This window comes from Argopecten irradians, chromosome 6 (genome assembly GCF_041381155.1).
Source record: "Argopecten irradians isolate NY chromosome 6, Ai_NY, whole genome shotgun sequence".
NCBI classification, from domain to species: domain Eukaryota; kingdom Metazoa; phylum Mollusca; class Bivalvia; order Pectinida; family Pectinidae; genus Argopecten; species Argopecten irradians.
In genome coordinates, this window is record NC_091139.1 from 34,472,149 (window position 1) to 34,530,547 (window position 58,399).

General features: G+C 35.3%; 1 protein-coding gene across 1 annotated transcript; it reads left to right on the plus strand.

Annotated features, from left to right (window-relative positions):
- Positions 1-1,425: 1,425 nt before the first annotated feature.
- LOC138325711 (glutamate receptor ionotropic, NMDA 3A-like) lies at positions 1,426-52,138 on the plus strand. Its single transcript, XM_069271546.1, has 9 exons — positions 1,426-2,421; positions 37,469-38,025; positions 38,466-39,516; positions 39,938-40,071; positions 43,757-43,910; positions 44,380-44,664; positions 45,261-45,386; positions 45,740-45,804; positions 46,434-52,138. Exons 1-9 carry the CDS (start codon positions 2,041-2,043, stop codon positions 47,506-47,508), a joined length of 3,828 nt encoding a protein of 1,275 aa, XP_069127647.1. The 5' UTR covers positions 1,426-2,040; the 3' UTR covers positions 47,509-52,138.
- The last annotated feature ends 6,261 nt before the right edge of the window (positions 52,139-58,399 follow it).

The following is a 58,399-nucleotide window of genomic DNA, read 5'->3' on the forward strand; positions in this document are numbered from 1 at the left end:
TACTAATATCTGGACCATTATTGTACAAAAACTATCCAATTACAGTGACGTAGTATCGCCTTTCATGTCACCGGTTTCCCCAGTTTTCTTATCCTACTTATTTCCATGCCACTGGTTTCGCTAGTTTTCCTGTCCTACTTATTTCCATGCCACCGGTTTCCCTAGTTTTTCTGTCCTAACTATTTCCATGCCACCGGTTTTCCTAGTTTTCCTGTCCTACTTATTTCCATGCCACCGGTTTCCCTAGTTTTCTTGTCCTACCTGTTTCCATGCTACCGGTTTTCCTAGTTTCCCTGTTCTACTTATTTCCAGACCACCGGTTTCCCTAGTTTTCTTGTCCTACTTATTTCCATGCCAACCGTTCTCTAGTTTCCCTGTCCTATTTATTTCCATGCCACCGGGTTCCCTTGTTTTCTCATCCTACTAATTTCCATGCCACCGGTTTCCCTAATTTCCCTGTCCTACTTTTCTCCAGACCACCGCTATCGCCTTTGTCCTATTCCAGTAGCGTATCGATCAGAGTCACAAACCGTCATCTTGGCATAGCAGGCAAATTTTGATGAAAATCGGCAAACGAGTGTGAAATGAAAACATGACGGAAGTTTGTTTAATATAGCGACCAGTCAATATCTATATCAGAATTTATATGAATATTCCTCAATCACGCTTGAAGGATATGCATACAGATGGAGATTAGGTCATTTCCCCATAGATATTCTGCAGTTATGACGAATCGTACATATTAGTCAATCACAGAACTCGTGGCGTTTCCGATTTAAAACTAGTCATTCCGCGTGATGTTTTTTTTTGTTTTTCTTACAGACAGCACGATGGAAGCTATTGTTGTGATAACATGTACACCCATACTTTATGTCGGGCCAAGACAGAAACCTTTGGGCAATGACTAATGGAAAATGTTCACTTACGTGAAGATAGCTATCAAAAATAATATAAACCAATCGATGAAAGGCGAATTAGTTTAAAAGCTAGGACAACTTTTCAACGTCCAGGAAAAGTACATATTGAAATTGAACCTATAGGTTATTGTATCAACTGACAGCTAATGAACAGTGAACGATGCATGAGTGCAGTGTTACGATACTATGATGAGATATCTATGATCTTCGATAAAGTAACGGATATGCACTGCGATATCTTACATTTTGCTGACATTTTTATTTGGTTCTTAAATACAATCATCTATCGATCGCTTTAATGGATTTGATGGAATGGCAAAGCTGATCTAGGCTTTCAGTATGCGATTTATTACACATATGGTCGTTGACATCTGTTGCTTCCATTCTCTGCTCATTAACGCCCATCCCTCCCGAGGGAGTTCCGAATGTATCGACCCTCGCGTTCAGCACGTGCTAGTATTCAGGTAAATTAACAGAACTCATTGTATTTGAAACACCTGCAATAGGAGCTTAGAGCATATAAAGCTATTGTGAAGAGTGTGGACAGAATCAGAAATCGTTTCAAGGATCTATGGATTGCCTCATCAATACCCAGAGTCTGGGTAAATCAGTAGAGGTCTATTTAACATGTATGAAATCTTCCAGGTCGGCTATGCAATTTATCCGAAGCTACTGATAACAGTAAAGAACCATTTTCTGTATAATGAGTCCATGCAGTTTCCACCAACAGGACTAACTGTTTAATCAACTAGCGCCAAAGTACTACCAGGAAACATATGAAGACGTTGAATCTGGAGAACTGTCAACACCATCTATTTGAATGGAACGGTTCTCAATATAAAGACACAGTTTCGAATCCAATAAGATGTATATGTGATAGAGAGATTTTAGGTATCGCGTCATTGACAACTCGAGAGCAATTCAGATGTATGTCAGAACAGTGGCGAGCAGGACCAGGGCCCTGCTAGTGTATTGCGGTACCACATACGTTGTCACTAGCGCGCAGCATGGAAGTACACATTTACTTCTTAATACTTCTTGTTCTTAACTATGTTCCAAACAAAGGGAGTTTAAGTAGAGGGTGCACTTGTACAAGCAATGGAAATAACGTGCTCCAACCAAAATGGCCCGCGATCTTTGTGGATTAACAATACCCCTGGATTACTTGTTTATTTCTTTAGTGGTTTTTGTTTGCGGTGTATGTTCCCAAATCAGAATTCTAGGAATTTGTGATCAGGAATTAGAAAGCATGTGTTACGGAACATTTCAGAGACATTTCAAGGAAAACATCTATCCAAATAGAGTGAATGTTAGCTGGAAGGTGTTCAAAGGTAGTCCTGATTATCAGGAAAACCTGAGGGGTCTCACAAGACAACCAGTGTCTGGTGTTTGGGATATAGGGATTGCCCTTGGTAATAGCTCCCTCATCAATGCAGCCACGACATTCGCAGAGTCTACACGACTTCCGCTTCTTGTTTACGACACTTCAGATGTGAAAACGCCTGTAAGTATGAGCAGTGTATTTCATCTTCCGGGAAATGTCTGTTATCATACACTTATCATTGTATATAAAATATCAACTAGATCAAAATTATTCTCTGTATTTGCCTCTGTGTCATGGTGCATGGTGACATTATTAAAGTATAATTGCAATTTGCTGCAATTGCTTATTTAAACAAATCACTTACTCGCAATAATTAATAAAAAGGTCGTATATGAAATAATGATATTTTAACATTTAAGTTCAATTCTAGATATCTTACAATAGCAACATCCATTACAACGACGAAGATAATTTATAATTTTACTTTAATTATATTTCTTCGATTGGGAAATTATATAACTTCATACAATCACTTTTGACGATTCGAATGCAAACCTATAATTGGTCTTAGAGTGAGCTTAACCATTGCACCACCCGATAACATGATATTATAATGAAACATTTTCACACCGAAAGACATTTGATGTGTCAATAAAGCATCAAATACACATTTTTACTTCAAAATAAATATATATTTAACTACTTCCGTAATTGAAATGAAACATATATTTACTTCCAATCTTAAAACAATAAATCCTTGATAGCAATATAGTTTGTTTTTGTGAAAAAAGTACAGGGCGGTGTCAGTCCACTTGCATATATCACAAAGGCATCAAACAGGAATGCAATTTGATGACAAAAGCAGAATCAATTTCTTGGTATAAAAATCTGTATGCTCTGCAAATAAGCCAAAACCAATCAATTAAATGCTGTTTAATCTGCCCTGGGGCTTGTCGATCTCAGCAAATTTAATTGAAAGAAATTTACTTTTGGACAGCAAAAATAGTTCCCAAAATATCGCTAGCAAATTAAGTGTTTTGTTGATGTGATTATAATGAGAAAAACAAATCTACATCAGTTCTGACTTTGAATCTTTGAATATTGAAATCATCTTTGGTATTAGATCTTACTTAAAGCTACTAACGAATCACTGATAAAATCTTGTTAACTCGAAATCGTTCACTCGAATATATTGTTAATTCGAAATTTTGTTGTTGATTCTGACCATTTTGTCCGTATATATTCAGTTTTACCACGATCTCTAATTAACTTCGAGTTATTTAGTATGTTGTTCTATCTACAAATTGCTATTTGCCTAACAGTGAAACCATTCCAGTTTCATTTGTGAAATATTTCTTCTAAATAATAATATTTGCAAACTAGTCATTCGGTTTTCGGACGGGGATTGGAATACAGTGACTGAAGACCATTAGCATATACACACTAACACATATCTATGCTATAATGTTGGACGACCGACTTTTGACGTATTCTGGCTAATTAATCATCCGTTCGGAATGTATCATGTGCTTCGTGGTTCTAGTGTTGTTTTGATCAATGACTCGGAGATTACTGTCTGTTAACACCTGTATGTTTTCACATTTGTCTTTATATACTTATTAATTTGTAACAGATTGACGACACGCAAATTCCAAAGAATAGATCATAAATCTATTTTCAGAATTCTTGTTTAAGAGAAAGGTAACCTGGTAGGTATTCATTACTTCACTGACAGCATAATGTAAACAAAACGCATGCGTGTACATTTCACGTCACGATGTACGCGCGATGGGGTGTGTTTTACGTCAATTTGAAAACTCGCATTCCTCGATGGAAATTCCGCTTGCTACTTGGACTCGAAGAGATAAATAGGGCCAGAAATTTATAAGAATTGCAAAAAAAAAAAAAAAAAACAAAAAAATACAAAAAAAAAAAAAAAAAAAGATAAATTATTTCGAACTTCAGTGTCCACATTAGGAAAGAGACTGTATTATCTCCACAAAATTCATACCCCTTTATGCCGAACATCTAAATAAAATCCAGAGCTCTCTGCGAAAGAAACCTATTTATACATTGGATTATAACTAGGATAACAATTAACGTTTCTCCACATTTACCAATGTTTATTCTTAGTTTAATTTAATGTTTTGACAACATTATATGAAAACCCAAGCGTCATCATAATCCGGTGTCTATGTGTGGTTTCCTTCATTTATCATTTGACAATGGCTTTGTTATTTTAATATTGCATATGCCTATTATGCTATACGTCTTATTTGGTAATTATTTTAGTGTATTGTCACTATATTATAACCCAGGTTCGAAATTAAGCTACTTCAACGTGGCCAACCAAGGATATCCAATAGACTCCCTAAATAAACGATCTCATCACAAACATACACGGGTTGCCATTCTAAACTAACATTAGCTAATGCTAGGAACTAACACAATAAATTACTAAATGGTGTCTTACTGGACACATGCAAAACGACTCGGCTTCTACATTGCCAAAGATAATTGATTATGTAATTGATAATTTCATTTAAATTTCGAATTGCAAAGATGTCGACAAAAGCTAAATAACATTTTCCTTCGCCAACGAAGAAATTTTACGACTGTGTTTATGATCAATCATGGTATTTTCACATGCAATTGGTCATATTGAATGTGTTAATTTGTATTGGCACGATAATTGGAATGATTTCAGAGTAAATAATTTATCTTTTCGATCAATATTGGCTATTGTTAATGAGACTCAAATGTTGGCTAGATTTAGTTATTTGTGTTTTTGATGGTTTGATGTAGCTACTAGTAAAATGGTAATGTTTGAAACTTTCAGTCTTTTAGTCGCTTCGAAGTTGTAGACACAAAAATATAAAGACAAACAGTTTAATTACAATACACATGTATGCCACATACGACTGCTGGTAATGATATAAGCGGCCTAGCTTGTTGATTTGGATAAATGTTCGGTCAAACGGTCACAATATGTGTAAATTGTGTTAGAACCACAAAATGATTACGTTTACTATAATCTGGTATGATACCACCTAAATGCAATTTAACTGTTTTTCCTTCTCCTGACCTCTTCTTAGTTTTCATTTTGTATGTTGATACGCGCTGGTCAATAGTGTAAATATTCCTTGCTACCGTTTATAGCCAGTATGTACACACCATTAGGATAGATCAACACCTCACTTAGTATTTATCTTAGAGCAGTTCCGTGTCAAAGGATTTCACATAATGATGGGCTATTGGTACAAATTCACTTTCACAAGTCACAATCTCATATTGAAATCAGGAACTGACGAATGTTGCCTATATAACGAAATAACAATGAATACTGTAGTTATTAAGTTAGATGCTATATAATAATAATTATTTTTCCACTTTTTGATAACATTCTTTTTTTTTCTTTTAAAAGCATTCCATTGTGGTTTGACATGAGAATACTAATTCCAAGTTAAGAAAACTACGTTGTCTTTTCTGAACCTATCAAACCTGTTAGTACATGTATCTATGAAATATGGAATGGTGTCCCCCCAGAGCTCGCAGTGCTCTATACACCGCTAGTAAATACTTATTAAAGAGTTGTTATAATCAAAGTCCACGGGACCGGAATTGATTATTGCCCATAGTACTGTACTTATATCCGGATAAATATTGATATAGCACTGTAAATATGCCATGTCCATTGCAAGTTATCAATAATCTGTCGTTTTTATGTAAATTCAACGAAATCTCAGATAAATTAAGATTAGAAGATTAACATGCAAACATACGAAATGGGATATATGTGTGATTACACAAGTATATCATGTTCTCGCTCGATTGATGAAGATCAATTCAGACTTTTTTTTAGTACAAAGCGTAAGTTCCAAATGTTTTGTTCGCTCTCGGAATACCCTCTAAACGCTTTGTAAATAAAAGGCGTTTGATTGATTCAGCAGAAAGTGAAATTTACGCTGACAAGAACGTATAATTTCACTCGACCTTTACTCTGATTAGTTGATCCCAAGAGAGTTCCCATTGATTCCCTGGTTTCATTACTAAAAACTGACAAAGCAATGAGGCGATATCGTCTATCAGGGATAAAACAGAAACGAAGATAGGGGTCAGAGGTCAGATTGTTCGTCAGCGTGGGGCCGGTCTTTTCTTCAATTAAGATGGTCCGATAGAGAACTTGATGGATACTAATGGACACGGGGAACCATTTGGAGACGCCGGGTCAGTCAGAGAAGTGATTTAGGCCACCGATATGCCGTCATACAGGATGTCTGTTTCGTGATTTGTATAATTTTTCGTGCGTTCTATTTTTATTTTTAGAAGCAGTGACCCATTAACATTTCAACCGAATACACAAAAAGTTGAGGCTGATATATACAAATGCAGTATAGAATCAACAGTCTTTCTCCTGATCTCAGCGAAACTTTTAAGTATTCCAAACCTCAGCTTAAATCACCATTACAACGATATCATGAAAATATCACTTTAAATCAAAGCATGTTGTAGTGCCTGATAACATATATTCATTATAAACATAAAGGTATTCTTAGAAAAAAAAGAATCGCCTAACGTTTTATTCAAAGAGTTAAAGTGGAGTCGCAATCGTTGCAGAGGTGAAAGTAGAGTTTAACAACAATTTGATGTAGTCTCCTATGGGAGGATATAGATACAACTAGTAATCTGTATTCCTTATTAGTACCAGGCGTTATGGGAGTACGGTGCCGGGTTCACCTTGGTCAGTATAGAGTGACTTAATGAGATGTTATTGTTGATATAAGAGAGCATTATAGTATTGCGCTGTTACAGGGCAGTCTGTCGACAAGATGACACAGTTGACAGTTGTTGCATATGGTATTTTACTTAATTTGGTTAGTTTTGAAAATTCATAAAAATAGACGCTATGGCTATTGTTTTCCATACTTTAGAAAACATAGATGGCTGCGTGTCAAGACGAGTTTTTAATTGTGATAAATGACACGCCCTGAGGTGAAATACCATTCGCAAAAATTGCATAAAGAACAAACTATTAAGTCAGACGTTGATTTTCCCAAGACATACAGACTTTATATAAAACAGAATCACAAAATAAAAGGTGGATTTGTTGTCACTTCATGAGTGAGTTTATCGATCTGTAATTAAGGATACCCGCCATTAAACATTGGATCTCTTGATAGGTAGTTTTTAAAGTGAGTTTGTCAGCAAATTTAAATTAATCCTTTAGATTGATAATTAGATAATATTACGTATTGATGAAGTTTTGATGATAAAACACATAGTCCGAATATATACAACTAGTAATTTGTATTCTATATTAGCTTCAGGTGTTATGGGAGTACATTTGTTGAATAGGCATTTATGCTTCAGAAGTAAAATACCACTCGGTATCCTACTAAACCTTGTAAATTCATCTAGCCATGCATTACTTTCACCTTTAATGCCTAACGTTATATAAATACGTGTGGTATAAAGTTGGCATAACAATTAAGGGAATTCAAAACCCTTAGCAGTGTACATTATTCACGTATGTGTACATTAGTCACGTATGTACATTATTCACGTACAATGTATGTGTACATTATTCACGTATGTGTAATAATACGATGAAGATAGGCGTTGTTTAATTATTAACCATGATAATTAATCAACGTAAAGCGTGCAGTTAAATCAGCGTAATTGATTTAATAATTCTACTGTGATTATTTTTCTAACTGAAAGTTTTCTGTAAACAAGAAAAAAAAACAACAAAAAAACACTAAGCTAATTTCACATGCTTCGTCCTACCAATAGTGGCATTTGGCCAAAACTTTCATGTACACACGCCGGCGTGTTACTTTAATTTGATATTGAATTTTGCTCCTAATTGATTAAATTACGGGGTGCTGTGTTGAGTTATCTGCCCTCAAGCAGTGCGACAAGAATCTGACTCATTTATTTACCGTATATCTGCATGCAAATATGTTACTGGTTCAGACAAATTCAAATGTTCGTCAAATAAACACTGTTAACTTGTTTATTTTGGCAAGCTTGCGGACCAAACATATATCTAAAAATGTTAGATTAACGTTCTACAACGCTCATTTCTGTTTCTGAAAACATAGTGAACCAAAATGATTAGCATGGTAAAGTGAGATGTTTTCGACATAAATGAAAGTGCAACGAATCATTACCGAGTACAACACCTCGTGATGTATGATAAATGGGATTCATGTATTTGTGATAATATCGTTTAGGTTTAACTTTACTTTTCTTCATTCTTATTGAAACATTTAGGGTATTATTTTTGAGCTTTAGAAATCCGGAACATTTCTGTCGGTATAATGTTGGGCATACTTTAATTTCACTTTGCTGATTAATTTGCATTTGATCAAAAATGTGAAAATTGCAATTAATCTTTACATGTTAATGTAGAGAAAACTACTATAAAAACTATAAAAAGTTTTGTATTCTTTTTGCTGACGATTTCAATAATAGAATATGTGTGATGTTTGTTTATGCAAAATAACTAAAATAGAAAGAAATTCGTGATGCAATCGGCATGATAAATGGTATTTCAGAATGTCTTGTTTTATGCTGTGAAGCAAAATTGAGAGGTCTTTCTTGAGATACCTGTGAAGTCTGAAATTGACACTTCTCTTTGACTCATCATACAGATGAAACAGGAAACACAAATAATGCATAAATGGCATTAACAGTTTGTGACGTTTGTAACATATACAATCGTGTCATATGTCGATCTATATAGCTTGTTTACCGCGAGTGTCAGATATCAAATACCATTCGTGCCATCCGAAATACTATACGTTATGAGAAGCTGTTTATGATATTTGATCACCAGAATAATTTATTTCAAATTGTTCGGTCATTCCATTAAATAATTCATTTCGTCATCACATAACCCATACAAGTCAAACGACCGGTAAAAACAATGTGTGGGAGACAACATTGGTATATTCGTATAATATGCATATCAATAGACCTAACATTAGTAGTTGTCCTTCACACCGCACTCGCTACAGGACAGGTAAACGCCACAGGGCATAAGCATTTGCACCCATTACAGTAGGTATTCTGATAAAAATAATATGCACGTGAGCACGACCTCGTGCTCGGTAGATCTAACAACCTGTTTATAAGTTATAATTAGATGATGTTTTACTCAACGCTTACTTACCAGATGTTTATCAAGTTAACTCGTGTCTCCTCATGGTCCAGACATAGAGGAGATAATGAGATCATCCTCTTAATTCGTATCACATTTTCATGTGGAATGTAGTAAAAATCGGAAAAAAGTAAACTTTTTGTAAACATATTAACCTAAAATAGGTCTCAAACGCGATAGAGAAATACTACTTTAAATGCTAACCAAGGTAAATTCCCGAAAGATTATCACCGAGAATTTATATCGTCCACAATTCGTACACAATTGTACATTGAAAGATATTTCGATTTAATTTTAAATGCGCGAAACTTAATCTCTGTAGCTACGAAATAAAGTTGGTTAATGGTATTTTTTTCTATTATGTATCTATATTCATGCGCCACAAGAATACAACACAAACTATTGTGTAAAACTGTTACATGATATAAAACTAGATATCTGTACGTAAATCATGAATTACTTATTTCACTTCAATTAAATTATTATGGTTAGAATCCAACATACTCAATAAGCAATAACAAAAAACAAATGCCACTCATCCCTTTGGGTAATAGGTTGATAAGCCGACATTTGTAGAGCACATCTTTCTGCTTCATTTTCTACTTGCCACTACATGTGCGATAAAGTAGACTAGCATGATGGTTCGAGTACGTTCTGTTAAAATCATCCTCTTTTCAATAGGTCGAATGGTCTCCTATATCCTCTGATACAAAACCAGATTATTGAAAATGATGAAAGATTTCTAGGATATTGTTAATTAACTTCACTTCTATATGAGAGGAAACGACATGGTGTAACTTAACTTAAACATATTTCAACTAACCAATGTCATTTTGATAAGCGTTGTCATATCTATGGCACTTTTTTTTCGCGGAGAGATCAATTTATAAATAAACGAATCAAATGATGACTGCTAAGATGCTAAGAACACTTAGAAGCATTTCACTTAACACGTTCATGTTTGTAATAATATCATGCTTTGTTGAACGTGCAGGACTTTATTGACAGTAAACTCACCGTGAAAACCCTAAACTATTTCTACTTTCTACTCGCCAAATAGCCGTTATTCATGACAATGTTAAACTATGAAAAATTCTTTTGAACGGAACCTCAACCAGTGGATTCAAATCGTTCTCGCCAAGAACGAACGATGATTTAATATTGTGAAAAAGGTTGATTATAAGAAAAAAGGAAGGTTTCAAATGCAGTCGCCAAATATTTTTCAAATGTGGATATTCACGATCGAAACCTCTCAGTATATATACACCATATAGTGTACATCAACTTTTTCGGGCTTCTTTATTTCGCATTTTCATGCTCTACGACCTTTACACCATGATTTATTTTTGCGATTTGTAGGTAAAATGCTCTATTGTACATGTACTTATAGCTAATTATGTTTTGTGGCGATTTCGCTAAGCAAAAAAAAAAACAAAAACAAAAACAACAAAAAAAACTAAAAAAACAAAAAACAAAAAAACCCATGAAATTATTTTGGGGCACAGTAATGCTTTTATGACCGACGAGCGTATATAACTGGAATACGTCCTTCAGTGACGTTGGTAGTACCTCACGCCATGTCAACGGGTAAGAATTCAAAAGCTCGCAAAAAATCGATTCACATCATTATAATGTCCATCTCTGATGTTTCTTAAGAAGTTATATTCACGAAATGTTTTATGTTTGTCTATATGCTAATAGGGCACGTCCATGGGGAATCTTTCTGATAGGTCCCAGTTTTACGATCACAGTTGACAGTTGCCTTAGTATCCGGGCATAATGAGTCACGAACTCTGATCAGTCCAATATCTAATGGACCAGTTTGATTAGATGTCCCAGGAGAAGCTAATTTACAATTATATCTGTAACTGCCATCAAACTGACCGTTTAGACATGGCCGAATTTGGCCGGAATGAATTAAGTGCCAGTCTGAGTAGTTCTATAGCAGCAAGTGTTGTGACCGAAGACAATACCCTTAATCGTGAGGATACTACAAAATTATTGACATAAATTGAAATAAATACACGAGTACAACTCCTTATCATAGAAACGTCACAGACACATGACGTCATTCATGGTAATAAACATTATGCCTTGACCGCTTCGTTAAACCATTGAGGTAACTATTTTTTTAATTTCATCGGGGTATGAAAGAAATTTTGTTTGCAAACTGTGAGAATCCGCTACGCAAAATACTGATATTTCTTTTTTCTTATTTAAATTGAATCATTGATAGACTATTTGCTATATTTTGAAACTAACATTAAGGAATGCTGATAGCATATTAGTTTGCGTTTACGAATATATATATATTTTTCCAAATTATAAAAAAATAAAACAAAAGAAAAACTGTATGGAAAACCAAGATATGATAAATTCAAAAATAGCATCACTAAAAATATATATTTTGACAAATTAAACCTGCACTATTCCAAACAGATAGCGCAAACACAGTAGAACTGATTTTAAAGGAGTGCTTTTGAAATAATCCAGGTAGTTGGTATACTTATCTATAATCTTTGACATCTGAATATTATTTATTAAGATCTAAATGTGGGGAAATCTTTTCATGGTCAGACGAACAACTGAAATACAGCAGTAAATTGAATTGCATCCAGTAAAAATCATTTCTTTACTTCTGTACACTTGAATGTTCTATCTAACATTTATGTCGATGTTTCGCGAATCGTAAATCATCCGTTATAGCATACCGAATTAATAACTCAGTTGTTTACAAATACCTTTTGTCTACTAATAGAAGTCAATATACCAATATACCGCATTTTCCAAAACACAAGCATTCAAAATCATGTAATATACCATCAAAAAGGGCTGCCTAAAAGAATAGCTATGAAATGCATGCTCAGAACAAAAAGATGGCTAAGTTTGTTGTGATCACTATATTTAACACAAGGTCGCCTACTTAAAAGTGTACATAACTTTATCACCATGATTCATGACATAACGCCTCATGCAACTTGGTTTTATGGACTATATAAAAGACCACGCCAGATAAAACAAAGCTGATAAAACAAAAGATAAAAAGACCTTCTGCTAATTGTTCTTATCAGTAACACAACGCTTATCGCCTGCATAAATAATGTCGTTTGATGCCCCGTGTGTTTTACCAGCAAATGGAAGAAATGTCAGACAATGTATTATGGGTCGATGTAGTTCTAGTCTTCTCATGACATTGTAATACGCTCTTATTGGTAATGCATATGTATTGAGCGCGTATTGCCTGTAATTTACTGTAAAACACTATTTAGATACGATTGCAGTTGATAAGCATCGCTCTAAATATCTCAAGTACAATGCATGATCTCTTTGTCTGTTTTCCGGAAGTCATTTGGTCAATGGATTGGAAACTCATTGTAACCATGGAAACAATGACCTCCATCGCATTCCTTGGTATGGACCGGAATAAAGAAAGTATTAATTCACATAAATGATATGATGACTTTGCATTTGCGCCGCGAATCCGCTTTTGATTATAAAAACTGAGAGCAAACAATCCCGATATACAAAAATGTACATGTGATTGGTTCATCACAACTAGGTCATTTGTTCGTGTGAACAAAAATGTTGTCTTACTAATGCTAGTCTCGATAACAGAGATACGATCATTTCAATGCAGTACAGTGTAAGTAACATCAAAGGTTTCGAAACATCGCCTTTTCGTGCATTTTGCCCCAAATATAACATTGCTATTTCGAGTTAGTTATTTGTTGTTAAACGTACTTCTTGACAATGAATAGAAAAATGATAATAAAGACATAGGCCACCTCTATGCCTTGATCAAGTTTTAAACACACATTGATAGTACTAGTACATTGAACCCAAGTTAAACATGGACTGCAGGCATCAAGGGTGATGCAAACCATAGTGAAATATCAACAGGTATCAAAACCACATAATATTTTGCTAATAAGGTTTCACAAATATCACAATTCCAATATTATTTATTTCCGGCGATTTTCATGTACATATGTACTTTTATGTTGATAAATTACCTTTATGAAAAGAACTTCTCACTTATTTAAATGATAGTTGCCGAATTATTGTTTCAATTGCAAAGAGGAAAATATCGATGTTTTTTTAATTCTGTAAACATCGATGTTCTCCTTTGTATATTTATTTTCGGTTTAACGTTATATTAACAGATATAGCATACCATTCTCGAAATAAAAGTGAAGAATTCAGTCAAGATGTAAGTTTTACTCCTTATGTAACTGACGTGAAACACTTTGACTTACATCTGTTTTTGACTTAAGTTTGTATCAAGAAATCAGGTTCAGGTTTATAGGAAGAGGGAAACCGAAGAATTTTAATTGACCATCGGTCAGTATTAGTCAACATTCGCAAATGGGATTCGAATTTGCAGTCCAGACTAAGAGTCTTTGTGGTAATATGTCAGAACCTCTTAACTACTCGGTCACCCTCCATAGCTGCATCTGGCACATTGTAATTATAATCGAAAAGCAGCATTGTTGGTGTACATCGTTAAGCGTCACATAAACACTGAATAGGTTCATTGTTTAGACATTGTGTATACTTGGTAACCATAGTCATAGGTTACTATTGTTTAGACATTGTGTATACTTGGTAACCATAGTCATAGGTTACTATAGTGAATGGTGTTTATATTTTCTGTCTACGGAATCAGAATAGTTCTCTGTGGTCATAGACAAGACACTTCGTGCCTCCCATACTTGACAGAGATACCCCGCGGTTACTAGGAAAGATAACTATTTCTCCCACCATCCACTGATTTGTCATCGGTTTTAGCTGTGGGAGATTTCTCTGTCAACCCCTAGGCTATGACAGATTGCGCACGCTAACCTTTGGAACCCGAAGACAATTACGTGACGTCATGACTTCATGCGGTGTGACCGTGACGTGCATTATCAGTGGCGTCATCAATATTGACGTACAGACGATGGAACCATGCTCATGTCCCAGTGAAATTGCTTCTGTTAGGCTATTATCTCTCCTTTTTTCTTTTGTATGTGGGAGAAAAAGAATCATTCCCTACCTTTGAGGGAGTGACAACAAAAGCACAACCCTCGGGGGAATTCCTGAATGTCCAACCTTCGGCAAGCCTCGGAATTGCACCTAGGGTTGTGATTTTGTTGTCACACCCTCTAGGTAGGGAACAAATTAGTAGTCTTTTCCCGGGGTAAGGAAAAGACAGCTCACACGCGTTAGACAATGACGTGACGTCATCATTACATGCGGGGACTATTGTCGGCGAAGTCATTTTTGACCCAGTGTGACGATCCTATGATGGCGCCGCTTTTGAAATGTTTCTATATGACTGCATTTCCATCATGTTTCATTAAAGTATAGGAGAAAAAGAATCTTACATGTGTCAAGCCTTGGTTGATCATCCAAAATCTTACATATTCACCTGACAGACCCATGTAAGATCCTATCAATCTTTTACTGTAGTTTAATTTTCGTCTGTCCATCCATTTGTCTGTCCTTCCACATGAAATTTGCCAGCGCATTCTTGACTTCAATCAAACTGTTTTAAAATGTTAGAATAGCCACGGCTACTATATGTAGAAGAAACAATGTCAGCGTTTTTACTTCTTCAGTTCTTCACAGTCTATATCACAATATCTGAAGATCACTATTCCAAATGTTTTATGAAAACAAAACGTGGCAGGGGTCTTGAGTTACTTCAGCACTACTGAGTATGTGAGTTTATTGTACACCTATATTCAGCCTTATTATATATAGTTTTAATGTTAGTCAGAATTTTATTAAATAATTAATCGCCTCTATAGTCAGGTCATCATTTACATTTGTATACATTATTTCATACGGCGTAAGATAAATAATATAGGACAGAAACATCCTAATTTAGAAAGTTATATCGTGTAAATGATGAGGTACTTTCTTTTAGTCAAACGAATCAGCGACGAGTATAGTTAATGAAAACTAAATAAGTTCATGTTGTAGTTTATATCCCTATGAGGCTATTACTAATGGTACATGTTTGTGTAACGATAATACAGAAACTACAATAATGGTTTCTCCCCATAATTGACACTCCCTTGAATAAGATACTTCCGGTTTATGATGTCATCAATTTTTGTGTATACCATGTTCTTGTTATGATGGAGAATGAATACAGTCAAGCTAATAAGTGTGTTGGGTTTATGTCGATCACAAACATCATGAATGACGTTACAGTTTGTATCTTCTGTATGTTTGAGAAGGCAACATTACAGTGGAACTTGCTTATAATGAAGTCCTTTGGGAATAGAAATTAAAACAAATCCAATATAAAGTAACATTACCAAGGTAAAAGCACAATTAATACGTCGGACCAGAGTTTATAATTAGTTCCTAATTCAGCATTATTTCAGCATTAAATATAACAGTTTTTTTAATTAATTGGGTTCAATTGTACATGTAAATGGACGGCTTGAGTGTTTTAGAGTGGAAACAAATTCTTAAAATATTTTGATAATATTCATTGAGAACATCTTTTGTAACTTCCATGCTAGATTAACAAAAAACATCCCAAAAATGTTTATGAATTAATCATTTTCTCTTTGGTCCTTTGAATCGCTATGGCCTCGATTTCTCGAAACAGAAGCTGTTTACGTTGTTTGAATAAATGACTTATTCAGAGCATGTCAGTATATCTCCATAGAATACGAGTATGGGTAAAAGTGCATCAAAACCCCATTTTATGTTGTGTTTGATTCATTGATCTGCAGGGTAAATTTATTTTTTGTGTCCCGCTTTGGCTCCTATGGGGATAAGAGTCCAAAGAGAACCATTGTCTCGTATTTACAACTACATGTCTAAGACTAGTCTTAATGGCTTTAGAAGCATCAATCAAATCTGTAAAGTCACTCCCGAATGTGTGTTTTGTAAGTGATTTTGGAGATGTTTTCCAGGAATTTGGCAAGGAATTCTGTTTCGATAAATCAGCATGGGCAACGCCAAAGGTATGGTGTGCTTTCGCGGACATAAAACATCCCCCTGTTGCATACTGCTCACAATAAGATGATTTTTTATAGTAATTACGAAACATCAAACTGTTGAACAAAGTAGTCAAGCAAGTATATCGAAATGTCGCACTTGACATGAAAGGATTTCGTGAATAATTAACAATGACTATTTCCACACCCTTGTATAATGACATGGTTGTTATAAATACAACATTTCCGTTAAACAAATGATAATATAGAAGAAGTTGTTTTATTTGTTATAAAATATGAAATAGCTTTGTCATGGCATACGTTTGTCGCTTATCAATAGACAAACTATATGTTGGTACGTCGTCGGAAACCCACGAGTCATCACTCTATAGAGCATCGTTTGTGACCGATGAATCGAGTGGTCATACTTTATATTTGTAATCAAATGTAATCTGCGCCAATACTAGGTAAATGATTATTATATGTTGATGGAAATACAGATTCTATGATAAGCAAAACTAAATATTTGTCGGTCTGTCTTAAAGATAAAAATACACATCGTTTTTCATAGGTTATAATGTTAACATTTACCAGGTACTGTCCAGGTTAAATGGCGTTTTCGCATGGAGGCCTTGATACTGATGATACTGATTTCGCTGAAGGAAGTCTCATACACCTGTGAATATAAAATAAAAAATAACATCCTACTAATTATCTATGTATGATTTGCCATTTTGTAGAAATTTCCGCACCAAACATTGACTTAAATTTACCTAAAATTACACTCTTGATTATCTTAAAGTGACAACGCATTTATATAAACATTTATAAAAAAATGGTGATTATTTCTAAATATCCATCCAGCAGGTTTCGTACCATCAACCTCTTTTTGAATTTATCTGCTCCAAAAGGCATTCGCTGAAATCTATTTTTAGTTTGATTCTGCGGTCCCTTTAAGACTATGTAAGGTTAAATTTAAGATTAAGAAACAAATCTATCAGATGCATGGCAAACATGCATTCCTATGTCTAAACGCCAAATTAACGACACGAGTTTGTCCCAAAACGAACGCCAAATTAACGACACGAGTTTGTCCCAAAAGGAACGCTAAATTAACGACACGAGTTTGTCCCAAAACGAACGCCAAATTAACGACACGAGTTTGTCCCAAAACGAACGCCAAATTAACGACACGAGTTTGTCCCAAAACGAACGCCAAATTAACGACACGAGTTTGTCCCAAAACGAACGCCAAATTAACGACACGAGTTTGTCCCAAAACGAACGCTAAATTAACGACACGAGTTTGTCCCAAAACGAACGCCAAATTAACGACACGAGTTTGTCCCAAAACGACCGTAAACGACGCTGCCAAAACAAATAGTCCTTTCTGGGTGACAGCCAAAACGAGGCTCGAAGCAGCAATTCACGACAGTGCAGGATCGCACATTGATCTCATTGTTATTCTTCAATTTTTTTAACCAATATGCTATTCGACTTAAAATTGTCCTTAGGTTTTGAACCAGAAAAGAAAATCTTTCGGGATTAGGTATTAATAAAATAATTTTTCTTGGTGTTCAAGCTCCCTATGACATTTAGATTTATCGATTGTCAAATAAACATTGTCATAGTAATCAGAAGTCTACTGACGTTGGTACCGACTAATACTATTACAATCGGATAAGAAACCTATCCTTTGGGCGTATGTGACAGTTTCTACTTAAGTAAAAAGTTCCATCTTCATAGCTTTACCTTTCTAAAACGTTAACATCGAGCAGGTATAGCTATATACGTATTAATTATGGACCTTTAGTCTATATCATACCACCCTGGTAGACATGTAATGATCAATGAGGGCGTAACCCGAGGTCAGTATTGTTTTTTTGGATTCTACCAGAACGGTATTAACATTTATTGAACATAATCAAAGGTATTATTTTTCATATTATCAATTTATTTTCTTTGACAAATGTCAAATGGATTATCAATTCTGCATGTTAATTGCAAAAAAACCACAATGATCCTATGGCGTTATTATTATTCTGTAGAATATTTTTCAAGATCTTTGAAAATTGACAGCCAATGGCTAAAATTGTCTGAATTAGATGACACGCAAATGTTTTTTCAAATATACAGAACTCATTTAATGACTAACATAAGTGCTGCCTTTACCATGCATGTGACAGCGCAGTGTGTTCAATAATAGCAAGTTCAGGGGGTTGACATTTATTTATATATTCTCGATGATTAATTGATATTATTTTTTTGTCCCTGCTGAACTTATAGTAAAGATTGAACTTTATATTCTCCATTTATGGAGTACCTGTCTCCCATCAATTCACGATGGTCTAATACACTATAAACTAATTATGTAATGTTATAAATTCAATTAAAAGAAATCGACGGCTGTTATCGTTGCATTGGCCCCTGCCTGACAACACAAGTTTTTCAACAGTACTATTCCGCACATATAAACTTTTTCCTGTGTCGACTCCGGCCCACGACAGTTATACGATAAGTTTCAGGAAACTGTTCTGAAGTTTTTAAGTAAAATATTAATATCAATCGTTGCTCTCTAACTTTGGTGTTATAATTTCTTATATATATTTGATATTTCATATCCGAGTTATGAGTCATTGTATAACTTACTTTGTAAACTGAGTACATCATCAATTGTCATTTGTCTTTTTTGTATTTCTTGATTTCGGCAATGTCCCTGTAATAATGTATTAAAACACACACACACCCTAACACATACTCTCACACACACTTGCATACACGCCTTCAACCAATGTTTGTGTTGTAATTCCTTACACAGACACACAAGATATTATGCGTTTCAGTCGTCAGTACCGTTCGTGATATTGTGGTGCTTTCAGCGCTGACTTGCCATATTCGACATTACAAAGCGAACGCCGCTTTTCGTAGTCGCTATGACTGATATGATCACTGCCTATCGACAAGATTGATCCGGATGAAGACGAGTCTAACGGTATTTGATGACCATCTGATACTGGTTGGTAGATATCTATCACTTTCTGACCACACAACCGAAGTATTCTGTCGGTGTATAATACCAGAGTTGTCTCCCTTGCGGAATGGTATCGATTGTGACGTCATTACTTTTTTTTACCGAAACCCGAAAGTCAAGTTTTCCCTGAAGTAAAATGTTAAAAATAAACTCTGCGTTTTACTGATTTTATTTGTCCGTCTATATTTGGTAATTAACAAGTACTGTTGTTGCTTTCAACAGTGCTCCACCCTATCTTAATTGGTAATTGAAAGATTTTTAACTATATGCATATTACAGAGTTATCGTTCTTTGCGGGAAGGTAATGATTGTGATGTCATATTTTTAGGGGAAAACGACGTGAATTGCGCCACACAAAATAATGACATCATAGTGGATACCTTCCTGTAAGGGGCACAACTCTGTAAGGGCAAAAATGGAATAGACAGAGAGATTAGTAAAATAAGTTAAGTCAAGATCTATATTGGTGAAGTTATTCGTGATTTTCAATATAAGGATTTTGATGAAAATAAAATGTTTTTTTATTAATTTTTCTTATTCATATTCTGTACTTTTTCAATATTGTAAAGGTTTTCTTCACAATATAAAGGTGATAAAATATAGGAAGCGTTGTTACTGATCTTTACTCTATCTTGGCGATAAAAGATTTCAGTATCAACAGGGAATGTTATTGTGCATGAAAAGACGTTCTGATTGTTCATTTCCGAATCCTGTTGTCTGCCAACAACAAAGGAATACCATAACACGACTCAATCAATAGTATTGCAAAAGCAATATGAAAATTAATCCCCCGCCGTCTGCAGCATATGTCATTGCACTACGAATTCGGCTGATAAGTCGTTTAGTCTTATAAGGACATCACTTACTTCAAATCAATAACTAATGGAAATCGGAAATATGGAATTCCAAAAAGCTATGTTGAATTTATATTGGCATCGACATTTTCAGAAATTCGTTTGATTAACTTTGTTTTATTTTATATATAATGACATTTGCTAAAGAAAATCTCATTTTTATGCACTGTTTCTTGTTCTACAAAAATGCAGAAATTGTGATATAGAGTGGAACAAAACATCTGAGACCAGGCATCTATAGTAGTGCATTAACAAAGTACAAACAATAATGCACTTAAGGTACACTTATACGATGGATATGAGTTTGGTATATACTTACAGTAGAAGCAATTCCAACCTGGCAAAAATGTCTTTCTTTTAAGTTAAAAAAAAGAAATTAGAAACAGAAAACAAAAACAAATAACATGTTACTCTAGACCAAACTTTCTTTTGCTTGTGCTTTACTTCCTTTAATTTCGCGAAAAAGTCTATCTCTGTGAATTGATATCTATATATATATCTATATATATTGTAAGGAATTTCCATTCAATATTTAAATAGGCAAATGTATGAATCATCGCCAACCTATTTGGAATTGGAAACCGCAAAATTTAGCAGCCATGAAAGAAAGTTTGAATTTCAAATTTCGATATCGCTTTCATCCTTTATACAATTGGCCTGCTAGTTGAGTATCATTGCAGCTACAGCTATAACAACTAATACATGATTTAATCAGAAATGTACTAAATATATCCAAAAGAACTACGTACTCTTAATAGTGCTTCATTCTAACTTTGATGGGCGAAAATGGCTAAATCCATACATAGTCTATACAGTATATAGAGGAATATAATGACAAACTACAATGACCTCACTTATCTATAAGCGTATAGTACTGTAGAATGTGTGTTTATAATGTAAATGATACAATGGTTTTATCGGTTCCAGGCCGATCTCATTTCTAATAACGAACATTTATTTCATTTAACGTAAATGAATGGCTATCAATCATTTCGTAATCTCGAGTTCAAAAATTCAATTCTTATTATGTTTTGTGACTATACACTGTATAGCCAATATCGTTTAACGTTTGTTAGAAGCCTATATTTGGTTTTGACGCTTTTCATTAAGAATAATTGAAATGAATACATTTATAACAATGAATTCCATTAAGTTTGTTGGATCGATATACCGTTAGTTTATCATAAATTGTGTCAAATGGCATGGTGTATCCTGATAATAGTATTACGGGATTTATTGCAATCGCCTTTTCATACACTTATTGAAAATAGTTATTCGCCCATGCAGGTACATAATATATGTAAGTATTGAATGTGATATCATGTGTTCGCGAGGTTAACGTCGTATTTTGCAGAGAAAATGACGCTCACAAAATAATTACGTCACAATCGATACCTACCCGCATGGGACATAGCTCTGCATTTTGGGGATTCAGACGAAATATTTTATTTCTAGAACATTTGATTAAAACATCAGGACTGGAATGTTCTCTTTCTTGATACCACAGCTTGTTTATTACGTCTGTTTACGACGGGCAATGCCCTCATGACAATTTTATATCATGCTGTACTTTTATAAGAAATTCTGCTGCAAGTTTTTATTGAAACTAATTCACAGTTGTTTTTTTAATTTCTAAGAATAATAAACGTTAGCGAAATAAGGAAAACATAATTGGTTACTAATATAATGCATTGTAAACGAAATATGTTACAGCATTAATTGGATGTTTTCAAGTCTTCGAATTTATCATTGCGCCAACTTATTCAAAATTATGCTAAATTTGAATGTGTCAAAATATCTTCTTGTATACCGTATATTGTATCTTAATCAGATAAAGCAACAAAAGAAGTATGTTCTAATTTTCTCCTCTAAATCCATGACTTACTTATAAGTCCAAATATATCCTATCAAGCAATTGTTATGGTACCTTCAATCATATGTTATCTATAGGTGTACCATGGTACACTCTTCCTGTCTGTGTGTTAATACCCGTGTGAGTATGTAGATGACGGTTGTCTGATCCCCCGGAGGTAAATCCCAGCAATGTCAGTTAACCAGAGCAAGTCTAAATAAAGTGCCTTACACGTTTGATGGCGCTAGTGATGAATACACACCACAGCTAACGAGCGGACATCAAAGTAATATACTGATTAATAAATATTCATGATGACTTGTACTGTTCAATTGTGATCAGCTCCGTTCATGTGTTAAATTAAAGCGTCACTCTACTTATAAACCCCACACATCATAACGTTAACTGGAGTATAAATTATAATTGTAATATTTGAACCTGTTTTGTAATAATAAGTCTGTTTGTGTAATGCGTTATTGTGTGATGTATGATGTCATTTACAAAAGAATGCTCTTTCTGTGGTTATGAGATTATTTTAAGATATTATTTTTTTTTTTCATTATCGGTTTTAAGTTATTAAGCTCATTCTCAGATGACAATGTAATATTACGTAGGTATAAATGACGGTTGTCGGGAATAAAGAAAACTACTGCTCTTGAGTTTGTTAGAAATTCTACATACGAATCTGTACTTCATTTGTAAATCTGTATTTTCTGTCCTGCAGATATGATGTTAAAATTGTTCCCGTTACCCTTATCGCATGTTCGTGAAAGGCGACTTAGTTTAGTCTCTTAGCTTTTCTCTTCTTCCTAGCTGACATATTCTTCCTAAAGTCGCATGGCCCTACATGCACAGGTAAGGCGTTAGAATTGTACCTGCTATTCCGATTGCATGATCGTAAAATACGGTTAAATAACCTATAGTTTATAAAAGTGGTAGTTTCTGCTCCTGCTTTACACTCAGCATTAAGGGAGTGGGACTTTTTACAACATTAAGTTCACTTTAAAAGGATTCATCTACTTAAGGTCGTCGTATTATTTTCCATTTCTTCCATCAGAGTTTTCGATAAGATTGTTGCTCTATGAAATTCTAGTTGATATATTTGTTGTAGATTTTTGTGTGACGATAATTGCATTGTGTCATGGTAGAGAGCAATTGTCTCTTTGCAGTGGCCATTAAAAGCATTGTCGAAAGAATTACTCTAGAACTGTTATGTCTCTGACCATGACTCCCAATAAACACTAGATTGTATTTGAGATAACGATTTTTCTCTCTCCTACGCTTCAGGGTTTTCCTCTATATATATATTCGAGTTGCGACATTTTGTATTGTTTTCTATTTTTCATTCTTATCATGATTTTGTGGTAGAGACAAACTAACAATAAACCAAAGCAATAGCATTCCCTCTTGTCCATACCGAAGTGTCGACGGTATTGGTCAATAAGATTATGAAAGCCAATATTTTACATATAATCCAATGGTGTTACCCAATACAGAAGGTCTTAGCCCGTACTAAATGTAATTGTATTAATTCCGTCAGGTTTCGGTTCATTTTTTTTTTTCATTATCGGTTTTAAGTTATTAAGCTCATTCTCAGATGACAATGTAATATTACGTAGGTATAAATGACGGTTGTCGGGAATAAAGAAAACTACTGCTCTTGAGTTTGTTAGAAATTCTACATACGAATCTGTACTTCATTTGTAAATCTGTATTTTCTGTCCTGCAGATATGATGTTAAAATTGTTCCCGTTACCCTTATCGCATGTTCGTGAAAGGCGACTTAGTTTAGTCTCTTAGCTTTTCTCTTCTTCCTAGCTGACATATTCTTCCTAAAGTCGCATGGCCCTACATGCACAGGTAAGGCGTTAGAATTGTACCTGCTATTCCGATTGCATGATCGTAAAATACGGTTAAATAACCTATAGTTTATAAAAGTGGTAGTTTCTGCTCCTGCTTTACACTCAGCATTAAGGGAGTGGGACTTTTTACAACATTAAGTTCACTTTAAAAGGATTCATCTACTTAAGGTCGTCGTATTATTTTCCATTTCTTCCATCAGAGTTTTCGATAAGATTGTTGCTCTATGAAATTCTAGTTGATATATTTGTTGTAGATTTTTGTGTGACGATAATTGCATTGTGTCATGGTAGAGAGCAATTGTCTCTTTGCAGTGGCCATTAAAAGCATTGTCGAAAGAATTACTCTAGAACTGTTATGTCTCTGACCATGACTCCCAATAAACACTAGATTGTATTTGAGATAACGATTTTTCTCTCTCCTACGCTTCAGGGTTTTCCTCTATATATATATTCGAGTTGCGACATTTTGTATTGTTTTCTATTTTTCATTCTTATCATGATTTTGTGGTAGAGACAAACTAACAATAAACCAAAGCAATAGCATTCCCTCTTGTCCATACCGAAGTGTCGACGGTATTGGTCAATAAGATTATGAAAGCCAATATTTTACATATAATCCAATGGTGTTACCCAATACAGAAGGTCTTAGCCCGTACTAAATGTAATTGTATTAATTCCGTCAGGTTTCGGTTCATTTGCAATAGCAGGCGTGAAATCTAACACGAACGGTACTGGCGCGTGCAGGTCCACTCGCGGTCAGCTGTCCGAACTGTAAAAGGAACGCCGTGATTGATCCTGTCCCGAACCCCAATATAATTTCCTGCGATGCCATCGTCCAACCCCGATGTTATTAATGTCCATCATGAATGGTTCCTTACTGTTGCTGGGTTTGAAAGTAATGAAATCCATTCGCTTGAGGGTCGCCTGTCAATAGCGGGGCTTTGGTAGATAAACGGACATCCGTTGAATGGACAACAGTCCAAATTAAAGGTCACTTCTATTAAGGCGTTTGGTGAATCCTGATGAAGTTCAGCGCGTAGACATGTTGCAATGTGATGTACTTGGGATTGAACGCGGAGTACATACAAACAATATCCTTCCGCGTGCCACTCAGAATTAGAAATTACCCTAATGATAATATTTACATTACTGGGAAAACTGTGATTAACGTATTCTCTAATCTATAATGTTCTCTGTACTTCTGATCTTGGGTAAAGAGCGTTTCTACCAGATTCATGCTACAATATACTTAAAGGAAGCCATAAATGATATCTTAAGAATAATCAATTGTCATGTCTGCAACTTTCTTCCATTAATATTGTAACTTAACTTACTTGACTTTCCATTTAAACATTTTTTACGAAATGATTGTAAATATTGAAACTGTAATGTAAACTTTCATCTAAAGTTTCTGCTCTTAATGTTAACGGTACCTTCAGATGGTGTTTTGTATTTATTTTATAATTGATCATCACATGACATTACTAAAACAACACATGTGTTCATTAGTTTCAATGATGACATGTCTGATTGATGCAATCCTTTATTCTTATATTTTAAAGTTGTTTTTATGTCATATACAGTTTCCGTTACTCTTCTAATTTTTCATTTACCTCCTTATCGAAAATGACGAACGAGACCTTATGTATATTTGCAATCGACGTCGTTAATTCAACAACACAACTTAGGAAGACACAGACTTGAGACATGAAATACATGTATATATTCTGTTATATGTTACACCTTAATTTAATTATACTAGTGTTATATTATACTTTATGCTGTTTTGATAGTACCGGATATGTAGTTAAAATTTTGGATTTCTATTTACCAATGTCTTTTACCAAGTTGTTGATTCGGTCGATGACCTCCATCCACGTTTCATTAAGCAAAGTAATGGTTTCAGTGCAGAGGCAGAAAACGTCTCAAATATTATGTCAGTTGATGATAATTAAAGATGTCTCTTGAGAATGACAACATACAGAATTGTTATAAAAACAAATTACATTTTGGAGATAAAAGCGCAATGCATGCATTTTCATTACAAGATCGAAGAAGCTATACAATACTATAACATTGATGATACTGCTCCTCAGACCAGAGAGTTGATCTAATCTATAGGTTTTGTTAACTATGTTATAATCAAACGTCATCAAATGCTACTTATATGGGTTCTGTCTACACAAACGGCTTGTTGGCGAATACATATTTAGGTATGGAAATGTAACAAGTAGATCTTATATTGGGAGTAAGGTATAGAAATGTTATAATGACCTCGATAATAAAGATTTAAATATGTTATCAGAAGATCACTTCATGAAAAGTGACGCAACAAGGTGATCGCGTTGCGTAAACAAGAAATGTTATCAGTGACAACAGCACTGTTAACAACTTTTCGCGAGGTACACATTATCACGATCAGATGCCTCTTACAAAGTCACGGTTATCACTAAGACCATTGGTCGCGAGGTACACATTATCACGATCAGATGCCTCTTACAAAGTCACGGTTATCACTAAGACCATTGATCGCGAGGTACACATTATCACGATCAGATGCCTCTTACAAAGTCACGGTTATCACTAAGACCATTGATCGCGAGGTACACATTATTACGATCAGATGCCTCTTACAAAGTCACGGTTATCACTAAGACCATTGATCGCGAGGTACACATTATCACGATCAGATGCCTCTTACAAAGTCACGGTTATCACTAAGACCATTGATCGCGAGGTACACATTATCACGATCAGATGCCTCTTACAAAGTCACGGTTATCACTAAGACCATTGATCGCGAGGTACACATTATCACGATCAGATGCCTCTTACAAAGTCACGGTTATCACTAAGACCATTGATCGCGAGGTACACATTACTACGATCAGATGCCTCTTACAAAGTCACGGTTATCACTAAGACCATTGGTCGCGAGGTACACATTATCACGATCAGATGCCTCTTACAAAGTCACGGTTATCACTAAGACCATTGATCGTGAGGTACAAATTATCACGATCAGATGCCTCTTACAAAGTCACGGTTATCACTAAGACCATTGGTCGCGAGGTACACATTATCACGATCAGATGCCTCTTACAAAGTCACGGTTATCACTAAGACCATTGATCGTGAGGTACACATTATCACGATCAGATGCCTCTTACAAAGTCACGGTTATCACTAAGACCATTGGTCGCGAGGTACAAATTATCACGATCAGATGCCTCTTACAAAGTCACGGTTATCACTAAGACCATTGATCGCGAGGTACACATTATCACGATCACATGCCTCTTACAAAGTCACGATTATCACTGAGACCATTGGTCGCAAGTTTCACATTATTACGATCAGATGCCTCTTACAAAGTCACGGTTATCACTAAGACCATTGGTCTCGAGGTACACATTATCACGATCAGATGCCTCTTACAAAGTCACGGTTATCACTAAGACCATTGGTCTCGAGGTACACATTATCACGATCAGATGCCTCTTACAAAGTCACGGTTATCACTAAGACCATTGGTCTCGAGGTACACATCATTACGATCAGATGCCTCTTACAAAGTCACGGTTATCAGTAAGACCACTGATCGCGAGGTACAAATTATCACGATCAGATGCCTCTTACAAAGTCACGATTATCACTAAGACCATTGGTCTCGAGGTACACATTATCACGATCAGATGCCTCTTACAAAGTCACGGTTATCAGTAAGACCACTGATCGCGAGGTACACATTATCACGATCAGATGCCTCTTACAAAGTCACGGTTATCACTAAGACCATTGATCGCGAGGTACACATTATCACGATCAGATGCCTCTTACAAAGTCACGGTTATCAGTAAGACAATTGGTCTCGAGGTACACATTATCACGATCAGATGCCTCTTACAAAGTCATGATTATCACTAAGACCATTGCTCGCGAGGTACACATTATCACGATCAGATGCCTCTTACAAAGTCACGGTTATCACTAAGACCACTGATCGCGAGGTACAAATTATCACGATCAGATGCCTCTTACAAAGTCACGGTTATCACTAAGACTATTGATCGCGAGGTACACATTATCACGATCAGATGCCTCTTACAAAGTCACGGTTATCACGAAGACCATTGATCGCGAGGTACACATTATCACGATCAGATGCCTCTTACAAAGTCACGGTTATCACTAAGACCATTGATCGCGAGGTACACATTATCACGATCAGATGCCTCTTACAAAGTCACGGTTATCAGTAAGACCATTGGTCTCGAGGTACACATCATTACGATCAGATGCCTCTTACAAAGTCACGGTTATCACTTAGACCATTGATCGCGAGGTACACATTACTACGATCAGATGCCTCTTACAAAGTCACGGTTATCACTAAGACCATTGATCGCGAGGTACACATTACTACGATCAGATGCCTCTTACAAAGTCACGGTTATCACTAAGACCATTGATCGCGAGGTACACATTATACGATCAGATGCCTCTTACAAAGTCACGGTTATCACTAAGACCATTGATCGCGAGGTACACATTATCACGATCAGATGCCTCTTACAAAGTCACGGTTATCACTAAGACCATTGATCGCGAGGTACACATTATCACGATCAGATGCCTCTTACAAAGTCACGGTTATCACTAAGACCATTGATCGCGAGGTACACATTATCACGATCAGATGCCTCTTACAAAGTCACGGTTATCAGTAAGACCATTGATCGCGAGGTACACATTATCACGATCAGATGCCTCTTACAAAGTCACGGTTATCACTAAGACCATTGATCGCGAGGTACACATTATCACGATCAGATGCCTCTTACAAAGTCACGGTTATCACTAAGACCATTGATCGCGAGGTACAAATTATCACGATCAGATGCCTCTTACAAAGTCACGGTTATCACTAAGACCATTGATCGCGAGGTACACATTATATGATCAGATGCCTCTTACAAAGTCACGGTTATCACTAAGACCATTGATCGCGAGGTACACATTATCACGATCAGATGCCTCTTACAAAGTCACGGTTATCACTAAGACCATTGGTCGCGAGGTACACATTATTACGATCAGATGCCTCTTACAAAGTCACGGTTATCACTAAGACCATTGATCGCGAGGTACAAATTATCACGATCAGATGCCTCTTACAAAGTCACGGTTATCACTAAGACCATTGATCGCGAGGTACACATTATTACGATCAGATGCCTCTTACAAAGTCACGGTTATCACTAAGACCATTGATCGCGAGGTACACATTATCACGATCAGATGCCTCTTACAAAGTCACGGTTATCACTAAGACCATTGATCGTGAGGTACACATTATCACGATCAGATGCCTCTTACAAAGTCACGGTTATCACTAAGACCATTGATCGCGAGGTACACATTATCACGATCAGATGCCTCTTACAAAGTCACGGTTATCACTAAGACCATTGATCGTGAGGTACACATTATCACGATCAGATGCCTGTTACAAAGTCACGGTTATCACTAAGACCATTGGTCTCGAGGTACACATTATCACGATCAGATGCCTCTTACAAAGTCACGGTTATCACTAAGACCATTGATCGCGAGGTACACATTATCACGATCAGATGCCTGTTACAAAGTCACGGTTATCACTTAGACCATTGATTGCGAGGTACACATTATTACGATCAGATGCCTCTTACAAAGTCACGGTTATCACTAAGACCATTGATCGCGAGGTACAAATTATCACGATCAGATGCCTCTTACAAAGTCACGATTATCACTAAGACCATTGGTCTCGAGGTACACATTATCACGATCAGATGCCTCTTACAAAGTCACGGTTATCACGAAGACCATTGATCGCGAGGTACACATTATCACGATCAGATGCCTCTTACAAAGTCACGGTTATCACTAAGACCATTGATCGCGAGGTACACATTATCACGATCAGATGCCTCTTACAAAGTCACGGTTATCAGTAAGACCATTGGTCTCGAGGTACACATTATCACGATCAGATGCCTCTTACAAAGTCACGATTATCACTAAGACCATTGATCGCGAGGTACACATTATCACGATCAGATGCCTCTTACAAAGTCACGGTTATCAGTAAGACCATTGGTCTCGAGGTACACATCATTACGATCAGATGCCTCTTACAAAGTCACGGTTATCACTAAGACCACTGATCGCGAGGTACACATCATCACGATCAGATGCCTCTTACAAAGTCACGGTTATCACTAAGACCATTGATCGCGAGGTACACATTATCACGATCAGATGCCTCTTACAAAGTCACGGTTATCACTAAGACTATTGATCGCGAGGTACACATTATCACGATCAGATGCCTCATACAAAGTCACGGTTATCACGAAGACCATTGATCGCGAGGTACACATTATCACGATCAGATGCCTCTTACAAAGTCACGGTTATCAGTAAGACCATTGATCGCGAGGTACACATTATCACGATCAGATGCCTCTTACAAAGTCACGGTTATCACTAAGACTATTGATCGCGAGGTACACATTACTACGATCAGATGCCTGTTACAAAGTCACGGTTATCACTAAGACCATTGATTGCGAGGTACACATTATCACGATCAGATGCCTCTTACAAAGTCACGGTTATCACTAAGACCATTGGTCGCGAGGTACACATTATCACGATCAGATGCCTCTTACAAAGTCACGGTTATCAGTAAGACCATTGGTCTCGAGGTACACATCATTACGATCAGATGCCTCTTACAAAGTCACGGTTATCACTAAGACCATTGATCGCGAGGTACACATTACTACGATCAGATGCCTCTTACAAAGTCACGGTTATCACTAAGACCATTGATCGCGAGGTACACATTATTACGATCAGATGCCTCTTACAAAGTCACGGTTATCATTAAGACCATTGGTCGCGAGGTACAAATTATCACGATCAGATGCCTCTTACAAAGTCACGGTTATCACTAAGACCATTGATCGCGAGGTACAAATTATCACGATCAGATGCCTCTTACAAAGTCACGGTTATCACTAAGACCATTGATCGCGAGGTACACATTATCACGATCAGATGCCTCTTACAAAGTCACGGTTATCACTAAGACCATTGGTCGCGAGGTACACATTATTACGATCAGATGCCTCTTACAAAGTCACGGTTATCACTAAGACCCCTTGATCACGAATTCATATATAGTACAACAAAAAACGCGAAATTTTCTATACACGAAAATAAAGTGGCTTGCAGTATCACACATCATCATGTTTATCACTCCTAATCAAAATTTACGAATTAGGATATTTAATCTTTAACCACATGTAGAACAAAAATAGTCAGCACACCTGTTGTCATGTTAAATAAAAAGTCGTCTGATAGTGTCGGATAACTGTCGACAGGGTAGCTCATTCTCGGTATGACGTTACTAGGTTGAGTGTGCTGCTCGATGTCTTCAACATACCTCTGTGAGGTAGCATTTAAGAGTACGCAAAAATTCCACTATCACAACGAGACACATTTGGAAATTTGAATATATCGAGTTCTCCTAGAAACACCCACACCTGTCATACATACAGATCGCTTCCAGAGATAGACGTTCTAATGTGGTACCAGCAGTAGAAGGTTAGGTAAAATAAGACAAAAACTAAAGCATTGTGTTTCTGTGATTACATATGAACTACCACGAAATCCCCCGTTAGTGAAGCCAAAGCTAGTCTAAGTTCACATTTATCTATAGATCTCAATGGCAGATCTAAGTAAACCTAACTAACCTTCATCAATGATTTAGAGCAGATAATTTCTATACGGAAGGATAAGCTGTACTCTCGTGTCGAATATCTGTTGTGTAATACGATCGTATTAATGGTGCATTTCATTGATTATAAGACTGGGACTCAATTGTTATAGACATCCTTCTCCAATAACTTTTAAAATAACTTTTAAGAAGTATTTACAAACTTCATATGTTTTATCCTTAATACTTTTAAATAATTCCTGATTCAAAAGAAAAAACAATGTCGGAACTTAAATGATATATTTGGTCAAATATGATGTACAAATGTAGTTTGTATAAAACCGAACATAGGAAGGAACATGCTGCACAGAAAATTGACAATGCCGAGATCGGTCTGGAAAAAATCCGATCGCGTAATGGATAGTGATTTTACAATCGTTATATTGTCAACCTGTGTAATTCATACACAAATCAAACTTTTGATCTTTAAACACACGATTGAATATTAATTATTGATCTGTTCCACATAGAAACGTTTGAATATTTCAGGGTATTTACATGGCTTACATCTACATTTGTATGTTGAATTAGAAACACACTGTTGCTTACATCTGTATATAAGAAATGTCCCGTCTCACAATTACACACTTCGGTGTTTGGCTTCCACGTAGAACAGCTAGGTTATTCCTGGATGTAAATAAGCCGATATATAACTTGAATACAACCCACGGCAAATTTAATATTCATTGTCTTGAAAACGCCATGTCAAAACACTGCTATTATTTAATAGGTATGTGAGATCAAATGATTGCTTGTTGAAAGTATTACAGCTATTGATTAAATTTGTTCTAAATTTTATGTGAATAATAACCTCAAGACATTACGGGTGCGTAGATCTGGGTTAGTGAGACATTTGTTAGAACAAACTATCAATTGTGTACTCGGCTTACATATAAATACGTTGTATCATTATTTTATGTAACGTTTCTCGATTTACATGTAACTACACAGCTATCATTGACTTGGTGGATTGACAAAAACAACAGGTAACTACAACTGTGACTATAAATATCGGAATCCGTATGGCTCTGCATTCTGCTATAGTCTATAAGATGATACAATTATAGTCACTAGACAATTGCTAAGGATATGTTTCTCGGTCTACCCATCAATTAAGTCGACAGTTTCAGCGACACCGTGCGACCAAGTGATGAAGTAATTCATGTGTCCGTTTGTATAACTTTCTCATCGTTTCAAGCACGATTATAACTCTGGTTAGCTTCTACATTGCGCTTAAATCTTGTGGTCTTGTACCTTATGGCTTCTGTCTGTGTTTTATGAAAAACAAATATTTACATATCTCTGATGCATTATATGTGACATTTACTAACTTAAATGTAATGTTTGCCTTTTTCGGATCACATTTATACAATAATTAGTAACATAAACATGACACATATCAACATACATTAGGTACTTTCATTTGTTCTGATCACAGTATACAAATAAGTTACATCTTTTGCAAATTATAATTTGCATTGGTAAGGTATGAAATTATAACTTAGTTTAAATTAATTAGGCCGTTTTGTCCGTACCCCATAATGACTGCTGTGTTCTTTACGGGAGATGTCTTGATATCCACGAAAAAGGATAAGTTTTAGTTCACTTATTCAAGTGATGATTTACAAATACACGAACACTAATTATTACAAGGTTGGTGAGTTATGCATTTAACATTAAGTTTAGATGCGTGGCTTATTCACTGCATATTTTGTCTTAGAAAGTGCTTACGCCAGAAGAAAATAGTCCTATTGATACAGGACTAACATCATTGGCACGAAATTCAGTGAAAGGTGCCAGACGAAGCCACCAAACTAGACAGTTCGAAGACAAACATCTTGATCCCCTGTCAGATATAGAAGTAGAGGCTTTCTCCATTTGATGTTTGGGTCTCCACAGTGGCAATGTTTATTTAGAAAGCATTATAGAAGTTCACTATCTGTTGAGTACAAATAAGTCTTAAGGCAGCATTTATGCAGCGCACATTTTGGTCTAAAATGAACTTTTTGTAAAATATTATGTTTAAGGGAAAAAAACCTCTGTTAAGGGAAAAAAAACCTCTGTTATAGTGAATATGTATATATTACTTTTAATGCTTTAAGATGTTAAGACTAGAAAGCAGTTCAATTTCTTCAGTACTATTTAAGCCACCTAAGTTACTAAAGTACACGGGGCATTTAATTGGGAAGGGTCACCAGTACCAGTCCATATTCCAGATGATTATCTTGGATTCTCCTGAGAGTCTTGGAAATTCAGGTCGTGCTTCGTTCGCATCAGACAACATTAATTAAACAGACAGCATTTTCATATTGGAGATAATTGCTTTAACACTATATGGGTTTGTAAACATATCGCATCTGACATATGTTTAATACCTTGCTCGCTCTTGTCTCCGTGGCTTTAAATGGATAATTGCAAATTGTAATTTCATTTCTGTTCAATTGGTGTTTCTAAAATAATATCGAAATGTATTGCATTTTATCAGTGAACGTTAAACATTTTTGTATATTTTAGATTTAAAAACAAGATTAACACCCCTCCCATTCTTAATAATTAGGCACATACTCTTTTGAACATTACCTTAATGTAAATGAACATTATATTTGTCTTTTTTATTAGTTATTTCAACCCAATATATCAAGTTAAACGGTCTGATCTGAAAATAAAAAAAATTACTGAATGGTCGTTGTCCTTCAACTTTGATTAAACAAAACTCCTTCAATTCGATTATCCCTTTTGAGTTACGTTTTCATGGTCAGATGAGTATCTTTATATAATCCTAAACGTTATCGAAATACTCACAAAAGCTGAACATAGTTTCAACCTCGTGAAAAAGCGATATAACTGTCAACGCTTGTATTACTATTATTTATTTCGAATGATGTTCTATAATTTACTAGTGTATATACTGTATTTTTGCATGAAATGCTTACTACGACCATTTTTCATGTGCATGTTACCGTATATTCCACACTTCTTTTTATATTTTTTTTCGCAAAACAATATATTTTTTTTCTAAAAAAACCATTTTGTGTAACTCCAACAAATGCTTTATGAACATCCATCAACAAATGACCCGAAAAAAAATTAAATAATAGTTGAAAACAAATGTTCACTTTTTACAGTAAATATATATGAAAACCACGTTTGTGTATGTGGTTGGGAGGATTGCACAAAACCCCAACAACAGACGGAACCAACCTTTTCTTAAAAAGTGATATTTAGTCTGCCAACATGATTTGATTATAGAGAGAAACATTAATACCCCTCCCACAATTCCATAATAAAAAATATCGATTTCTGATCTATTACTTTGGTAAAATGAGCAATCTCTTAACTTTACTCCGACGTACGAGACATCTGATATTTCTGGAAGCTTAGAAAACATTGTTAGGAGACGACTGACGGATTAATATTGAGACCCGACATTACCAGGCAGTGCTTTAACGTGGAATACGATGGGACGGTTACGGAGTAATACTATTGTAATCAGTGTAATCATATAAAGGAGACCACATCAGCCGACGTCCAGGGCAGACAGCAGCTACGGAGACCGTGCCAGTCCACTTGTACGGCTGCTGATTCATATTTTGCGGTGGACTGGTTAAGGAAATCACCAGGACAATATACACGTAATACTGCCTTTTAATAACAGGCACTTGTGTCTGCTTATAAGATACTCATAGTAAAATTCCGAATTCGTTATACAACTTTGTTGGACTTCACTTTATAAACGTGTTTGTTCCATTGCTTACGTATATGTGTATTGAATACACCAATACCAAGTATGGGTAGATTGTAGACAATTCCACACAATTGGCTATTTTTGCGAGTCAAGATTTGTTGATTTGTTTCACTCAATTACCACTTTAACTGTGGCTTTACGTGTGGACAGACCGTTTGAAATATACTAATATAGTTTCACGAACCATATTTCTATGTTTGTCTAACGCGAGGTCAAATCATGGCTGTGAAAATAACATGTTTCACGGTCTAAAATATTATCCTATCAAATAATCTCTCTATCTTATAAGTGCCGGGGAAACAAATACATTAAAAAATTGTTTACGTGAAATTTTCTCGGTTTATGATTATTGAGTTACCCATAACATAGAACTTTCAATTTAATTCTTGAAATTCAATCTTGTCCCACATTTCTTGACAAACTCTTTTGTCTATGAAATTATTTCACCATTATTTCGGTCATATCTATGACATGACAACAAACATTTTTAGACAATGGAAAGGCTTGTTACAAGAAAAAATGAATTATTTAATGATAACTATATAATTCAACCAATGACTTAATTTATCCAAAAATGAAACACGACAATTCAAAACTGTATCATTGAGTTTTTGTCGCCGATCTAGTGGACACATAACAGGAAATGTTCGTGTCTGTTATTTAGATAAAAGAGACTACAACCTGTTGTAGTAATGAGGGTAGGGCCCCAATATGATCAGAGGAGTCACTAACGATAGTATATCATATATCAAACACACCAGAGGTAATACGAATGTCTGAGGTGTGTGTTGCTACTAATGGACGTCCGTCAAAGATTGTGTATACTGACGCCTTGTTACTATGACAACCCATTAGAGCAGTCGGTAATACAGTAAACTAAACAAGTTTGGTCACGTGAAGGTACCCAAGAGATTGTTAGGGAGCAATAATTAAAAGTGATATGGACGATTTGTTTTCCATTAACATCAACGTTCATGTCTATATCTTAAATTGTTTTATCTATTGACAAATGGTCAAAGCGAATATATCATATTTCATTTCAAATTGCTTAGACGAGACCAATGTCTAATATGTTGATACATTGTAAGATATATGACATGTTTACAAAATATATATGTTATTCTGAAGAAAGGCACAATTAAACGGCCACTATATTCCCTTAAGGAGATCACTCGGCCAAGGACGTTATCCTGTAGACAAAGGATAATCTACCATAATTAGGTTATCACAGTATATTACATACGAAAGGGAACGTATACGGTCTGCAAGAGTTTAGATAACGACAAAACTGCATACAATAAATTGATTTAAACATGTCCATGTCAGGACATTAGATTAAAAGTAAAGCTTCACAATTGAAATCAATATCGTTTTAAGTGACATTTCATGTTTTGTCCTTGTCTTAAGGCACGTCCTTATTTTCTACAATGAGTCCAAATGCCTCTGAAAAAGATAATTTAGATTTATTGTACTCTTAGGATTCGGACATTTAAGTAGCTCTGAAATCAAATGTGTCTTACTATATGCGCATCAAGAACAACAGATAGACAGTATCACGTGTATTTACAGACTTCGATGGGCATTCTTATTCGATAGTTGATCGAACGTTCGAATTCCTTTTATGTATTTATGTAAGTCGTATTATGTCTAATCAATCAGAATTAATTGAAAAATGGGAAATTGATGATTACATTAATTATCGTTATTAAATACAACCGCCTAATTTTCATAACCCTACAAGTGATAAATATACAGGCATTTTCCCCTGATGACATTCTTATTTAATTCGATATTACGATATTATATACAGCCTGTTTAAATAACGTTTCACCTACTTATCTAAATAATCGACTATAGGATACAAATACGCCAGCTATCCACCAATTTTTTAATTTCAGTAATTTCACACAATAAATCTTTTATCATGTTTTTTCCCTGTTTTTCAGATTTTCCCTGACACCTTTATACGACTACATCCTGATAAATATGACATGGGGTTCACCGTATCCAGTCTGTTCCTTCATCAAAGAGAGTCCGGAGTTTGTCTTGTCATCGAGGACATATACTTGGCCGATGGATTCCTGGATGGTTTCTGGGAATTCGGCGGTGGTCAGGACGGCAACCTTTCTAAAACCATCATTATCAACAGTCAAGACAGTTTCCGACAACTTTTTATAAAACTGCGACAAATTAGTGAGCATGGATGTAAGGTTGTGATAGTACACAGTGAAATAGCTTTAACTCAACGAGTGATTGAAGTAGCAGAGATGTCGGAAATCTACCAAACAGGGTTTGCTTGGGTTCTAGTGGAATCCAGTGTTACCAGGTTAGCCGAACTTGGGGACGACCTACCAAGCGGGATTCTGGTTGTTACGCCGAAGCAGGATGAAGAACAGTTGTCGGGAATTCTGGAGAGATGCCTTACCTCTATACGAATCACCATTCCGACTCTTTATCAGCAATATCCAGCAAACTATTCCGACTTCCGGGATAGTCTCTATAGGTAGAGTAAACATTTAAAAGTTATCTTCCTGTCAGATTCATTATTTGTTAAATTATGAAGTATAAATTTCTGGCAAGTGGAGGCAGATTCATTTCATAAAACTGGACCTTGGTTTGACTTATTTGGTTTAACTCCCTTACAACAGACAGGGAATTTATGGACAAAAAACACGTTTTAGCAACTCCTCAAATTTATATATAATAAGTCTTTACACAAAAAGGTGAACCTATATATAAATTATCAAATGTGTTAATTAAAAATACAGGTATAGTTCAACACCACACAAAACGCGATCGAATCAAACGAATGTTTGGGGCAGCAGTTTATTAACCTACTAACCACTGATTAACATGTGTATATAGCCTTGTACGTCTGAACGAACATTATGATAGATAAGACTAGATGTGATTAACCAAATTGTTTTTATCTTGTTTCCACAGCTCTATCACAGCTCTCGAATACAACGATTTAAATGAAAGCCTGTCGTTCGACGCCGTAAGTAAGAGACGTTCGAATATTACCTTCCAACTCTTCAACAAAAAGCACAATATCTCAGGTAGAAACTCGTCTAGCTGGGCCGACGTAGGGCATTTCACAAATTACGTCAATAATTTCCTGACAATAGTGTGGCCTGGTAGTACCATATTCGGGCCTTTAGTGAACCATGGGCAGTTGTACCGCGTTGTCACGAGGCCTGCCGAACCAATGGTGTTTGTCAAAAACAAAACGGACAATACCGACCCTTGTTTGGGTGAAATCAAATGTTACAAGCCGGTAGGAAATGGTTCCATGTTTCTTCATCGTCCGGATCTGATGGATGATGTTAACATAGCATTAGGAAACCAATCGTACGAGGTATACTGCTGTAGTGGACTCGCAGTGGACCTACTTGAGGCGCTCTCAATAGATCTCAATTTTCATTTCTTATTATATTTCAATGACGACAACGACTATGGGACGTATGGGAACGAGAGCTGGAGTGGAATGATAGGAGATTTGACATCCGAAAGTGCTGACATCATCATTGGGGCTTTCAGTATCACTTCCGAACGTTCCAAACATATTCTTTTCACTGAAGCATTTCACATCTCAGGATATTCCATGGTTACTCCATCCGCACGTACGAAACCTGCCATCGACGCCTTTCTGGCGCCTTTGGACTGGTCTGTGTATTTCTGTATATTTCTCAGTGCAACTGTTACCGGATTTGCAACGTCTATCTTGGAGTGGAATAGTCCATTTGGGCTGAATCCTTGGGGTAAGAAACGAAGCAAGAACTATACGCTTGGATCAGGCCTAGTGATGGCTTTTTCTGTGTTGTTTGGACATACTGTCAGCACAAAATCACCGAAAGGTTGGCCGAGCAAGGTGTTGCAGAACTTCTGGTCTGGACTAGCTATATTTATTGTGTCCAGTTATACAGCCAATTTAGCAGCTTATCTGGCCGGCAACCTCGGCGAAGATCAGATTAGTAGCATATACGACGAAAAGGTAAACAAAGTAATTGCTATGTGTATTAATCAGTAACAAGGTATGCTAATTTGTTATTAATATCCGTATACTGAACAGTATGCTCTTAATAATTGTATATTTGTGTTTTCTGTGGGAATAGGCTTCTAAGATATGTGTAACAAAGAGGTAATTTGATCATGTATTTGTGTATATAAGTGTTTTATATTAATAGTTATAAGCTGCTATACTCTCAACGATCTCCTGAATAATATATGTTCATACAGTGGTGTAGAGTAGTGTATATAAAACGTTGTTTATATCAAATTGTCCCTCATTATTCATATAACATTAACGCATCAAGCTTTAAAGACATTTTCTTTATCTTACTGAACAGCATGCTGATTGATTACATGACTGTGGTTTTGATTATATTAAGGACATTCATGATTTATATCTGCAGATTAATTCAAAAACGGTGTCCGCAATAAGATCGAGCGCCGTCGTACAATACATGAGTAAAATCAATACTCACCTGAGTGGGCGATTGACCGAGAGGGATTTCCAATCTATTTCTGAAGTCATCTACTATCTAAGGTAAAGTAATCTACTATGGTAAGTAAAGTCATCAAAAAATATCAGGTAAAGTTATCTACTATCTTAGTGAAAGTTACCTACTATCTCAGGTAAAGTAACCTACTATCTCAGGTAAAGTTACCTACTATCTCAGGTAAAGTTACCTACTATCCCAGTTAAAGTTACCTACTATCTCAGGTAAAGTTACCTACTATCTCAGGTAAAGTTACCTACTATCTCAGGTAAAGTTACCTACTATCTCAGGTAAAGTTACCTACTATCTCAGGTAAAGTTACCTACTATCTCAGGTAAAGTTACCTACTATCTCAGGTAAAGTTACCTACTATCTCAGGTAAAGTCATCTACTATATCAGGTAAAGTTACCTTCTATCTAAGGTAAAGTCATCTACTATATCAGGTAAAGTTACCTACTATCTCAGGTAAAGTTACCTACTATCTCAGGTAAAGTTATCTACTATCTCAGGTAAAGTTATCTACTATCTCAGGTAAAGTCATCTACTATCTAAGGTAAAGTTACCTACTATCTCAGGTAAAGTTACCTACTATCTCAGGTAAAGTTACGTACTATCTCAGGTAAAGTTACCTACTATCTCAGGTAAAGTTACCTACTATCTCAGGTAAAGTTACCTACTATCTCAGGTAAAGTTACCTACTATCTCAGGTAAAGTCATCTACTATCTTAGGTGAAGTCATCTACTATCTAAGGTAAAGTCATCTACTATGGTAAGTAAAGTCGTCAAAAAATATCAGGTAAAGTTACCTACTATCTCAGGTAAAGTCATCTACTATCTTAGGTGAAGTCACTCACTATCTCAGGGAAAGTCACTCACTATCTCAGGTAAAGTCACTTCCTATCTCAGGTAAAGTCACTCTTTCTCTCAGGTAAAGTCACTCACTATCTCAGTATCTCAGGTAAAGTCACTTACTATCTCAGGTAAAGTTACTCACTATCTCAAGTAAAGTCACACACTATTTCAGGTAAAGTCACTCACTATCTCAGGTAAAGCCACTCACTATCTCAGGTAAATTAATCTTCTGTCTTAGGTTGAGACACCTACTATCTCATGTAAAGTCATCAAAAAATATCAGGTAAAGTTACCAACTATCTCAGGTAAAGTTACCTACTATCTCAGGTAAAGTTACCTACTATCTCAGGTAAAGTCATCTACTATATCAGGTAAAGTTACCTACTATCTCAGGTAAAGTCATCTACTATCTAAGGTAAAATCATCTACTATGGTAAGTAAAGTCGTCAAAAAATATCAGGTAAAGTTACCTACTATCTCAGGTAAAGTTACCTACTATCTCAGGTAAAGTTACCTACTATCTCAGGTAAAGTTACCTACTATCTCAGGTTAAGTCATCTACTATATCAGGTAAAGTCATCTACTATCTTAGGTGAAGTCATCTACTATCTAAGGTAAAATCATCTACTATGGTAAGTAAAGTCGTCAAAAAATATCAGGTAAAGTTACCTACTATCTCAGGTAAAGTCATCTACTATCTTAGGTGAAGTCACTCACTATCTCAGGGAAAGTCACTCACTATCTCAGGTAAAGTCACTTCCTATCTCAGGTAAAGTCACTCATTCTCTCAGGTAAAGTCACTCACTATCTCAGTATCTCAGGTAAAGTCACTTACTATCTCAGGTAAAGTTACTCACTATCTCAAGTAAAGTCACACACTATCTCGGGTAAAGTCACTCACTATCTCAGGTAAAGCCACTCACTATCTCAGGTAAAGTCACTCACTATCTCAGGTAAATTAATCTTCTATCTTAGGTTGAGACACCTACTATCTCATGTAAAGTCATTTTTTTTTATTTCAGGTAAAAATGAGGCCCATGTTTATGTTTCTTCTTGAATTACTGTAAACCATTTCATTTTCGCGACATACGATTGTTAACGGTTTTCAAAATGTTACGCTATTTACTTGTATACAAGTAGATATCAATACATCAATGTCAGTAAAAGCCCGCGATCGAGAATTATGTACTCGCAAATATGCCAAAAATAATGAAGGCGCGAAACATGGTACAAGCGAAAATAAAATTATTTTGCAGTAATTCAAGAAGACGTGCTGCGCCACCATACTACGATGGCCCGTTTGAGCCTGTGTATCGATGCAATATCAATCAAGACTGTACCAAAGGTCAAGACTGGAATCTAACATCGCCAATCACCAGTCTCCCAATAACTCACGCCGATACCTTGCCCTGCCCACCGTAAATGGTTATGTACAATTTATAAATGTACAACTACTTAAGAGTTAATGGTCATGTACACTTTGTCAATTTATAAATGTACAACTTATCCGATAACGTAGTTATAATTTGACAGACTCAAACGGGCCATCGTACCATACACAAGGGATGACTTGTACTGTGATCGACTATCGCATGTAAAAATGAACTGATTTAATATTGCAAACTACTTTATTTTGTCGAAATACAAATTTTCGAGTAATTTCGATAGAGAACTCGAACGCGAATAATTTTATGAACCTTTCTATGAATACAAGCGTATAAGTAGAACTTGGAAATTGATTTATATAAGCGTTAAGCTTTTTTTCAATTCATAGTTATGCTATGTTTTGTTTTATACATATATCGATGTATGAATAAATACTGTTTAAACAATAATGGATTATAATATATCAATACCGCTCATTTTCCATAAACATGTCTGTTTTTTTTTTCATTTTCCCATTTAAACTTTCTACCAAGTGATTAAACTAGCTCAGTTACACTGGTTGTTTAACACTATCATTGAATAAGCCATTTTTACCATCCTAACGAAAATTTCTAGAAATAACTTAGATTTACTTTATCTGCATTGAATAATACGTAAACAAAACAAACAAAAACATTCTGTCCATTTTACCTGTCTAAAATACTGCCGACAACATCAAATACGACAGTATATTATATGATAATCCTTAGCAATAAAATAATCCTTTTTATTTACTGATCAGCATTGATGAAGGTGTTTTTCACGGCAATTATAATGACTCGGTCAAGTTATTATGCAATTGTGTATTGATAGCTAAAAACGATTAAATCCCATGTCCTTGTTTTCCCAATTAATGTCAGACTAGCCGCTGAATAAAACAAATATTATAGAGTAGTTTATCTGTGCTGTGCTATATTTACATTACATGTGCTTTATTTATTCAGCAGTCAATATGGATCAACGTCAAACAATATATTACCGGACCGTCAATATTGACACAAATATAACGCTTTTATCAATATGATCTCACATTATGGTATAGGCCTATGCGATGTATTTGCTAGGTAATATGACACAAATGTTGTGTCAGAGCTAACAAAGTATTTATACGATAGTGAATTTGTTTATGAAGGGTGATGTCAAAATAGGTTTTAGACGATTCTTTCATGGCTTTTTTTTTCTGAACTGCACATTTCACAAATGTTTATCCAGATAATAAAAACCAGTGGTAAAAAGCCGAAGTATAGCATTTTTTGGACATTTACGGTAATTTGGAAATGATTGTTCACTGACATATAATTATAAGTATGTACGGAAATAGTAAAATATACGATAAATGATTGAGATGTGCAGCGACAAGACTTGGGCTATAGCAGGTAGATCAGGGAGTGATTTGCAAAGTAGAATCTGCTTAAGGGGAGATAACCCTAATATAAAATGCGTTCCTGTTGTAGAAGCGGAGGCTCTGAGGTCTACCTGGATGACACAACCATCCTGGAGTATGCTGTGTCTGTTTATGACACAAACTGTTCCATTATTTTCTCCGGTCGAGAGTTTGGAGAAAATCTGTATGGCTTTGGTCTTAACAAAAATGATGTCTGGCTCAGGGTAAGATTTTAAAATATCAGAATGTACCAAACAGAACTAGCCACTGGCATTCCTTTTCACTAAAATTGCATACGACATTTTATTGAAAGTGAAATGATAAAATTCAACACGTGGACTGTAGAATTACTTGATACTAATAAATGATTTTGTTTTCAGTCGATTTTAATGCTGAACATTAACAGTTTCTTTTCGAGCAAGTACAAATGTACATATTAACTATTTGTATAAATGGTGAATTGATAAAAAATAATTTTCTTCTGAAGATTCTACTTATGAAATGAATTCTAAATATGATGAAGGTCATCCACTCGAATTAAAAAATATCTTTTAATATGCAAATTCTTAGACTAGTTTTTCATCCCCGGAATATTCAATTAAACTTCCGGCAGGTTAAGACATATATCAAAAGCTTGAATTTTCAAAAGTTTTACAATCATTTTGTTTCTCACTATAGCCAATTTACTTTCAGGACCGTCTCTCCGCCCTCATTATGACATACCTAGAAAGCGGATATATCGACGACATTCAGCGGAAGTATGTGAACCGCCGGGAATGTAGTTCCAAACGAAATACCTACATTAAGTACGGTTTGGAACACACGGGTGGGCTCTTTATCGGCTTGGTGTGTGCCGTATTCTGTGCTGTCATGCTTATTGGTTTGGAGCATATCATATACCTGTACCTCGTGCCTTTCATCAGAAACAAACGTTCCAACAGCAAGTGGAAAAGTCGGAATCTTGAGTTTATTAATCAGGTAATCCTAACTTTGACAACAAATGGTAAATGTACATCGATCTTGGCTTACAATTGTCATTTGATACCAAGATAAAATGAAATTCAAATGGTTTTGTAAATAATAAGTATGTGACTTCCCGCCTTGTCTTATTAAATTGATGCATTATTCAACAAATTCATACGCACTTACTATTGTTTTCAGATATAACTTATTGTATGGCATTTAACTTATTTAACTCATTGCACCTGTGTGAACCATTTACCCGTATGGTGTTTATGTTCATTATGTGTAGTTACAATAATATTTCAAATAGGATTAGTACTTTAGATAGTAGTACTTTAGATAGTAGTACTTTAGATACTTAACTTGTTTTGAATGAATTTGTTCATCCAGATTTTTTTATCGTTTTCACATCATTGGGTCAACTTTTACAATATAAATTGTTGATATATACGTTCTAGTAAAAAAAAACTTTATTGCAAAAGAAACCGTTCCATGACGATGAAGGTAATGTGAGTGAAACATATACATTATTGTAGTCTCGACTGATCCAATATTAGTTTTAATAAAGTCACATAATGTAATGCTAACTCCCTCGTTTTCATACCTCCCAGCGTCTTTATCGGACAATCATGAGCCAGAGACTAGTGTCACCACAACAAACGGCTCGGGAGATGGTCAAACTAATGAAGGACAGACAGTTCGCCAGATTGTTCCAGAAAAACGAGCTCAGTCGTCCAGTAAGCACTTTATGAACCAATAAAAGTTCACGTATATTTTCGCAAAATATTAGCATTAGTCAGTTCAAACATCCCTGGCATCGGGCAGGTTTTATCTAAGTACATAGGATTATGGTATTTATGATTATCAATTTGGCATCGAGACTACGCAGATTTGATTTTTGAATAAAAAAATATATATGATACGAAAATATCTTTCTTTAGATAACCGATAATTACTGCAAATACTAAGCGATATTACACAGAAACTTCGAATAATGCATTTTTTTCATTTCGTTCGTGTGAAATTATTAATTAAATAAAATAGATAGAGAGGTCACTCATGCTCACGGAATGAATCTGTCCTATTACAGAAAGGTCCACCACAGAACGACACGACAGGACTACGATTTATGGATCTCACAGACAGTATAATGAGGTAAGGTTATAGTGAAACAATGCCTATCATTGTATTTTAAACGTGGAATTATTCGTGTATTTCACTCTCTCTTTGAATCTTTGAAATCATATTCATGCGCGAATATAATTAAAAGCGCAAATTATAACTTGTGTGTAATTTTATTATTGGATATGTTCATTGTGAAAAACAAGAACATCGCGAAAAGTTTGAAATCTAACTAAGCAAACGAAAAATCCACTCTTGAAACTGCATATTTAAACTATCTGTAAACTATGACAGGTGCAAAATTTGAAAACTGTGTTATGAAATTCTGATTTATACCGTTACGCACAAGTACATTTCAAATGAAATACATGTTACGTAGTATTGCAATCCGCAATGAAACGTGTTCCTTTTAATTTTTGCATCCTGAAAAGGGGTAATAACGACATATTCACATCATTGGTGTTTTAAAAGTTTGCTAAGGTTTTAAATAATTATATTATCTGCAGATTATTTATATATTTCTCTGTAATATTCTGTAGAAGTTAGTATTATTTCAATATTTTTTTCTTTATATTATTGTATACTCGGTTCTAGTAAAAATCACTTAAATAAGCAACGGTGCATTTAGATACTTGCTAATTACTATTTTCCTTCCTTAACAGATCTCAAAAGAATCAGGAAAAACCAATTTATGACACTAACGAAAACAGTGTTATCTTCTCAACATCTTCATCCGGGGCTTTGTACCAAGTCGCGGAAGAAAGTGAAAACGAAAATGAAAACGAGGATTCTATATTTGGCAACGATAAATTTAATATGGAGGACGAACAATCGTGTGGGGAGCTTGAGACGCCCTGTGGTACTGCATCTTCAACAATGGTGACTGTAGAGGTGTTACCACGCCTCATGTCAACACCCAATAATCTCAAACGACTAGAGGAGGGAGTTCTGGACTCCCAACAGGGTATCACCTCTAGCCCAGGCAATAGAGTCCAGGTTAATTGTTTGTGGAAAAGACATGCATCCGCGAAATATTCCGACCGAGATGCAGATCCGGTTGTCCGAGAGGCAAGGAAAAAACGGATATTTTCCGATACTATTTCGGATAATCGAGTATTACCGGATGGTGTGTTAGATAAGAGATTTCCAGATAAAAGTTTTTCTGGACAAAATTATCTGGAGAAAAAACTTTCTGAATCTACCATTTCTGATAAAACAACGCACAATGATTTACACCGTAAATTTGGTACATGGCCTTCTCTTCCAGCCATGGAAAATCGCTCACCGGAAATAACCAGCCGGAAAAAGGAAAGCCATAAAAGTAGTCCATCTATGACGTCATCAATGCTAGAGCAGACTACTTTAGATACTGCTAGATTAATAGCTTCTCCTGATGACGACTTTACCGATTCCGGAGATAAAGATAATGTGAATTATTACAAGCATTCCTTAAAAATGAAGGATAACCGTGTGAAGTCAACGATACGTCGGCATGCGATCGCAAAGTTTCGGCGTCAATCCTCATCTGTGTTAGATGAATGCGCGGTAGATGCATTATCAAAAGAGGATTTAATGGTTTTATGGAAACGATCTGAAATCGAACTTCAGACGAAATTAAATAGAGTGACGTTACAAAATGCTCACCTGAAGAAATTACTTCGTATGGTCGATAAGCGACGGGCTAGTGATGGAAGTGATGAACAGCTAGATTCGGAATTACTGTGTACTCGACTTTGATGGTCTGTGTTAACGGAGAAAGTGGCCAACTTATTTGTAAAGATATATTTAAAATGTGCAGAAGGTGAAGTGAGATATAAAATTGAATGTTGTGTTCGGGAAGTAATTTTTGCGTTTTAAGGCAAAAAAGGTTACCTTTTTATGTGTATTAAAAATAATAGCAAATTTTACTCATTTGACAAGAATGTATGACGACTTTCAGCAATCCATGCGTCCGTCCGTCATTTTACATGCTAATAATATCAAAGAGTGTTTGAGAAAGGCAATATCTCATCGTTATTGAGATTATTAATACATTTGTATTGGCGAATGTTACTGTTATTGAAACTAAAGAAATGTAATTTAATTGAGTTTCACCAATATTACGATATAGATAATGGGTATAACTATTGTGTATTTTTCTATCTTCCTCAGAACTCCGACTATATTCCTTAATAACACATAACCCAGTATCTAAAGTACAAATCGACCAGCTTAATTCTTACCCCGATTCCCCGGAACAAATAACTAATCAACTAAACTTTGTTCCGAGACATCGGAACAAGAATTAAACTAAAAGAACTTAAAGCTGACAATGTAAGATAAAAAGATAACATTTGAGATTTAAACTTTTTTTTCCATTTTTTTTCTCAAAATTCATTTCTGAGACAACCCCTTGCATTTTTTAGAACGGGCAGTCGCCATTTTTTAAACTCTGCTTGGATACAACACCGGGTACCGACCCCTATATAAAGCGCGTGAACCACGTGCCCCGAAACTATATATATAGCGTGACGGCACGTAAAACTCTTCACTTCACATACGTGCAATTAGTCGAATGCTCGCTGTTCAAGGTGTAACAACTAGCACCTGACGGGCTCTAGATCTACTGTACTATATACCCAAGACGTATTTGCATGTAACCTGTGGCCGTGCCATAATAATTAAATTGGCTTTCACAGTGGGTGACTTAAATTTTCTTTAAAGTGGTACTTTGTTCGCGCAAAATTGGGGATCGGCTTATGATACACATATAATAAAACCATTTGTCTTCACCAGAGTAATCTAAAGTCTTCCTGCCTTACAATGTATATCCCTGGTTTCTGTCAGGGATTTGTTAAATCAAATACAGGTGCAAAAAATATGTAGGTATAGTATTAATTTGGAGGACAATATATGCTTTTTCATATGTTTATTCTCTTATCTATAATTGATTACTACACTAATTTACTACAACACTTTAAATAAAACTCCTGTTTAATTTGCAAATAAATCACGTCAGTAGGGCGAAGTATGTTTTTCTTGTAACAAGTTTTTGATGTGTTTTTACATACAAGATTGTCGTTTTAAAGATTTTACATCAACTGAAAAATACTCTTAAATAGTTAGAGTAATCCCCCTTGTACCAATATGACCTGAGTACATCACAACTCTTAAACGAATGTAATGACATCCCTAAAGTTAAGAATTTCGCTCAAGATACGAATAAAATTGTTTACTTCTATATAAGCTGTACATTTGAATGAAATTCATATTACAATGTTGTCAAGGCAAAATCGCTTAACTTGTAAAAGGTATACCTTAATTAGAATTTTGGCGAAATTGGATGCAAATTTATAGTGTTTGTAACAAAATGGGTTTTGCCATAACAAGCTATGAATGGAAGAATGTTTGTCTTTCAGTATAAGGAAATGCACGTCATTTCATCGAATCTTTGCTCATACATTCATCATTTTGCACTTTCGCACAACTGCATTTGGTAACAATTTTATATTCACCATGTATTTGTCACAGTTTGAATGTGTATAACTGTGTTTAGAAGATAATGTAGGGATTATTATCAATTCAATTTGACACCGATCAGTAATCATATGCAATATATATCTATATCATTTTTAAACTGTTTACATGCCATTGTTTATTCGAACCAACCAACCACCAAATGATCCAGTTGTCGCATGTTCCTACGGTGGCCCGTTTGAGCCTGTCAAATTACAACTACGTTATTGCATAAGTTGTACATTTATAAATTGACAAAGTGTACATGACCTTTTACTCTTAAGTAGTTGTACATTTATAAATTGACAAAGTGTACATGACTATTTATTCTTAAGTAGTTGTACATTTATAGATTGACAAAGTGAACATGACCATTTACGGTGGGCAGGGCAAGGTATCGGCGTGAGTTATTGGGAGACTGGTGAATGGGGATGTTAAATTCCAGTCTTGACCTTTGGTTCAGCTTTGATTGATATTGCAGCGATAACGTGACAAACAATAAAACGCAGGCTATCATCAGTTCGACATTCCCTGTAAATGCAGCCAGTTATATAGTATGTGGTCTTCAAATTTTATCTATAAACATACAAATGCAACTTAGACTTTTGTCTTGAAAACATGACTTCAGCAGATATAATTGTCTGTATACAGAAAACAACGAGGGGACGTGGTCTGCGTTTTATTGTTTGTCACGTTATCGCTGCAATATTTATCAAAGCTGAACCAAAGGTCAAGACTGGAATCTAACATTCCCCATTCACCAGTCTCTCAATAACTCACGCCGATATCTTGCCCTGCCCACCGTAAATGGTTATGTACACTTTGTCAATTTATAAATGTACAACTACTTAAGAGTAAATGGTCATGTACACTTTGTCAATTTATAAATGTACAACTACTTAAGAGTAAAAGGTCATGTACACTTTGTCAATTTATAAATGTACAACTACTTAAGAGTAAAAGGTCATGTACACTTTGTCAATTTATAAATGTACAACTACTTAAGAGTAAAAGGTCATGTACACTTTGTCAATTTATAAATGTACAACTTATTTAATCAGGTAGATGTATTATCACAGGCTCAAACGGGCCATCGTATGTTCCCCATCATTTTTTATCCATTCATAGCGAAAAAATTATATTACCTAACCAGTATCTGTAGAAACAATGAGAAAAAATATACTTATGTTATTAAGAATAAGCGGCAAGCTTATACTGCGAAAAAAGGCGTGAATAAATAAATGCGCTGACTGATTAGGGGAGACGATTCCTAAATATATTTCATCTGATGCTAGTATATAAAGATACTGTTAGATTTGTTTTGTATTAGTTGTGTCATGTTATCTAGTATATGAATGAATATTTTTATATTCTTAAAAGTGATCCCCGCCTACTTTTATGTACATTTGTATCAAAGCATAATAAATGAGAAAATTGCATGTGTTTGCATTTACAAAACAAGGGGAATATTCCGTTATAATTTACATGTAACACTATCCTGGGAAGAATTTCATTGCCTTCAATGTCAATGATGTTTTCTTTTGATTTCGTTGACTACATTTTCACATAGATATTATCTTAACTGGAGTTCCAATCTTACTAAAGTGTTGGCATGATCTGGTTACCTCGAGATATTCTTAAAATGAAAATATATGATCTAATTTATGGCATTCTTATTTACAGAATGAAATAGTACGTTTATCACCTGCAAAATTAATCGATCATATATATACATACAGTGAATAATTATATTACAAGTTTTAAGTTTATCTTGGATATCTTTATCAGTCCTGACTACTTCTGTTTTACAGCAAAAACAATTTTTTAATCGTTCAAACATATTTTACCTGAAGATGATGACTATTAGACTCAGAAAACTGTATCAGATCTCAGCTTGTTAAGTGTAGCTTTTTGTGATATAACTTCATCGTGTGTGTAGAAAAATGAAATTCAAATTCAAGGATGCTACTTTTGGTGACAAACCTACTGGATATTTATTTTGAGTACTCTCGTAATCAAATTGTGATTATTTGTCCAAGGTGTTAACGTGCCGTTGAATCGGAAGTGTTGATGCGTACATTGCTGAAAATGATATTAAATAGACACTGAACCGTAGACGTCCACGAACTGTCTCTGAAAACACAGCCGACGACATCAGAATGAGAAATGGTCAGTCAATTAAGCAATAAATGATCGATTTGTTCTGTCCGGAACAATTTCCGGTGGCCAACATTGGACACACACGGCAGTCATTCGCTTGTTGGATATATTACAGAACATGATCTTCAAAATTAAGACTAGAGAATAGCTTTTACATTCACAAGCCATAGTTCCATCTAAAGTTACATTGCGTTTTTTTTCTATTTTAAATGATAATGATGTTTAAATCATACCCCGGCAAAACTTCCATACATATACCATTATGGTATGGATAGTTTTTTCCTTTGATATTTTGTTCTACCCTGTATTTCATTATCAGAACCTAGAGGAACCATTATGAAATAAGATATAAATTATATGGCTGTGTTGTTTCTAATAATGCTCCGGATGCAGAGATCACGCATAATAAATTTTGTCATTTGTAGGAAAATAGCAGTTCAAGTAATTCATTCATATATCAATTGTGTGTGGAGAACCTATGCATTGTCAACATATTTGCAGGTTTCGTATTGTTTGACATGGTTTAAAAAAGAGTTTTATCATTGTTTGAGAATAATATGCCATTACCGGTACCGTTGTCATGTACAATGTAATTGTCCTTCATTAGCAGCAACTCTTCGATATGTATATACACATGAGTTTATTTGTTCGAGAATCATTTATACCTGAATACAAATGTACAATGTTTTCTAAATAAATTTGATGAATTTGAGTGAATCTTTTATCACTTGACTGCGTTAAACGTTCTTGAAAATAAACCATCCTGTATTTAAGTATTTACATTGTCGATTAGCTATTACTAATCTTAACGAAGAGACAATGCCGTATTTAGAATCCATCGAAACCGTCAAAATGTATGATGGATAGCAGTAAAGAATTAAGATCTCATACATATGATAATTCTTTTTCCCTTTCACTGGTCTGTATTGGTAATGCGATTACGTGGTAGGTATATCACTAAAATACAATTCAGATTAATTTATTATCTTTTCGGTTATGCATATAAAATAGTTAAAACAAACGTGCAATATAAGAAGTACCGATGAAGTACACGACTTTTTCACTGATGGACAAGTATTGAATGAGATTGGTTCTAGACTTTGGTGGCATTATTCAATATATTTGAGCAGGCTCGTGATGGACAGTTATAAACTTACCCAATAAACTGTCTGTAGACATATCTATTATCTTTTATTTGTCGGTAAACAATGAAAAAAAAAGACTTTGATGTAAAAGTACGACTAACGTTACATAACTCACGGACAATATATAGAGACTCTATAGTCATCTGACAAACGCTAACAGTGAAGTACGTATGTTACTGCGGATGGAGACCTTTGGACCTTTTTTTACAGCGGCGTACTGACAACGCTGGACATCACTGGACATTCAACTGATATATGGATAACGGTCTTCCTGTAGAAGCTGCTGTTTATGATAACAGAGAGATGCGACGATCGATACGTGGGGTCACGTCCGTTAGAATTTCAGATGATCAATGTTTCTCTTTATTTCACGTGATGAGTGTATTGTCCAGAAAGTACAAATTGTCTGAATCATCGTTGTCGTCAAGGAAACCATACTCATCGTAATTAATGTTTTCATCATCTAAATTATTGTTTTCATTAAACTTATTCATCTTAACCAATATTGATAGCATTGCTATTCCGGTCAATTACTTAGTACAAGGTACACAAATACAAGTTCATCATATCTTTGATAACAGCCCAAAACAACCAAGGTCGGTTACAGGACATGACACGACACTAATACGACGCCAGTATGGACATTTAAAATTGTCATTAGCTATGGTATAAAAATCCATCGATTTGTTAGTGACCTAGCATGACATAAAAACGCAAGTCATTTCGTGTATATTATTTAAAGCAACTATGCTTAGACCAATACAATAAAATAAAATTCAATTCTAGCCGTCGTTAGGAACAGGCTAGCGCCCTGATGAGCTGCGTATTTAGGTTTATGATCAACGTTTGCCTTCATTTCGAGTATCAATGAACACGAAGTGGTGTTAGATTTTCGTACATTTAGAGTCGGTTGTCCAGATTGAATTAGGGGGATCTGGTGGGAATTGGCGTGAGGCTGACGAAGACTCTGTCTCCACGACCATCGTTGGACGGTCGATATAGCGCTGGGCAGTTCTATACCCACTATCCTTCGAGCGATTCTCTAATCTCATTTGGTGGGTTATTGAATTTATCGTTACATATTGAACATATTCATGGTTGCATGGTTTTAGCGGCAGACAAACCTATGATTGGATGCTGTCTATTAAAAATTGGCGAGTGGAGAGGTCAATAGAAGTTGTTTATTTACCATCATCTCCTTCACTCCAAAGCTATCAGACCAAGGATATACATCAACGGACCTGTTGAGCTAGAGTGGTTTTGTAATGAAAAAGAATATGTTTGCTGACAAACCATTTGTCATGATGTGAACGCCAAGAGTTTGGCGAACGAACTCTTCGCCATTAATTCCATGCTACAACGCTAGATTTAAGACACTATTCATATTAAGATAAAACATTATTTTTGATGTTAAAAGAGTGCAATCACATTTATTTTTTTCCGATACTACATTATCAAATGTTTTAGAAAATTTCGCGGAGGAAAAAATTCTTATAATACTTCATGACAATAAAGTTTAAGGAAAAATTTATTGTGGAATTTTCTACCACAATACGTCAACACTTATTCGTGTGATATATACTCCATATTCAACAACCACTCGTTGTGTTACCTCAATATGATACATGATGTATTTAACAATTTTGAACCGTTGTTTGGATAGACGACTTCCTGATAGACATTGTCAACAGTGAAAAGATGTTCATCCCAACAAGACACGCAAGAACAAGGGGACACGACAAAAAGCTGTTTAAGAAACCCTTCCGTTTTAACACATCTAAGTATGTTTTAAGTAACATAATCATTGAGTACTGGAATTCCCTTCTTTAAGCACAGACTGAACAACCACTGGAAGAACCTGAAATTCTAACCATCAACCTAGTGCAACATACAGTTATACATATGCTAACGCAATCACACGTGTAACTTTTAACAATTAATGTAAATATTACCATATATGTATATAAGCCAAGTTATATAAGTCTATAACGCTTTCCAATAACGTTGGACTGATGAGATACTGATGAGACTCCTTTATAGTAGAATTCTTAAGAGCAGCATTATTTAATGCAAATGTAAAAATAATGAATAACGCATATTATTTTCTTAGAAATGATAATGAGCTGCGATCGTAGTAGTCCATTTATCAAATGTGATAAAGCATAAATAAGCCATATACAATCTCATTTATATTCCATCGATGTATTTTCATCGTGCCCTACCAATTACAGTACGGATTATTGCAAGGGAGTCAGCATTACATCATAGATGGTTGTGAAATAAATGGAGGTTCATATGATTGATCATCTAAACAGTGTTATTTTGCGGAAGTCAATTTTACACGGTCTGACAGGGATTTCTTTTATTTACATAACACAAACGATTCCCGATTTATTATACGTTTTCTTATTGCTATAGATGCAATCAATAGCACTTGCATACATATAGTGACAATTAGCTCTACTTAAACACTAGGCATATAGCTCAGATCAGTTCAAGATCGGTATCGTTGCTAGAAAGAAAAGATGGCGATATAGTTTTTTTTATTTTATCACTATTTATTGATATAATTATTTATTGATTTCCGATCTCGCTAAAGTCACTTGCTCCAGGATGACATCATTTTCCGATTCGTCTAATGTTCCAACATATGGGTTCGTTAAAAGGACTAACAATTAGACGTAGAACAGTCCATGGAGATAGTCTTAACATGCACAGTGCGATGTGGTATATGTATGTAATGGTCCTGTATGATAATCGATAAGATTGTGGTTGATTATTTTTTTCACCTTTTTTTTGCACTTCAGTAATGACCATCTACTTACACAAGAACATCGATGAACGCCACTACTAGCCTCATTCTGCAACAAAGGCCAACATGAAGGACGATACATTGATGGCGAGCTTTTTGCTCAGGAACACAGAAAACCTTTGATTTGTCAGTAATAAATCATAAAGTTGATTACCAACACAGTGGGATGGGCCGTATTAAACATGGCACAGTTATACGGTCCCATTACATGATACAAAGCTCCCACAGCGAAGCCAGGTTATGCTTATTTAAGTCTTCTCTATAAATGGGACAGGGGTCGTTTGCTACCATTGCAATCGCTTTATCAAGCAACAGGCATGCTTAATGATAACAAAACTAATTCAAGGAAATATGTACATAGGAAGAGAGGGACCTTGTCTGTGAAATAGTCAATACTAATATTGTAACATTAATGCTGATACACATAATAGCTATAACACTACCTAAATGTGTTAGGGGTATTACACTGATGTAGAATAAATTTTGTCTTTGGATTAAACTTTCTATTAACAGGAATCACGGACGCCAATCAAAAAAACATTAAAGGTCTACTCTTTGCGAAAAAGCATACACAATAAAACAGTTAAAGGGCGTGTCTTAATTATTTTTAAGATAAAACTCCACCCACGTTAGGCACCATTCACTATTCTGTCAGGTTCGAAATCCTTATGTCCTTAATCGAAAAATCACGTTGAGTTCGTTGACTATATTTACATATCAACAAACTTAAATTAATTTCCGTGAGTTGCATAATACGAAACCTGCAACAAATGCTAAAAATAGGTTTCTGATGACTTTTACAAACTTTATATTTTATATTTCTGAATAACGTTTACTTGTATACTGATTTCATTAATTCCGATTTTCTTCCATCAAGTAATCAGAATGTTATCTTCGTAATCTCAGCCCTGCTCCAGCATAAATTGGGTCGCTAATGCGAGTTCATAACTAGTAATTCCTTGAATGACATCCCATTACTGACTTCACTCTAGCGAAGCACCACGGGGAGAGTCTCCCAGATTCCACATATATTATAGATTTATTAACACTTGTGATGTTGTTGTTATCATGTATTTTCGCATGTCTATCTTTAAAGTAAATCTGTTGGGTTATTTTACAGAATAAGAAAAATAAGATATCACATTGATGATGAATATTTATTCGCTTTAATAGCCTGAAACTTAATCCTAGTGACTAATTACCGCCTTACATGTCTATAACACGAAAAAGGAAAATATATCAATTAAGATGCATTATAAGTGCGGCGGTTATGGCGATGGTGGTGGCCGGGTGATGTAGAGGTTAGTTTAAATCACTTCTCTTGCTAGCCGGAGTCAATTCCAGGTACGGATATGAAAATTAAGGTCGGGGTCACCTGCCTGATCACGTGATCTTCTCCGGGGCTTCCTCCCACTTTACGACCCCTCGCGCGCTTACACATCGGGAGCAATGAAATATATTTGTATTATTCATATAACTTTTTTTTCGGAATCTATGTTAAATAAAGTTAATAATTATTGTTTTTTTATATTATTGTAGATACGGTTTTGGCGATGATGCTTCGTACAATGAACCAATAAATATTCACCTATACAATATTATGCGTCATCGTTATATTCTACATATTCGAGAATACATAAATTCGTGACAAAGGGTTTTAATTGACATTTAGCACATTCAAATACTTCTATTCAGGTAACATTTGATTTCACGATCTCTCGCGAAATAAGACGAAAATTGACATCTCGCCAAAAAAGGGGTTTATAGTATTTCAGAATTAAAAGTAAATTATACAGTTATACACGAAAGTAGCTGGTTATTGAATGCTTCAATGTACTGCTGTATAGTTGTAGCAACTATATATGGTTTATTTTCGCGAATTACCTTTGTTGCATTTAAACGCATCATTCATTCGACCGGATATAACATGTAAAACTATTAATTTAATAAATTTTGCGACACTTGTGATGTTGTTGTTATCATGTATTTTCGCATGTCTATCTTTAAAGTAAATCTGTTGGGTTATTTTACAGAATAAGAAAAATAAGATATCACATTGATGATGAATATTTATTCGCTTTAATAGCCTGAAACTTAATCCTAGTGACTAATTACCGCCTTACATGTCTATAACACGAAAAAGGAAAATATATCAATTAAGATGCATTATAAGTGCGGCGGTTATGGCGATGGTGGTGGCCGGGTGATGTAGAGGTTAGTTTAAATCACTTCTCTTGCTAGCCGGAGTCAATTCCAGGTACGGATATGAAAATTAAGGTCGGGGTCACCTGCCTGATCACGTGATCTTCTCCGGGGCTTCCTCCCACTTTACGACCCCTCGCGCGCTTACACATCGGGAGCAATGAAATATATTTGTATTATTCATATAACTTTTTTTTTCGGAATCTATGTTAAATAAAGTTAATAATTATTGTTTTTTATATTATTGTAGATACGGTTTTGGCGATGATGCTTCGTACAATGAACCAATAAATATTCACCTATACAATATTATGCGTCATCGTTATATTCTACATATTCGAGAATACATAAATTCGTGACAAAGGGTTTTAATTGACATTTAGCACATTCAAATACTTCTATTCAGGTAACATTTGATTTCACGATCTCTCGCGAAATAAGACGAAAATTGACATCTCGCCAAAAAAGGGGTTTATAGTATTTCAGAATTAAAAGTAAATTATACAGTTATACACGAAAGTAGCTGGTTATTGAATGCTTCAATGTACTGCTGTATAGTTGTAGCAACTATATATGGTTTATTTTCGCGAATTACCTTTGTTGCATTTAAACGCATCATTCATTCGACCGGATATAACATGTAAAACTATTAATTTAATAAATTTTGCGAGGTATTAAATTTCTCGAATTTTGATAGATCCGCTATTTTAGCGAATTGAAACCCCGCGAATATTACAATCTATACAGTATATTAAGCTTGTGTTGATTTGACCCAATGTCGCGTTTTCATCAGGGATCCGTAAAATAACGTCAA

Bases quoted from the DNA above. Each gene is read 5' to 3' on its own strand.
- LOC138325711 (XM_069271546.1), top strand. From the start codon at position 2,041: ATGGCCCGCGATCTTTGTGGATTAACAATACCCCTGGATTACTTGTTT. The intron at 38,026-38,465 runs GTAGAGTAAACA...TTGTTTCCACAG, and splicing joins TTCCGGGATAGTCTCTATAG to CTCTATCACAGCTCTCGAAT. The intron at 43,911-44,379 runs GTAAGATTTTAA...ATTTACTTTCAG, and splicing joins AAAATGATGTCTGGCTCAGG to GACCGTCTCTCCGCCCTCAT.